Source organism: Mercurialis annua, linkage group LG7 (assembly GCF_937616625.2).
Source record: "Mercurialis annua linkage group LG7, ddMerAnnu1.2, whole genome shotgun sequence".
Taxonomy (NCBI): Eukaryota; Viridiplantae; Streptophyta; class Magnoliopsida; order Malpighiales; family Euphorbiaceae; genus Mercurialis; species Mercurialis annua.
In genome coordinates, this window is record NC_065576.1 from 45,364,535 (window position 1) to 45,431,238 (window position 66,704).

A 66,704-nucleotide genomic window follows, 5' to 3' on the forward strand; every position below is an offset into this window, starting at 1 on the left:
TTGGTTATCTCGGATCTTGCGTTTCAGGATCGATTTTTACTTTGTTCCTTGACTACGTCGGCCGTACTTTTGTCTGATTTAGTGATGATCGTTATTGGTGAGGTTGTTTCGCCTCTAACTGTTACCAGTACGTTATCAATATCTTTAATTTTTTTTAATTTTTTTAAAATTTAGTTTGAATTAGATTATAAATTTAAAAATTTATAATAAAATAAACTGCGTTATCACTTTCGATTAATCCGCTTTTTTTTTGAAGTTCATGAGATCTTTTAAATGAATTGACACAAATGATATTAATTGATTTTTTTGACTGATTGAGCATAATATTTTCTTTTATGTGTGAAAATTAAAAATATTTGAGTAAAAATAAAGTTAGAAAAGAGTTCGCATTGTTCGAGAGAGCACGAGGGTCTGTCAGCTTAGACCAACCTTTTGTTCGTTTGTTTTCATCTTCCATCCCTTTGACTCTCAACTCTCACCTCATCATTTCTTCCAAATTACTCTTTCATACAGTTCTACCTTTTCCAAGCCCGGCATGCATTTCTTTTTTACTTTTTATTTTTCCATTTATGTTATCAGATACACTAATTTTTTTAATTATATCCTATGAACTCTTGATATTGTACATTAATAATATAGTAACAATTAATTAAATTTTATTTTAATTAAATTTGAGATAAACTTCTAGAGCATATCAAATTCAATGAGAAAGACAAGAAAATTAATTTATTTCGTATAATCAAGCATAATAATATTTTTCAAATCAGGTAGCGTTTATGAAAGATTTCAAAAACAAAAAACAAAAAAAAATGAGTTTAATTAAAAGTAAATAATTGGGGTGTTTTTTTTTTTGAATTCATCGGATCTCATTAAATTAAATATGAAACAGTTACATTTGTAAGAAACTCGGGATAATTTGAAAACTAAATCCGATGACCTGACATGTAACAGACAACATGCTGCCTGATTCGCAGACCTTACTTACGAAAATAAAAATAAATTACTAACTGTTTCGCGAATTAAGTACAGTCTTCAATCACTCTTCGTTCAAACTTCTCCAAACACCCGCAAACTCACAGCATCCGATTCAATCAACACTTGATATAACTTCTTCTAAAAAAAAGACAACAACTCCTTCTAAAAAGGAGGCAACAAACCTTTCACAGAGAAAGGACAACAAACCTTTCATAAAAGAAAGGATAAAGTAAAACATTCATGAAAAAGACAAACAATAAAAAATAAATAAAACTAGTATAGCTCATAAACGAATCCATTTTGTTACTGAAAGATCTTCAATCTATCGTCGATTCTTGATAATTGAATTGCGTTTCGTGATAAATTTAATCCATCAGAAAAATGAAAAAGAATTGGCTATTTATTATGTTCTATGAAATTAAAATAACATAAATAAAAGGGGTGGCTACCGTCAATAGAAAAATTAAGTCATTGACGGCTGCCGAAAAAAAAAACTTTAGTCGGCTAGGGTTTGTTAGAGAGAAAAGAGAAGAGAAGGCGGCTATTAAAATATGCTTAATTTAAATAATTGAGGTGTTGAAAAAGTTTAGTTGGAACGGGCGGGCGGACTATTCGCGTACACATGTGTAATTTTATTTGCAAAACACTGCTGTTTACATTCAAATTTAAAAGATGTGTAATTTTAAAAAGAATTAATGACATAAAAATTAACAACTTTATACGTATTTTTATTTTAATCACACTGTTTAGATATCGTCACTTTCATACACGAATTATCATTTTTTTTCTCAAATGCATACACCGCTCAAAAAATCGGTGAAAATTGCTGAGTTGTCAACCGAATAGTGACGTGCAATAACGAACCGGATAATGGCACGTCAGCAATTTTTGCCGGATTTTTGAACGGTGTATGGATTTGAAAAAAAATGGTAGTTAACATATGAAAATGATGATTTTTAAACGGCATGATTAAAATGAGAAAACGTGTAAAGTTAATGAATTTTTATAACATTCTATTTTTAAAAAAGGGTGTCCCTATCTTAACAATGAGAGACAAATAATTAAACAAAAAAATTAGTCTAAAGTCCTCGTATAAATTATAATTTACAGCTTCATAACCTTGTTTGAAAATTTTATTTGATAACTTTTCATTTTTAATTATGTAAATCATTAGAGGTTTCTTTTAATTTTTTATACCATATCGTTGACAGAATTGAAAGTGATTCAAATTGAAAGTGAGATATCAATAATTCGAAAGTGAGTATTAAATTATTAATCAAATTAACAGAAACTTAAAACTGTTGACAGATTTAAATATAAGAGAATACTAAGTAGGATTTCTAAATAAAAAATACTAAACTGTGAATTTCGAGTAATTTATTTAAAAAATCTGCAAGTCAGTTTTTTTTTTACAAATGCAGCTTATTATAGTTAATTTATATGAATTATACAAACTTTTATTAAACAATAAATTATTTCAGTATAAAATAAAGTTTTTTTATATATTTAAGAAGAAACAAACAAGATGCTAGTCAAATAGAATGAATCTTTAAAAAATTAAGTCAAACACAATTTAAAATATAGTTATGACTGATACAGTAGTTATTTTGTTTGCTTCAATTTAAACAAAGACATAGGTACAAATCTTCCACAATTATTTTGCCCTTTATCTGTTATTTACGGACAGACATGAATTCTAGAAAAAACGTTTTTATAGATAAAAATAGAGAAAATACGTATCTTTTCTTTCTTTATTTGAAACTCAATCGTGCACATAGACAGATGAATCATTAAGTGCTACTTGATTTATCTTGGCTTAATATATGTGCGTGTCCCTGCACTTTTCATTTTTTGCACATAAGGTCCCTACACTCCAGCATATCTATTATAAAGCCCTACACTTCTGAAATCAGTCGCCCGTGGTCCCTCAGTTAACAGAAGATGGCGAGTGTCTTTCACGGACTGTTATCTGCGAATCTTAAGCAAACCCATTCGTCCACCTCATCATACAGTTGCCACATCACTTAGGCACATCAGCTATCTCATTTAACCCAAAGTGAAAAACGCTTCAAGTGAAAAACAAAATTAATTGTTTAGATTTTGCCCTAATTCATCTTAGATTGAAACTGATTTCCCCTAAATCTAACCCTCACCCTGAAGAAAAACAAAATTGAAGATTCATTTGCTGGTGAAGGTTGCAAGGAAATTGATAAACAGTTAGCAATAGAAGAACCCTAATCGACGTGAAGATGAAAAAAAAGAGTGCAAGGAAAAAAGTTACTGCGATTTCTGGAAAAGAAAAGGACAAAGGAAACGTTATTGAGGTCGCACCAGGTTAGTTTTCGCAATTGAAAGCGTTTGGGTTGTTGGGTTTTTGTATTTTGATTATTTGCTGGTTGTTAGGTTAAATGTGAATGGGTTAAATTTTTCTGATTCTTAGGTTAATTTGTAACCTGCGAAATGCTTGTTATGCAAATGGTCCCCGTTGCTGTGTGTTAGGTTAATTGTTTAGATTTTCTTTGATTCTTATTGGTGGTCCCCATTGTTGTCTGCTAGGTTAATTTTTTAGATTTTTATTGCTATTATTGCTGGTCCCAATTGACATCACCTAGGTTAATATTTTTATATTTTCTTTGCTCTTATTGCTGGTCCCCATTTCTGTTGCTAAAGTATGCATTAGTGGTTGTATGAGACCAATTTTTATCTGCCTTTTTTGTCTGCTTTTTGTAAGTTAAAGTATGCAATGTTTGTGTTTGTTTTCATTTTTGTCTGCCATTTTAGTCTGTTATGGTTACATTTTTGCTCCTGTGTTTGAGCTTGTATTTATATTATTTGTTTGTCTATCTAGGTAATGACAGGTTGGAGGCAAAGATTGTCCAAATGATTTTATTTTATGGGGGTAGAATACAGATGAATGAGGGTACTTTAGCTTATGTGGGAGGGATTCAGGAGATAGGTGATCCCATGTTTAGCTTAGACAAACTTTCATATTTTAACATACTGTCATATCTGCATTACTTTGAGATAGAAAAGGGGGATTTATATTTGAAATCTGATAGGATAGAGTTTACAAAATTTGAGAATGACAGATGTGTCCTTCCCTTTTGGAAACTGCTTCTAGACAACAAAGAGAACAAATTTTTTGTCTATGTTGATTATTCAAAAATATTAGATTCTCAGGGCATACAATCTAGCAGAGAGGGGGGTTGTGAAGCTAGTGGCAGTGTGCAAGCTGCACAGGTAATAGATCTTGGGGAAGACTTGACTTTTGATGATATTTGCATAGATATAGAAGATCATAGTGATGATGATGAGGTAGAATTACAGGAGGCTAGGAAAAATGTCTTAGAATCTAGGCAGGATTTAGCAGGTTTGACAAATGCTAGGGCAGGGGATGACATTGATGTACTAGGTGCTGGAGATAACATTGATGAGGTGGCTGGGGATAACATTGATGAGGTGGCTGGGGATCAGATTGATGAGGATTCTGGGGTTATGGATGAGGGTGAGGGTGAAAGGGAGGTACCTGAACCTAGGACAGAGGTGGCTGGGGATGAAGAGGGAGATAGTGACTCGGCAGACTTAACTTATGAGAATGAGAGTGTGTATTACAGTAGTTCTGATGTAGGTAGCCAGTTTAGTGAGAATGAAGATGAGTATGGTGATGACTCACAGAGGGAGGTGAGTATACGGGTGCAGTTTGATACCACTACTGAAATTCCTCAGTTTGCAGTAGGCATGTTTTTCAGTAACTTAGCTGAGGTTAGAGATGCAATAGCCAGGTATGCAGTGATGAAAGGGATGTGCATTAGTTATGTGAAGAATGATCAACAAAGAGTGCGGGCTAAATGCATTGTTGGCTGTCCATGGTTGATACAAGTAAGCCCTCATAATGCAGACCACAACTGGACCATTAAGACCTACAAACCTGACCATAGATGTACTAGAAGCAATAGAGTGTCATTTTGTGACAGTAATTTCTTAGCTAAGAGGTACAAGACCATGGTGACCAACCAACACTATATCAAACTTAGTGACTTTAGGTCCATTGTCAGGAGTGAACTAAAGCAGAGTGTTAGTTTGAATGTGTGTAGGCATGCAAAGACCAAAATTATAGCTGAATTGATGGGTTTTTATAGGGAGGAATATGCCATGCTAAATGACTATGCTGAGATTATCTGCCATACCAACCCAGGCACACATTGTTTTGTCAAATCCACTTCTGAAAACCCTGAGGGAAAACAAGAATTCCATAGGTTTTATGTGTGCTTTGCTGCCTGCAAAAAGGGGTGGCTTCAGGGTTGTAGGAAAGTAATAGGCATAGATGGGTGTTTTTTAAAGGGGATTTGTATAGGGCAGTTACTGATAGCTGTGGGTAGAGATGGAAACAACCAAATGTTTCCAATAGCTTGGGGAGTGGTGTTGGTTGAGAACAAAGACAACTGGAGTTGGTTTATGAGGATGATTCAATATGATCTAGAACTTGAAGATGGAGAAGGATTTGCAGTCATATCAGATATGCAAAAGGTATGATATTGTTTTGCTACCTTCTGTTTTGTATGTGCTTTGTGATTGTGGCAAGTGTTTGGACTGAAATGTTGTATTCTTCTGTTTCTGTATGTGCAGGGTCTTGAAAGTGCTTTGAAAGACATACTACCCAAGGCAGAACACAGAAGATGTGCCAGGCATGTATATGCTAACTGGGCCAAAAAATGGAGGGGTGATGAGAGAAAGAAGGCATTTTGGAGTTGTGCAAAAGCAACTATAGGATCAGATTTGAAAGTCAGACTTAAACACCTAGGGACTTTAGGGAAGGATATAACAAAGGATGCTTTAAGTTATGACATTGAGACATGGTGCAAGGTGTACTTTGACACATCAATTAAATGTGATGTGGTTGATAACAACCTAGCAGAGACATTTAATGGTTGGATTTTGGAGCCTAGGTGTAAGTCTATTATTAGTATGCTGGAGGATATAAGGATCAAGGTGATGAACAGGTTGTGGAACAAGAGAGATTCCATAAGGGGCTGGATTTCAGATATTTCACCAAGATCCCTACAAGTTATTGAAAAGAATAAGCTACTGTCCTTTGAGTGGGAGGTGGAATGTAATGGGGATGATGGATTTGAGGTGGCATGGCTTCAAGATAGAAGGAACAAGCATACAGTGGACCTTGTCAAGAGGACCTGCACTTGCAGGGAATGGGACTTGACTGGGATCCCTTGCAAGCATAGTGTCACTGCTATATATGCCAAGCGTGGCAATCCAGAGGCCTATGTACATGCTTATTACAGCAGAGACACATATATGAAAGCTTATGCTTATACCATCCAGCCAGTTCCTGGAAAGCAGCACTGGCTTCAGAGTGAGAAGGGAACAATAGAGCCACCACCCTTCAAAAAACAACCTGGAAGACCCAAAAAGAATAGGCAAAAAGAACCATTTGAAGTAAAGAAGAAAGCCAAGCTTTCACTTCATGGGAGAGTTATGACATGTGGAATATGCAAGGGAACTGGACATAATTACAGGAGCTGCCCTCAAAAAGGAACAAACACTCAGGTAATTCTCAAACACTCAGCTTATATAAGATTGATTGTTAAACTATTTGATAACTTTTTGTTTATGGTTTCAGTATAAGCCAAGGCAGAATAAGAAGAAGCAACCACAGGCAAGCCAACCAGAGGCAACACCTTCACAGCAAAACACAAGCAGAAAAAGAAAAAGGAATCAACCTTCTGTAAGTTTAATATTTTCATTACACTTGATGGTTTGGTTGAGGTGTAAGTTTCTGTTTGTATTTGGTTGAGATAGGCATAATTGGGTTAGATGAAATATTTAATATGTCATTTATTTGTTTGGTTGCAGGTAGATGCCTCCACCACTGTTGCTGCACGTGCAAAGCTAAGGTCGAGGATAAGGCAAACTCAATGAATGGGAAGCATCTTTTGTTTCTAGTAGGGAAATTTTTGGTACTGGGCAGTGTTTATTTTTTTGGACAGTTTTTGTATAGGGCAGTGTTTTTGGTATAGGGCAGTGTTTTTGGTATAGGGCAGTGTTTTAAATGCCCTTGTTGATAACTTTTGTGAAATGTGTTGATAACATTTCCATATGGCCCTTAGTAAAGCATTGATTTGCTTTTGAAAACACTTTTTGTATAGAAAGGATCTAAACAATGTAATTACTTTACCCTTTCAGTAAAAGCTATATTTTTGTGCAATACATGTGTGTTATTAAAGTTCAATAGAAAGCAACCTTCTGTTGTGCAATGCAGGTGTTTTTCAAGCTAAACAAGTTCATATTTACAGGTCATTTTCAATGCAGAATACTTGCAAAACTATAGGTCATTTTCATGCATTTCTATTGCAAAATCAAAGGGCCCTTTTTCATGCAAAAGTCAAGCAAACATACTAACAATATACCAATTCAAATTAACACTAGAATAAGATTACCATTGCAATGACATCAATATTCTTACAAATGTTAGCAAAAAGAGAACATCAACAGTCTTACAAATCCTAGCAAAATAAGAGCAGTTTCACAAAATACAATACATTAGCTACCAAAATGAAACTAGAACTGCCCCAGCTTAAAGATCAAGGCCTAGCGATATAATGCATAAAGAACTGCCCCAGCAGTAACTACCCCACATCCATACAATCCATAGGTCAGCTTTGTTTTGATTTTCTTAGCTTGTGCATGGTGCAACTGCACTTCCTCAATCCTCTCCTTCAATGTCTCCACCTCCATCATTTCCAGCCCCATTTCTTCCTTCAGAATTTGGTTCTCATGTTTGTACATGTCAACAATCTCCTTTAGGGCATCAACTTCTCCCTTCAGTGAACTATTCTCCAACACCTTAGCTGCCAAATGAGCTCTGACTTCACCAGCTTGTAGAAGAACTGCATTACGTTCGTTTTGCAAATGAGTCACCTCCATCTTCAAGTTAGTGACCACCGTATGTGCGTAGCCATCTAAACCTTTGTCAATCCACTGAAAGAACTTACAATCTGGATTCTGCAATCAAGTATCATAGATGCATATGACACAACCAAATCAGTAATGTACAAAAATCAGCAATGTACAAACCCTAATTTGCAATAAAAACCCTAATTTATGACAACCCTAATTTTACACTGAGCTCAAAACCCTAAACTAATAACAACCAAATCAGTAATGTACAAAAATCAGCAATGTACAAACCCTAATTTGCAATAAAAACCCTAATTTATGACAACCCTAATTTTACACTGAGCTCAAAACCCTAAACTAATAACAACCCTAAAGTAACAACAACCCTAAATAATAACAACCCCAATTTAACACTGAGATCAAAATAAACCAAAAATAAAAGCTTACATTTGGTTTTGGGCAGCAATAGAACCTCCGGCCTGGATTTTTCTCAGTGGTTGAGGTCTGAACTCGCGCCGGAGTTCCACAATCACACAGAACAACCCCATCGCCACTACTACCTTCCATAATTAGCTCGTGTATTGGTGTTGGAAGCTCACTACGGGACCGGACAGGGAATGGACACTCAGAGGGGTCAGGTTTGGAGAGGAGAAGAGGAGACTCAAAAAAATACGCTTCTGCCATGTCATCTGCCACATAAGGGCTGTATTTGACATGTAAATAGGTGGACGGAAGTTTGTAACGGCGTTAGCACTCGCTTGGTGTCAGGGACCACGGGCGACTGATTTCAGAAGTGTAGGGCTTTATAATAGATATGCTGGAGTGTAGGGACCTTATGTGCAAAAAATGAAAAGTGCAGGGACACGCACATGTATTAAGCCATTTATCTTCTTGGATTGTTGCGTGATTCGGTAATATTATGGGGATATTTGTAGAACAAATCATGACGTTTTAAATTTATAGCGATTCAATTAAATAAAAAATTAAATTGCTCATTTAATTTAGTACAAAATATCAAATCAGTTAATCTCGCGGCTTTTGAGACAAATAGACTTAAAATTTATGTTTTTTTTTATTAAAAATACCTCCTTTTTCAATCCTTGTCTAGTCTCATCACATCGGGTGAGTTTCACTTTTCACTAACAATATATATTTTTTTTAAAGTTATATATTTAATTTATTTTACAAATTAATATAATATCATATTAATTTTTCATTATAATTTTTATTATTTTAAAAATTCAAACATCAAATAAATATATAAAAAAAATAAATATTTTTTTATTTTTTTCTTCTTCATCCGCAGAGAGGATGAACATTGAGTTGACGAATAATGGCGCGCTTTTCCCCTAAAAAGGATTAACGTTCTATTCGTCCTCTTTGAGGATGAACCCCAGCGCGTTGTTCCTCCTAAAAAGGATAAACGCTATGTTCATCCTCTTTGAGGATGAACACCAGCGTGTTGTTCCTCCTCAAAAGGATAAACGCTATGTTCATTCTTTTGAGACCCGTTCATCCGCAAAGGTTGAACGAATTGGTCATTCTCTCGAGGATGAAGAGTTGCAGTATTTGTCTGGACGAAATGACCAGTGTATGTGGTGGCGGAACAAAAGTTTAAAATTTTGATCAATCGGGATTTTAATTAGATTAAAATAGAATTAATTACGATTAATTAAATCAATTAAATGATATTAAGGAACTCAATCTTTAAGGGCTATTTAGATACAAAAACGCAATGTTTCAGGGCTGTTTGTACCAAAAGCCACATACTGATTTGATATTTTGTACCAAGGGGAGATTTGATCCCTTGCTCGCGATTTAATCGCATTGTTTAAAACGTTATAAAATAAATCTCAACCTTTCTATTTTTGCGTTTTACAGCGCAAACCATTTTTTGGTAACTTTATGCATACGTGGCAAACATATTAGATACATGTATTGGCATATTAAATGTCAATGTGTTAAAAAAAAAAAAAAATCCTAACATTTTGCGTTTTTGTACTTTGTAGCCCCAAAAAGGGGGAACAAAATTGCAGGAAAACAGATTGGGACTACAATATGTAAAAATAGGAAATATTTGGATTTATTTTACAACTTTTAAAAAATAGAATTAAATCGCTATAAAATTGAAATATTAAGATTTATTTTACAAATACCCCTATTATATACTCTTAAATACTTAAGTAACAATTTGCCCACTAACTTGTAGGTAATGGGTATACATAAATTAACTTTTGTGGGAAACTCAATTTTAAAATTGATGGTTATATACAATTAACCACATTTTTACAAATTAGTTTACAAATTTAGAAATTGCTAATTAAAGAGACAATTAGTTTAAACGTTGAGGGAGAGATTGTAAAAATAAAATTAATTGACTATAACCACCAACTTTAAAATTAATTTATTAATAAAATAGATTTATATATTGATTAACTATTATTTATAATTTGAGAGAACAAATTGCTTCTTAAATCCTCCTATATATCTCATTTAGACACTTGTATCTTTTATCCTATGATCAAATTAAGCATCCATAAATTTAATATTTGAACTTATGATTAAACTATTGGATTGCCCAAGATTATATAGGAATATAGAAATTTAAATTTTATTGGTTATTTGTCACAATCTGATTTTTTGGTTCATGAAAGGTGCTAGAAAATATAAATGATAGTATTAATATTTGTAGCAAAACCTATTAAATATCTATATCCATCACCAATCATGTATATACACTGTACACATGTTTGTTCACCAATCATGTTTATACACATGTTTCTTCACCAATCATGAGAGTTAATAACATTTCTCTACTTTTTTTCTTTTGCAATTTAAACTACTAAACAATAATCAACAACCCAATACAAATAATAAAAATTGACCAAAAATAAAAAAAATCTAGACATAAATCCCACAAAATTAACTCAACGATGAACGTTGGACGGGATATTTAGATATTTTTTTTTCTCGGTTTGACATATGACTACTCGATCCGTTGAAGTCTAGTATTTTTCGATCTTCACTTCATCTTCAATAAGATTCTAAAAGATTAGATCTACAACCTCCAAATTTTTTAGATCTACAAAAATTAAATGTAAAACCCGAACAAACACAAACGATTTTTGAAGGATCTAAAAAATCGGATTAAAAAAGGTATAAAAGACTACAATTTTATTCAATAAGATGAAAATCCAAATCCAAAAAAACCTTCTAAGAAAGACTTTATTGAAATAAATAGTAGATCTACAAGAAAGATAATTATGGGCGGAGAGAAAATAATTTTCCGACTATAGTCAAAAAAATTATTTTCTCCCACTCTTATAAAGATGAAGAAAAAAAGAGTTTTTTTTTAAAGAGAAAGGGAAATAATTTTTTTAGTGAGAGAAAGGTAATTTGACTATAACATTTTCATACTTGGCTACTTTATACTCTTTCATTTATATTTCATATCGTGAATTCGTTTAATTTAACAAGTGTTTCATGTTTTACATATATAAACTGGTAAAATGCATACACGGTGTAATGAATTAAGTAGCAATATGCCCCTTCAATTTATAAATAATGAGCAATTAATATATAAATGAATTTATTAGCAAATCAGTACACGAACTTGGTGATTATGGACAATTAGCTCATTTTGGCAAATTAACTTACAAGTTAATGCGACAAATTGCCAATTTAAAAGACAATTAACTTACAAATTAAGGGGAAAAATTGTCAAAATGGAACAAATTACTGATAATCACCATATTCGTGTACTGATTTGCACACAAAATTAATTTATATATTAATTGTCCACTGCTTATAAGTTGAGGAGGCATATTGCCACTTAAATCATGATGTAACCATATAATTACAATGACACATCATAGAGACTATGAATAATTACTTTTTTTTAATTTTATAACTTAATAAATATATTGAATGATTTTTTTTTATTGATGAATTTTGTATTGAAATATGTAGCAGTTAATTCATTTGAAGATGACGTATAATTTATAACGCCCAATATAGTAAGATGATCTAACAATTTGCGACAAAAGCACTATCAAATATAAATATAATTTTAATAATTGATTTACTAAATGATAATAATTTTAAAGTGAATATATAGTTGTAGACACCTATTTTTCAGACAGATAGAAAAGTGACTTGAGACTGAAGCGTGATGATGATTTTTAAAAACACTCGTTCGGGTGACGAGCTAGCGATCCACCTGTTAGATTTAAATGGACTAGATCGATGTACAACAACAAACTTGAAGGGCTAAAGCGTAATTGTCGCAAATAACCCATAAAAATCTAAAGGGTTGTGATATAATTCTAAACAATTAGATTGATTACAAAGGTTTATAAGTTAATGGGTCAATTTGTAGGTTTGACGGATAAAATTGCCCAAAACCAAACCTTAATGGCCCTGAAGGTCCCTTTTGACACTTTCGGGGACCAAACAAACCTTTTTGGCACTTTTATTTCATGACTTACGCTAATAGTTCCGAAATTAATAGTTAATTAACCTACAAATAGAGTTGTGAACTAACCTAAACTCTAACGCTAGCTAACCTCTACAAACAGTACAATTAGAACACCCTAAAAGGAGGGTGGCATACAATCAGACACAAAAATCCTAATTCACTGACAAGACCCTAGATCTAGACAACAGACTTGCTACTTTCCAGCAAAATAAACACAACTTCCAGCCAGCTTTTGTCAATTGAATCAAGCTCTTACGCTTCAGGTTTTCAAAGATCTACTGCCACACAATAATCTACACTGGTTTCTACATCCGGATCTTCAGAATACGACCCCATGACTCATAACGGTAATTCTTAACACCCTAATCAGTCTTTATACACGCAATTACCGTCGTATATGTATTTAATTTCAATTTTGATTCATTAGATTGCATGTTTAGCGTTTTTTGTGTTATTGATAAATTTCATGATTTGCCATGATAATAATGATTTTCGCCTCTAGATCCATATTTAGGGTGTTTTTAATAAGTTTAATTATACACTTTTGCTGTTTTGGCACGATTTTCGACAAAATCAGTCCCGAGAGAGACCCGAAGTTATGGTGTCGTCGCCATTGTGGACTGGCGTCGCTGCCAGCCCATATGGCGTTGCCGCTAGTCCATATGGCGCCATGATCCCCTGCCCCTCGACTTTCCCAGATCTTCGATCTAGAACCTGTAGTTTGTTTTTGTGTTTCCGTATTCATTCAGCCTCGAAATTACTTCATGTTTGAACTGTTAGCCATGTAATTAGTTGTATGACTATTTTCTATAATTTTCCAGACCATCCTTGTTAGCATTCTGCCGCCACATCAGCAATGGCATCATAGGCCATAAAGTCAATTCTTTAGTCCAGCAACTTGCATCAACATACCTGCTTCGTTCGAACTCGGAACCCCGGTTTAAATCAGTTGACTCCTTTTGTGTTTTGACCAAATCCTGAGTTTGACTATATTAATAAAAAAACGACAGATAGCCGTCAGACGCTCCAGAATGAGGTTTCAAAGTATCACTAACCTTGTATGTATTTCAATCGCTGTTTTAGATATATAAACAATGTTTATTACTTTGAATATATGTCCATATTCATTATTAGTAGGCTTAATCAGATAATCATGTTAATTTAGTTCCAAACTAATTAATCACAGAAATCCTAGCACTATCATGAAAACTATAATTAGTGGTTTTATATGCACTAGTTTTTTTGGCCACGTGCTACGCACGTTAACGATATCTATATGACCCGTTATTTAATATTATAATTATATATTTTTTTAATAATATATTATTATTTAATTTTTATTACACTTGTATATTTTTATTTGTTTTGTTGAATTATTTTATAAAATTTTAATTTCTTCTATTGAAAATGTTAAAAATTAGAATTAAGTAATATATTTAATTTTTGATATTGTTGTTATTAAAAAATGATAATATGATTGAAACAAATTTATATTATTTTTCATAGTAAATAACTAATAAATATCAAAAATATCAAAACTTTAACACAAATATTATAATATCATTATTTAATATTAATGAAACTCGTCATATTCTTTTATATATAGTGATATATCTCTGCAATTTCTATTAGGATTAGTAATTTAACAAATAATGATAGTTGTTGCACAATTTCTTTTAAGATTAGAAATTTAATACATAATGGTAGCTACTGCGATAATTATTTTTAATATGTTTCCTTTATGGATTAGGAATGTCACTGCAATTTCTATTAGGATTAGTAATTTAACAAATAATGATAGTTGTTGCACAATTCCTTTTAAGATTAGAAATTTAATACATAATGGTAGCTACTGCGATAATTATTTTTAATATGTTTCCTTTATGGATTAGGAATGTCACGACCCAATTTCATGGATCGCGACCGGCGCTAGGGTATGGGTATGTTCGTACCAAAACCCGTAGCAAGCCTCGCGGATAACCTTATATACAAATAAACCTGCAAGAAAACCACTGCTCGGGGGCAACCGAGACTCCAACCTAAGTCTAACAGTTTATACAACAGTTCTAATATCATAACTTGATAATAATCCGAAACTGTGAATCATGCCTCAAATATAATAATCCAATGTAACATGCCAAAGTATAATAATATAAAAGTCGTACCACCACGACAAACCAAAGTATAATAATCAAACACTATACTAGTTCTACTGCGGTCTAAGAGTTTAAAACAACAGACTAGTTTTATTGACATAAAAACCTCCAAGAATCAAGAATCGGAGTGGACCAGCTTTCAAATCATAAACCTGGAAAATTTGGGAAAACAACGGGGTCAGATATACTGAGATGAGTTCGCAATACTATTTACATTTATTAAGTTTAAAACCCTTAAATCAAAACATTTTATACTAATATAATATGATTATGGAAAACAGTATTGAAATGATCCCAGCGTAAGTATGACATAGCATACTGATAAACCCAGAGTGGACGGGAACATATCCTCGTCATATACCAGCGTAAGCAAGACTTTAGTCTGCCGATCCCAGAGTACTTACCGGTGCACACAGTCTCGATACAAGCCTATCGAGCAGCTCGTTTCAATCCAGATCCATAATCCGTAAAAACAGTTCAAAAACATTTATAATATTAAAATATGATGCGGTACTTAATAAAGTGGTAAATAGCACTACAAACTCACTGCTTGCTTATCCACGTGAAATCTTGGCAAACAGCTAACCCTGCGTAGACTCCGAAGTACGAGCATTCGACGGGTCTAAAACAATGTATAAGTTAAAATCCATACAACCCCTAACTCTAAGAATACTAGACACCACATAGGACCAGCATCTTGAACACAACCAAAGTACAACACAAGTAAGGTAAACATCTATGTATCAAACAAACCAAAGAATTCATATCATTCACTTTAAACAATTTAGGCAAGTTAGCTTAGATGAGTTCGTATCCATAAAAACAAAACCGAAGTCCTTTTCATAACTTAAATAGTTCTTTTAAACCAAAGAGTTTCCCAGGGTAGTGTGTTAGCCTTAACTGCAGTATAGCTCAACACAACATGTCGGGCGACACAAGTCTAACCCGACCCAACCATAAGCCAAAGTGAAAACCAGAGTATAAAACCAATCCTTAAATAAAACCAAAGTCATTTGAAAATAAGAACTCAATCCATAGCTTTACAATGCCAACCTTAAAAGTAATAAATCATATAGCTTGCCAACACTTGACAAGTTTCACCCAAGGTATACATCACTTAAAAAATGCCATCTTAAATTCAATTAATAGGATTTAAACACCTTTTAAAGATTTAAACTCAAATCTAAAATATTAACTTAGATAGCCATAGCACCTTTGTAAAATTCACCATAACTTATTTACCATAACAACCACTGATTTTTAAAATGACCCAAGGTAAACTATCATTTTATAAATGTCCAAAATAGTTTATAAAATGTATTTCCAGCCATTAACAATTTGATCAAAATCAAAATTAAGCCAAAGCACTCAAATAATCAAATTTGGCAATTCTGCCGAAAATTGCCTAAACTAGCCAAACGATTCAAAACCAACAATCGATGAACCAAAATTTGTTACTACTGATTTAAAAACATCAAAACATCATATATAAAATATTAGATCAGTAGATATAGCATTTGAAAACCATTTTGCAATCGTTGCGTTTAACTTTCGTATAATTGTCAATTTCGCAAATCGCAGAGATTTTACAATACAAACCAATTTTAATTCTCATTTACAAATAAAAACTTTTTATATCAGTAGCTATTGATATAAGAACACTTAATAATCAATAAATTTGGATTCAACCATTTAAATAATTCATTAAACGAATCCAATTCGCACAAGTCTAGAAATCGCCTATTCATTGTTTAATTACACCAATTCGTCATTGAATCATGCCAAACACTTTCCAAAACTTATAACATCAGATTATATATGTATAACCAATCATTTAATCATATAACATCAGTAGCTTAAATATAGCATATCAATAACGACGATTCAATCCATCAAAATCCTATATTATGCATTTCTAGGCAAAATCACACAACAACGAATCCATAAATCAATTAGGAGTAAAAACATTACCTAAGAATGATGGACAAGATTATAATTGATGTATTAACCCAAGGTTCAAAGGGCTGGACCGAAATCAATTGGATCCACAAGCCACCAGCGAAGAACACAACGTAGAAATCGCGTAGATCTTGCGAGTATGATGAAAAATCAAGTTCTTAGCGTAATGAATCGCATCCGGGCTTGTTAGAACAAAGGAAATGTGTATTTTATATGAAGATATTCGTTTTAGGGTTTGTGGAAAAGAAAAGGGGGCTGCTCACATGAAAATATGGGTCTACTTATAGACTTATGCGGGCTTTACATGGGCTTTGATAAAAACCACGATTTAATTATCATTTTGAGAGTTAGAAGCATCCAAAAAACGTGAAAATTTAACACATGCTAGAATATACTCTTATGAACAACATATTAAAAAATGGGCCTGATCCGATATTTCAATTGGGAGATATCAACGTTTTACTAAAACAGGACAGTTCTGGAAAACATGCGAATGCTGTTTTGATATATACCCGAAAATAAATTGAATCAACATCAAACACATACGAGATCATGAGATACATATAAGACACTCAAAAAGACACAACCAAGGTATCGCAAGTGTTACTTCTAACATATAACCATTCAGAATCAAGTTCAGAATCAAGTTCGAAACATAACAAGAAAAATGTTGAAATGCAAAATAACAACGAATGCAAGAAAACAACCAATTTGTAACGGATAACCAAACTGACAAATCAAGTTTGAAAACACGGGGTATTACATTCTCCCCAACTTAAAAAAAATTCGTCCTCGAATTAAACACAAAACACAATATACGCGCACAAAGCAACCAAAGTAAAACATATAACACAAATTCAAAGTACTAAAATAGCATCGAACATTCGAAGCAACGCTAAACCTGACGTACCTCAAGCAATGAAAGATAACAATTCCACATAATGGACTCTGTCCCCTAAGTATACTCCCCAACTATATAACCGAATAAAACTGAAACCATAGGCATACCTCCACTCATCAACCTACGCACTTGCACAACCACAACTCGACACGTTATACCTCGAATGATAATTCAAATCACCACTTACATAAAACAACAACTCAAATTTTTACACCAAGTATGCGCAAAATTATAAATTCGACAGTTCAATACTCCAACTATTACCTAAGAATTATAAATTCGACAGTTCAATACACCAAGTATAAATTCGACAATGCAAAATTGTAGATTCGACAATTCAATACACCAAGTATGCGCAAAATTATAAATTCGACAGTTCAATACTCCAACTATAAACCTCCAAAATTATTCAACTATAAACATTAAACATGCTCACAAGGAAGGTTACTAAACTCGTTCGAGTTCTAATAGCTATTAAGACAACCTTGAGAAGGTTCAAGGACAAGCCCGAAACTCAAATCACAGATCTTACAATACCAAAATCTAACAATTTAAATGAAAACCTCGAAATCCCCATTAATAACATCATGCAATCCTTGTCACCTACTTAACATCTCTACACCTAGTATCTCATATCAAATATATAAATAAACTTGTTATATCAAACGAACGGTCTAGTCAAAATTAACTAGATAAGGTTCTCGCCAATATAAATCAGCCAACTTTAAAACATTATGAAAATCGAGTTGTACACACGACAAGGACTAAGCTCGACAAGACCATCAACCTTAACGAATCAATAAACACATACTCACCTACCGACATTCCAAAGAATATATCACTTTAACCTATGATAACGAAATCTCCAAGTTATATACAAACCGACACATTGAGAAAGATTCTTCCACTCATACCATAAGAAAGCATACATCCCGAAGTTACCTAAGGTAATTAAATACCAATATACATACCAATTTTATTTCACAAACTAAATCTATGCCGCACATAAAAGGTTAAACAACCCAACAAAATGATATCAAATTTTCAACAACAATAATTCACAATCAATAGTATCGATCAACCAACCTTTATTGTCGAAACCTACTCATCACGATTCTCGAATCAGCTAACTCATAAATCCGAAACAACTGAAATTCTCAAAATTGTTTCACCAAATATAACTGTAAACTTGCTAACAAGAGATCACCTAAATCACATTCACCAGTAATCGGGTTATTGGTTATGCTCAAAACCAAACTTATAGGGAATTAATTCAAATTATAAAACATTACAACTTCTCTTTTCTCTTTAAAGACATTAATATCTTATAACTCCTTTTATATTTAAAACCAAAATACTTTTACTGTTGGGAAAACTCCAGTTTTGAGAACACATTAAAATTTTCAAAACAGTCGTATTTGAATTTACAGTTACACCTTACTTTCAAATAAGTTTTCAAATCTATAAAACCGTTCAACTAACAAAATTTTTATTCTCTTTAATTCAAACTTGATAAAATTTTATCCTTTGTCAAAATGGAAAAATAAATTTATATTGAAAATATCCTCGCTCGCACAATATTCTATTTGAGTATAACAAAATATTTAAACAAAATCGAACGTGTAAAAACCAAACTTCTTTTAAAATCACAATATATGCACACACGTGGAGCATAACCAAATCCCCTAATCCAACAACTCTCAAATCACAACTGAGAAGTTAGCACATAAGCCTTCCAATCTGACCTCAAAACCCTATCATACTTATTACAACAATAAGTTGAGTGTGACCTTATATCCAATACTACTTCCTACGAAACACAAAATTATGATACTACAGACCAATCAATCATAACGTAAGCATCCTCAATTCAGCACCATCATCACTGAGTATTTGTCTAGCTACCTTTCGGTAAAATTTCAAACCATTTGAAATTCATCAACTTTATAATTACATTTATCCCAAGGTGACTCGCGAGTTCATTTTAAAACATTTTTCTCAAAAACACTTTATTGCCAAAATCTACTTTACATAATTGTGCGCCAGGGTGATGACACCTCTCATCCCCAAAGAGTTGCATCCAACTCTAATCTTTTCAATGCATATGATGCATGTACTATTATGCATGGACCAATTATTTATTTTCTTTTTATTTATTGAACATACTCTGTGCTCAATGCAATTCCCTATTCGTGACATACAAAAATGCATGTTCATGGTATGTCTGGGCACAATTACGTAATAAAAACATTTCAAATACTCTAACAAATATTCATATGAAATCAATTACTCGATAAAACATTTGCTAGACATTACCCTCTGTGAGATGTGCACTCGATAGTCTCAAAATATTTCTCAAACCCCATTCTCGCAATTCACTAATTATACAATACTATCATCACAATTCAAACCGATAACTACTATAAAATCTCTTATAAGACAATAAACTCCCAATAAGCTTAAACTTAACTCGAGGAAAAACAATACATCACATACGTTTTTACAAAACAAACCATCAATTCCCGCATCGCATCATCCAATCTTGACGAAAAACATCAGTGTATTAATACACCAATCTATCTCTTCGAATAAGAATTTCCAACCTCCTTGTTCAGAATAATCAAAAACCACCAAGGAAACGTTTTCTTCATCTTACTCATATCAAAACCCTAAGACTTCTATCCACAAAACAACACACTAAATCCAGGGTAATCCGAAACTGAAACTAAAGCAATAAAGGTTCTAAACGAAGGTCCTACTCACAATTAAAAACCAACATCGAGGTTAAGCCAAACAAACACCTGATAGCAACGAACTCATGTGCTATCCGCACAATGAGACAAACAAGATAAAACAACTAACATAGAAAACTTAACCAATATACGAAGCATACTAACACGAAACAACACAAAAAAGATGTGATTTCCACCTAATCATAAATCACCCAAGCATGCCTTAACCCGTATTTAACCCAAACATCTTGCCATATAACAAATCATAAACATTGTAGGCAACTAACATGCTATCAAAAGAAACGAGCATGCAACATCCAATTGATCATTATATATCTACCGACATGGTATACAAAATCCATATAACCATAATGAGATCTAAAATCTTAAAATAAAACATGCCACAACATACTCAGAATCGTTAAAAAAATATCAATATATAATAAATCATCGATCAAGAGTACGTATTAAAATTCATTCTGAAATATAAAATCACCAACAAAAGGTTTCAAGTGTAACTGAGCCCCAAGGTTTAAAACAAATTGATTTCCGGAAAACTTCCTTCTATAAACCAATTAATTAAAATGAATTAGTGTATCTTAATCCACAAAACCATCATGGTAGCCGAGTCATTACAAATATCAAACTCAACTTTCAAATTTGGGTGACCCAAGTCAAACCCGAAATAACCTTTTATAAAACGTATCCAAAACATTTGAACATTTTAATAAAAACACAATCTTTTCAAAATAAGAGCTCAACCAACCCAAGTATCAAAAATCATCTCAAAATTTTAAGTGAGAAAATCGTTGATCTCAAACAATCATTATGTAAGCACCTAAGCAAGCCAAACATAATTACCAAACATATGACCAAACGACGCTTCAAACGTCGACATACCACAACATGGTAAAATAACAGCCAAAAATATTAAATTTTCAATACGGTGGGAAAATCTCATAAATAATAATATTTTGTAAACAACCGTTTGTCAACACCAAGTCAAACGTAAGATTCTGAGATACGGAAAAAAAATTTTACTTGAAAAGTAATTAAAAATCACACACATATATTTTTAAAACAAGACTTCTCTTCCGATTCTCGTGTCAAAACACAATCAAATCAAAATTTTTTTCTCAATAAAATCATAAAACCAACGCGTGACCAAACAACGTGTAGCCACAACACATGCTTAAAGATTTATCACAAAATCCTTTAAAAACCACAAAAGGCCAACGCTTAACGTATCATAGTACGTGCCAACCTATTTAGCACCCAACAAATACAGCCAGAACAAATATACTCACCAACGAGGTGAAAGCAACCCAAATATAATCAAAACCATCCAAGGCGTAAAAGCCAACAACTAATCACTCAAAGTAAACATCATATATGGCGTAACAGCCAACAAAGCATCACCCGAAGTAAACACCATATAAGGCACAATAGCCAACCAAAAATCACCCAAAGTATATCTCATATATGGCACAACAACCAACAGATCACCCAATGTATAAGCAATAAACATTCTAAAGTAAAGCATCAGTAACAAATAAGACCGACACTCGACATTCCTATAGATGAAGGTAAAAAGTTTTGAAAACAAAAGATGACGTTTCAAAAGACAAGACTTCAATCCTAATTCCGCAGTAGATCCTATGACACAATAATAACATTTAACATGCCTTAAAGCGATAAACACATAACATGCAAAAATTTGGCCTTAGTTCGAAACTAAAGCTCTGATACCAACTTTGTCACGACCCAATTTCATGGATCGCGACCGGCGCTAGGGTATGGGTATGTTCGTACCAAAACCCGTAGCAAGCCTCGCGGATAACCTTATATACAAATAAACCTGCAAGAAAACCACTGCTCGGGGGCAACCGAGACTCCAACCTAAGTCTAACAGTTTATACAACAGTTCTAATATCATAACTTGATAATAATCCGAAACTGTGAATCATGCCTCAAATATAATAATCCAATGTAACATGCCAAAGTATAATAATATAAAAGTCGTATCACCACGAAAAACCAAAGTATAATAATCAAACACTATACTAGTTCTACTGCGGTCTAAGAGTTTAAAACAACAGACTAGTTTTATTGACATAAAAACCTCCAAGAATCAAGAATCGGAGTGGACCAGCTTTCAAATCATAAACCTGGAAAATTTGGGAAAACAACGGGGTCAGATATACTGAGATGAGTTCGCAATACTATTTACATTTATTAAGTTTAAAACCCTTAAATCAAAACATTTTATACTAATATAATATGATTATGGAAAACAGTATTGAAATGATCCCAGCGTAAGTATGACATAGCATACTGATAAACCCAGAGTGGACGGGAACATATCCTCGTCATATACCAGCGTAAGCAAGACTTTAGTCTGCCGATCCCAGAGTACTTACCGGTGCACACAGTCTCGATACAAGCCTATCGAGCAGCTCGTTTCAATCCAGATCCATAATCCGTAAAAACAGTTCAAAAACATTTATAATATTAAAATATGATGCGGTACTTAATAAAGTGGTAAATAGCACTACAAACTCACTGCTTGCTTATCCACGTGAAATCTTGGCAAACAGCTAACCCTGCGTAGACTCCGAAGTACGAGCATTCGACGGGTCTAAAACAATGTATAAGTTAAAATCCATACAACCCCTAACTCTAAGAATACTAGACACCACATAGGACCAGCATCTTGAACACAACCAAAGTACAACACAAGTAAGGTAAACATCTATGTATCAAACAAACCAAAGAATTCATATCATTCACTTTAAACAATTTAGGCAAGTTAGCTTAGATGAGTTCGTATCCATAAAAACAAAACCGAAGTCCTTTTCATAACTTAAATAGTTCTTTTAAACCAAAGAGTTTCCCAGGGTAGTGTGTTAGCCTTAACTGCAGTATAGCTCAACACAACATGTCGGGCGACACAAGTCTAACCCGACCCAACCATAAGCCAAAGTGAAAACCAGAGTATAAAACCAATCCTTAAATAAAACCAAAGTCATTTGAAAATAAGAACTCAATCCATAGCTTAACAATGCCAACCTTAAAAGTAATAAATCATATAGCTTGCCAACACTTGACAAGTTTCACCCAAGGTATACATCACTTAAAAAATGCCATCTTAAATTCAATTAATAGGATTTAAACACCTTTTAAAGATTTAAACTCAAATCTAAAATATTAACTTAGATAGCCATAGCACCTTTGTAAAATTCACCATAACTTATTTACCATAACAACCACTGATTTTTAAAATGACCCAAGGTAAACTATCATTTTATAAATGTCCAAAATAGTTTATAAAATGTATTTCCAGCCATTAACAATTTGATCAAAATCAAAATTAAGCCAAAGCACTCAAATAATCAAATTTGGCAATTCTGCCGAAAATTGCCTAAACTAGCCAAACGATTCAAAACCAACAATCGATGAACCAAAATTTGTTACTACTGATTTAAAAACATCAAAACATCATATATAAAATATTAGATCAGTAGATATAGCATTTGAAAACCATTTTGCAATCGTTGCGTTTAACTTTCGTATAATTGTCAATTTCGCAAATCGCAAAGATTTTACAATACAAACCAATTTTAATTCTCATTTACAAATAAAAACTTTTTATATCAGTAGCTATTGATATAAGAACACTTAATAATCAATAAATTTGGATTCAACCATTTAAATAATTCATTAAACGAATCCAATTCGCACAAGTCTAGAAATCGCCTATTCATTGTTTAATTACACCAATTCGTCATTGAATCATGCCAAACACTTTCCAAAACTTATAACATCAGATTATATATGTATAACCAATCATTTAATCATATAACATCAGTAGCTTAAATATAGCATATCAATAACGACGATTCAATCCATCAAAATCCTATATTATGCATTTCTAGGCAAAATCACACAACAACGAATCCATAAATCAATTAGGAGTAAAAACATTACCTAAGAATGATGGACAAGATTATAATTGATGTATTAACCCAAGGTTCAAAGGGCTGGACCGAAATCAATTGGATCCACAAGCCACCAGCGAAGAACACAACGTAGAAATCGCGTAGATCTTGCGAGTATGATGAAAAATCAAGTTCTTAGCGTAATGAATCGCATCCGGGCTTGTTAGAACAAAGGAAATGTGTATTTTATATGAAGATATTCGTTTTAGGGTTTGTGGAAAAGAAAAGGGGGCTGCTCACATGAAAATATGGGTCTACTTATAGACTTATGCGGGCTTTACATGGGCTTTGATAAAAACCACGATTTAATTATCATTTTGAGAGTTAGAAGCATCCAAAAAACGTGAAAATTTAACACATGCTAGAATATACTCTTATGAACAACATATTAAAAAATGGGCCTGATCCGATATTTCAATTGGGAGATATCAACGTTTTACTAAAACAGGACAGTTCTGGAAAACATGCGAATGCTGTTTTGATATATACCCGAAAATAAATTGAATCAACATCAAACACATACGAGATCATGAGATACATATAAGACACTCAAAAAGACACAACCAAGGTATCGCAAGTGTTACTTCTAACATATAACCATTCAGAATCAAGTTCAGAATCAAGTTCGAAACATAACAAGAAAAATGTTGAAATGCAAAATAACAACGAATGCAAGAAAACAACCAATTTGTAACGGATAACCAAACTGACAAATCAAGTTTGAAAACACGGGGTATTACAAGGAATGTCATCTTTCTATTTGTTAAGCACAAATATTCATGTCACAATTAGGAATATCAACTTGGATAAAATATGTAGAGGATATTTTTGTGTATTAGGAATGTCATCTTTCTATTTGTTAAGCACAAATATTCATGTCACAATTAGGAATATCAACTTGGATAAAATATGTAGAGGGTATTTTTGTCCGTAAATGGAAGTGTTCCCCCCGCGAATACACTTTTATATTTATTATAGATTTAAGATGGTAATAATAAAATCAATCTCACCTTTACATCTGCTTTAAGTGATATGCATACAATTGCTATAAAATTCATTTATGTCTGTTATGTGTTAAAACCCCCTGGTGTTATATGCTTGTTTAGGGGTATTTTCTTCCTATTCACCGTGTCATTCCAAATCGAGTCATATGCCAATCGTGTATATTTATATTTATTCCAGTTATTTACTTTCTAGCCATTTATTTTTTAGCCCAAGTTGGAGGATGATTCAACAGGTCGTCGCTTATATTTCGAGTGCCTTGAAAGATTCAGATATTGTTAACATGTTTTAGCTTCGGAATTTGATCGTCTTGGTCAGTTATAGGGATTTTAAGAAGTCTGGTTTTGTACTTATATATGATAAAACTGACGATTTTACAAGATGAGTGTGCTATTAAAAAAAATTGAAAGGTCAATAATTTTTTTAAGACTATTAGTTTATTTTTAAAAGAATTTAAAATTATAAAATAGACAATTGTCTATAATACACTCTTTCTAAGTTTGTCCCGATGAGAGTAATATATGTGTAGTATTCAATAATTTCCCATATATGGAGGATAGGTGCAATTGGGATGGTTAAGTCATGCGATCATTTAAATCATAATCATGAAAATGGACCACACTTGGCACGCTCACTATATAGTCACCAACGTTCAACAATTGGCCAATACTATGTTTATACTAGTTCTAGTATTTGCTAATTCGATATACATAAAGTATTCATCCAGTTCAAGTCGAATCTAACTTAAATTTTTTCTTTTCATTTTTGTCAAACTTTTTCTGAATCGATTTAAAAGATATAAATAATTTTAAACCGAATTATACCGACTAGATTCGGTTAGTTTGTTTATAATTACATTAATTGAACTAGGACCAAACTAGACAATAAACATAAATTAAAATTACAAAACAAATATAATTCGGTTTAATAAATAAATTTTATTTTTAATTTTTCGTACCTTTGACTATGAATACTGCACGCCTCAAAATATTTTGTACGAATAATAAAAGATTGAAAAAAAATTCATTAGTAGAATATACATTTTCTTTTTTCCTGCACGATATTTAAATTTATATTTGGAATATATTTTAGTTACAATTTCCTAATAGTAAGGGGTTGATATCAATGGATGGTCATGACAAACGAATATGATTCGTCTAATGCGAAAAGATTAACGAGTTAAGATTAAAGTTGAATGTATTTTGTATCATAAATGAGCTAATATATTTGTAACACAGCGTCCAAATGTGTCGTATTAGAGGGACATGGGAATCCATTTAATTAATTTATGGCGGGATCTAAATTTGTTATGTAATATCGTGTCGCGTCTATATCAACATTATCAATAAACTTTAAATAAAAATCTAGTTAAATAAATGACTTACACGTGTTGTGTTGATAGCACTCATATTCAATCCAATTATTGTAAATAAATTAAGTTAGCCGTGTTATTATAATTCATAACCAACTTAGATTAATGAATTATACAACTTGGCATTTATAATCCGTTTAATTTATTTGTCGTATTCACATTGACACGATTATTAAATAGATTGTGTTCATGCTGACCTTAATTGTTATCAGTGCGGATCGATACGGTACGAACACGATATGCTACTTGCCGATCTATTTTTGGTACTCCGATTAATTTGTACACTTGAGTTTTTTTTTTAATCCTTGCTAAAAAAATAATTAAGAAAAAAAAAAGAGAAGTGGCGAGAAATGTAGAAGTGGGGCAAAGGAAATGGAAAAGCAAATGGGCAGAAAGAAACCAAAATCTAAGTGGTGATTGCACGTGCATCCCATGTGGTCCCTCAAACCGCTGAATCATTTCTCAGTAGGGACTACTCATAAAGGACACCGACCCGTGCGTGTGTGCTTTAATTACTCCTATTAAATCCTTTTTATTTACCATTCCATTTTTCTATAGTATTACAAAAGTTCAATTTTAAATTTGAAATTTCGGATAAAAAGTATTTATCTAAGTTGAGTAAAAAATAAATATTCTCCGTGTTCCGTTTAAAAAGAAACACATAACTTTTACATATAAATTATAAAAGTATTAATTATTATATTTTTTGATAATAATAATTTTATATTTTATGTATAGAATAATAGTCACTATTTTTTAAAAAAATAGAGAGTAAATTTTTTTTATATAAAAATTGGCAAAAATCACAAAATAAATTTTGTAGATTGGACATATAAAAAAATTTCTTAAATGGGACAGAAATATATCTATTTTATAAAAGTATTTATGGCTAGCAAAAAAATAGTACTCCCTCCGTCCCGTTTAAGAAGGGACAAATGAGTTTTGTACAAATATTAATAAAATAAGACAATATTTTATTTTATCATGTCTACCCCTATCAATTAGTATGGTTTTTTCTAATAATAGAATATATGTATTGTAAATTAAGTTGTATTTAATGCATATTGAAATAACTAAAGGGATAAAAGTGGAAGTTCAATATAAATTGGCACAGAAAACACGATATGGCCTTCTTAGACGGGACAAATAAAAATGAAATATGTCCCTTCTTAAACGGGACGGAGGGAGTAGAAAGTAATTAGTAATTATATACTCCCTCCATTGCAATAATTTCTTTAAAAAATAGTAAAAAGTAATTAGTAATTAATTTCTTCATGGATAATAAATTTTTAGCTATGCATGTGGGTGGATCCACGCTTTAAACTATACCTGTTTTTTCATCAAATTTTTAAATTATTTTTTATTTTTCTGGTCTTTTAACTCAGTAAAATATTATTTTTGAGTCTTTAACTGACAAAAACAACGTCGTTTAGAGTAACAAATTGCATTTTTGAAAATAATAAAACAATATCGTTTTTATCATTTAGGAATTTAGAATGAGTTTTCGTTAAGTTGAAGGATCAAATTAAAATAAAAAATAGTTGAAAGACCGGATAAATAAAACAGATATAGTTTAGGACCTGAAAATGGTTTTTTTTTTCATGGGCTTCTAATAATGGCTGAGTTTGATATCCCCAGCGTGATGATACCCTAACAGCGATTAAAAGGGAATAGCAGGTTATGAATTATATCATCTATAATTTAGGCCAAATGTCGTAAAAAAGGTAAACTTTTTATAAAAGTTTTACAAAAATCCTGACCTTTCAATTTTGTCGATTTTGGCCAAAAACAGATTCTTTGGTTTCAATTGTGGCCAACTCGCAATTTAATTTCAATTTTGCCTATGTGGCGCCTACATGACATGCACATATATAGAAAGGTCAGGACTTTTGTGAAACCAAATAATCTATTTTTGGCCAAAATCGACAAAATTGAAAGGTCGGGACTTTTGTGAAACCAAATAATCAGTTTTTGGCCAAAATCGATAAAATTAAAAGGTCGGAACTTTTGTAAAACTTTTGTAAAAGATTTGCCTTTTTTACGATATTTGGCCTATAATTTATATAGACGCCAACATTGTTATGCAAAATGGAAAGTGAAAAGGACAATTCGAAGCTCACTATTTCATTCTGATTATTTTACTTCAAGATGAATGATAATGCATGACTGGTTCTATTATTAATTTTTGGCAAATTTATTACGGAAGCTCTTTTACTTTATCATTTTTACTCGAGAGATTCCTATCTCAAAATTGTTCACATTTGAGATCTCTATACTTGAAAAAATCCATTTCTCATGCCTTTTTTTTCCTAGTCCTTTTATTTTTTTCTTTTGGTATATATAAAGGGACTTAAAAAATCAAAATTCTGATTAAGTGGGTGTTTGATAACTCAACTTATTACTTAAATTAATGTATTAAGCACTTAATTATTTTAAGTTAGTTTGATAACCCAAAAAAATTCAACTTAACTTATTGAGTTAAGTCAAAAACTACTTAAAATAATAAGTCAAAAATTTTGACTTATTTTTTTTACTGAAAACATTAAGTTATTAAATATTAGTTTTCTCATTAAATAAATTTTATATCCTTATTATTTGCATTTATTACTCACGAATGAAAATATTTTATCTCACATTTTGTTTTAATATTATAAAAATCAACACTTAAAATTGCAAATTACTATATTTTCACTATAAATATTTTATTTTTTATCTTTACTTTTCTTTTTATAGTTTATACGTCATTTATTTAATATTTCCTCTCTTAAACATTATTTGAACTTTCCTTTATAACACACAACTAAATATCAGATCTAAACGGTTTTTAAAGAGTTGTAAAAACTAAAATTTTATTTTAAGGATTATTTTCAAATTAAAGGGAGGCATCATTATAATCTTTAAGGATTTATTATCAACATATGCGACTAAAATGTATAATTTTTATTTATGACATATGTAATATTTACAATGTATTTTTAAATATTATTTATTTATATTTTAAAAAATCTAAATAACATATAATTTATATTTAATAATTTTATTTTTAAAATAGTTAATCTTTAAAGGCTCAAATGTAATAATAATTTCAATAATATTCAGTAATTCCAGACTTTCAGTTATCAAACAGACTTATTTAGTTCAGCACTTAAAAAGTTCAGCAATTATTATTTTCAGCACTTAAAATTCAGCACTTAATTTTCAGCACTTAATTTTCAGTTTTATCAAACGCCACCTAATAGAAGGACTGAAAGAACAAATAAGATTAGTAGAGGAACTCGACGAACAAGACATAATACAGGGACTTTCTGAACAAAAATGATATAGTACACAATCCTCTTATCGGTTTTTCCTTAACTTTTTTTCTTAATGTATCGAAAGATGTTTGACATTAGTATTTCGATTAATTTGAATCAAGTCAAATAGCATCTAGGACTTCCTGAACAAAAATGATATAGTATACGATCCTCTTATCGGTTTTTCCTTACTTTTTTTCTTAATGTATCGCAAGATGTTTGACATTAGTATTTCGATTAATTTGAATCAAGTCAGATAGCATCTGTTAAAATAATAAAAAAATTCATAATTTTTTTATATTCATAGCTCATATATTTTAGTCCATAATATTTGTCATTTTAGAATACCAAGCCCCTTTACTTTGCACAAAATATCAAAATAATCATTTTCGAACAAAATCAGATCAGTTCAACCTACAACTTAGTAAAACCGGATCAATTCGACCCACAACTTGACAAAAACTTATCAATTTCACCCTTTTGACAAAACAAAGAGTGAGATTACCTAATTAAAAATTTAATCTTAATAAACTCTAAAAGATCTTAACTAACAGTAATCAAAATCTAACTTAAACACAAATTAACATTATTTTTTAAACAAAAATTAGGAATCCTTTTTTCCTTTCTTCTTCTCCCACCGTCGCCACCACTATCTGCCACCACCCACCGCCCAAAAATCAAAAACCGGCAGCCACCACCGTCATCGATCGAGAAGGATATGCCCCTCTAGCGAGGAGCAGCAGAGGTCCTCGTTTGCAAGGAGCTGATGCTCCTCGCCTGAGACGAGGAGCTACTGCTCTTCATTTTGAAGGACTGCCGGCGGAAAAATCGGAGCGGAGGGCTAACCGGAGAAGAAGGGAAATAAAAAAAAATCCCTCAATTTTTATTTAAAAATAATTTGATTTTTGAAGTTTTAAATTATAAGAAGAAAATTAAAATTAAAAAAATTATTAAGCGTTAATTCAGAAAATGAAAAAAATACTAAGCTTTATTTTAAACTTTTTATCATTCAAAACTAGAGCGTGTGTTTCACTCTCTGGGGGAGATGCAATTTGATACGAAAACGAGAAGTTGTGAGATTCGTTTAACCCAAAAGTATCAAAAATCATTTTTTAAAAAAAATATTTCATGCCTAGTATAGGGGGTGAATTAATCCTTTATTCATAAATTAACTTTTAGATATATTTTAAATAACATTTTAGATTTATAAATGAAATAATTAGTTTACTGAATAAAAAATATACTTTATATAATTTTAAAATATTTACACAAAATAACAATTTCTTAAGAAAAAGTAATTATTTTATATCCATCATTAAAGATTTATCACTCATGTCTTGTCTGTTTTATTTGTTAATTTTAATTATAAATTTACTATCTTTTCTATCATTATAAAAATAGAAAAAATAGAACAAAACATGATTTTTATTGTTTTTTTTTTGGTCAAATCACCAAAAGGCACCTTTATTAATAAAGGAGGAACAAACCAGCCAAAACAGGCCTAGCAGAGCTATTACACAGCAGAAACACTCTGGCAAAACAAAAAGCCAAGAAACTGGCAACTACTACAGCTACTACCCATCCCAAAGAAAACAACAGAGAACCCAACTAGCACACAGCAAGCCTGATGTTCTTATAGACTTGGTGATCAGGGATCAAATTCTGATTGAAAATCAAATCATTTCTAGCTCTCCAAATGTGATAAATGGAAGCACAGAAGATAGACTTTCTAAATGTAGCAATCTTGGATTTTTCTTTAGTTCTCCTTACAAAAAACTGACTTCTCTTCTCCAATGCATCACATCTCTATTAAAGCTCATGTCAACAAGTAATCTTTTCCAAATTGCTCTGGAATAGCCACACTCAAAAAACAAGTGACTAATGGATTCAGTTTCAGAATTGCAGAAACAACAAACATCATTTTGCACCACTTTCCATCTTAGCAGCTTATCCTTAGTGTTAAGCTTATCTTGCAAGGCTAACCAAGTAATGAAAGAATACCTGGGAATGTTGTCTTTATACCAGATAATAGAAGTCCAGGGGATACTTCTGCTAACAGGATTCAAGTGTTTCCAGCAACTGTTAATAGAAAATTTCCCATTTGCAGACTTGCAAGTCACTTTATCTGTCTCATCTTGCTTGATCTTAAAATTACTCTTGACATACTCCCAGATAGCTAGAGTATAATCATCCAGAGGATCTGGAAAATACCAGTTGTCATTTTTCCAAAGACTCTTCACAGTAGCATTTCTATCTACCTCAGACTCTTTAATATCCACTTCAGGAAATCTATCTACTATAGACAAATCATTTGCCCAAGGGTCATGCCAAAAGGAGAAGTTGGCTCCATCACCTAGCTTATACACAAAATAATCTGCAATTCTGGGTCTAATCTTCATAATCTGTCTCCAGCTCCATGAAGCTTCACGAGGCTTAGCTATACCCCCAGAACCCCATCTTCTTCAACTTGTTTGCATTAACCCAGCTAGCCCATATAGATGGCTTAAGGGAAATGATACCCCACACATGCTTAGCTATAGCAGCAATATTCCAGTTTTTAACAGACTTAATGCCTAGACCACCCCAGCACTTTGGTCTGCAAATATTGTGCCAGTTAACTAGCCCACTACTTTTATTAGAGTTAACACCATGCCACAAAAACTTCCTGCATAAGTTTTCAACACCTTTAACCACAGCTGCTGGAAGCAAAAACATAGAGCACCAATATATGTGCATACTCAGAAGAACTGAGTTAACCAGCTGCAATCTGCCTGCATAACTAAGACACTTTGCTGTCCAGTGAGAAATCCTGGAAGTTATCCTGCTAATTAGGCCACTGCAGTGCTCCTTTGAGAGTCTAGAAGTAATCAGAGGTAAGCCAAGATATTTAATAGGTAGAGACCCTTCCTGGAAACCAAGAATGTTCAGGAGGTTCTCTTTCTCTAAGTCAGAAGACCCATTGAAGAAAATATGACTTTTTTGATGGTTTGGCTTCAACCCTGAACATTTAGAGAACTCTTCAATAACATTTTTGATTATGTTGATTGAATTTGTATCTCCATTACTGAAGAAGAACAGATCATCTGCAAAACACAGATGACTGAGCTTGAGCTTGCTGCAACCTTTATGGTACTGAAAACCAGACCCTCTCTTAGTATTCTTGTACATCAATCTAGACATATACTCCATACAAAGCACAAAAATCATAGGAGATATTGGATCACCTTGCCTTAAGCCTCTGCCTCCATTAAAGTACCCCTCATGATCTCCATTGATAACAATAGAAAATTTAGCAGATCTAATGCAACTCATAGTTAGCTTTATGAAGTTAACTGGAAACCTAAAACCAATCAGGACTTCCTCAATAAAATCCCAACTGACTGAGTCATAGGCCTTCTGGAGATCAACCTTGATAGCACATGACTTGTCTTTCTGTCTTTTATAATTCCTTACAATCTCATGAGCCAAGAGAATGTTGTCTGCAATATTCCTATTTGGAACAAAAGCAGACTGCACAGGACTAACAATCTTGTCTATTACTTTCCTCAGTCTGTTAGTGAGCACTTTGGATATCCCTTTGTAAATCACATTACAGCAGGAGATAGGTCTGTAATCTCCAATTGTCTCAGGAGATTTTATCTTAGGAATCAGAGCTATTGCAGTAGCATTAGCTTGACCAAGCATTTTCCCAGTCAACAAGAACTCAGAAATAGCTGTAGTTATATCATGACCAACAATACCCCAACTTTTCTTGAAAAAGCTACTACTGAATCCATCAGGGCCAGGGGCCTTGTCACTATTAATGGAAAAAATGGCCTCTTTGATTTCTGCTGCATCATAAGGGCTATTCAAATACTCAACATCATCTTGGTTCAACAAGTAACCTTCCTCAAAGGTTCTGAAGTCCACAAAGGTTCTATTAGCTTGAGCAGTACCAATGAACTCTTTATAGTGATTCAAAATAGCAGAATTAATCTCAGTAGGATTGTCACACCAGCTACCAGTACTCAGCTTTAAGGAAATAATTCTTTTCCTATCTTGCCTCTGCTTAACACAATTATGAAAGAACTTTGTGTTCTTATCACCTGCTTTTATCCACATTACTCTAGATTTCTGTCTAAAGATCTCCTCCTCCCAGGTTAAGAGCTTCACTAACTGGATATTACAAGCCTTCTCCTCTTGCTGAAGATCCAAGTTAAAAGGATCCAACACCAGATTAGATTGCAGAGTATTCAGCTGCTCTTTAGCTCTATAAACTCTGGCTGAAATATTCTCATAATCCTTCTTATTAAGATCTTTAAGCTTCTTCCTCAAGATTTTCAACTTTTCATAAATCTGAAACATTAGAACACCACTGATCTTCACCTTCCAGACTTCATCAACTATCCTTAAAAAATCTGGGTGGTCACACCAGATTTTAAAGAATTTAAAGGGAGTTTTCCTAACAATCCTCTTATCATCAATGCTTACTACTACAGGGGAGTGATCTGAGATCCCTGAGTTAAGCATGTTACTGAAAGAATTTTCAAAATTACCATACCACATATCATTCACAAAGCACCAATCAATCCTTCTCCAAATCCTGTTTTCTCCCATTTGATTATTACACCAAGTGTAGGATTCACCAATGTGATTAAGCTCTGAAACTTTAGAGCTAATAACCCAATTTTGAAACTCTTCAGCAGCTAAGCTGTCTATCTCATTACCACCAATTCTATCTCCATTACTCATTACTGCATTAAAATCACCAAGGACCAGCCAACTATCATTAATAGACTGACTAATAAGCCCCATTTTTAACCATAACTCTCTCCTGATGGCTGCATTATAAGAACCATACACAACAGAACATAAGACCAACTTATTATCCCACTCAAGCTTACAGTGGATAAATTGACTATGCACCTCAAGAACAGTAACATTCATGATAGCTTTATTGAAAATGACCCATATCCTGCCCATATCACTAGAGCAGTAATTATGAATCAACTCCCAGCCAGGAATCTTTCTCTTAAACTTCATCCAAATCTTATCAACATTGCTTTTAGAAACTCTAGTTTCCAGGATCCCAACAAAACTAAGCCTTCTAGATTTTATCAAAGATATAATCTCAGACTGCTTAACTATATTATTGAGACCTCTAATGTTCCATGTGGCAATCATTTAATAACATTCATAGGCTTAGTAGGATTCCAACCTCTCCTACCTTCACCAATAACACCAACACCATTCTGATGCCTATGATTATCTTCATTAACCAGATCCTTATCCTGCAAGTTAGCTAGGACAGAGAAAATATTAGGTCTAGTTCTTGTTACCTCAGCAGCTATAATCCTTTGAGAATTAGGGGTAGTTGGCTTAATGACTTGCTTCCCTTTTGAAATAGTCTTATCCTTGGATTTCTCCTCTCTTATCACATTAGTATCAGTAATCTTAGTTATCACAACATCTTCTTCTGAGATCACTTTTTCCTTACTAACTTGATCTTTAGAGATTACAACTTTGCAATTGTTTTTGGAATGACCTAATTTGTTACATTTCTCACAAATAATAGGTCTCCGTTCATAGTCAATTCTCTGACTGAAACTATTTCCTTTTTCATCCTGCAGAATCACTCTATCTGGATATGGCCCTGCTGCATTCATTTCCACTAAAATTCTAGCAAAACCAAGCTTAGCCCTGCTTACTGTACATTGATCACTGTATAATGGAGTTCCACAAAAACTGCTAATCCTACTGAGCATATCATTTGGCCAAAACTCCCATGGTAATCCAGGGAGTTGAATCCATATAGGAACAGTTTGGATTTCAGAGGGATCCATAATCATCCTAGGTTGCCATTTTTTTAAAAGAAAAGGTCTCTGATCAAACGTATATGGACCATCTCTCAAAATCTTATCACAATCTGCCTCAGATTCAAACTCAAACAAAAACATAGATGAGTTAATCCTACTTACTTTGATTAAGCCAGAATTTCCCCATATGTTCTTCACAAACGCAGCAACTCTTGCAAAAATAGGTTTTAGGCCATAAACACAGCCCACAATAGCCTTATTCCATCGACATTCTTCTTTTCCAACCTCATTCGAATCAAACCTAACAATCCGTTCCCCATTGTTAACCACAGGAGGAACAAACTTCAATACACTATTATCACTTCTAGTGCGATTATCAGTAAATAATGCGCTCCAATTTCTAGGTTTTCCTTCGATTTCCTTATCTTCATTAACAACATTCTCCATTGTAGCCTCATCAGTCTCAACCGCTGATATCAATTCAGCTTCACCACATACTTCGTCATCTAAAACAATCTCACCTTCTTCAGCAATTACTTGTTCATCATTACCAGATTCAATCGCCTGAGTAACATTTTCATATATTGATAATTTTTGTATTATTTTATTAAAAAATAAGCACATGTTTAAGATAGAACTGTATTTTTGAAATTGAGAGAGTTGTGTTGCAATTGACATGACAACATCAATTGCATTAGATAATTTTTTTATTTTTGAAGATGGAAAATTTGTAACACTTTTATCATCTTATTCTATTATTATTCATTTTTTGTGTTGGGTTATAGATAGGACTTCTTATAAAAATATCTATTTTGGAAAACTCTTTTTATAAAAATGTGCTTTTTTTTGTTTTTTTTTACAAAAGTTTGCTTTTGGTAAATATTTGCTTGATTTTTTGTAAATTAAATTTTTTTTTTGGAAAAATAGAAATTAAAAAAACATATCTTTTTCAAAAAAAAATTAAAAAAGCATAATTTTGCAATATTTTTTTTAAAAAAAAAAGAAGAAGAGAGAGCATATATCGTATAATTTTTTCTTATAAATAAGACTGAATGACGTGGATTTAAATGGTATAAGCACTGGGTAGCAAATTGTTAGGTTGTGGATTCGTTTTCTTCCACAAGTGCTCTTCTTTCCCTAATTATATAAAAAAATTAATTAGACAAAAACTCTACAATATGTGAACTTAATTCTATTATTACGCTGTTATCTTCCATTTTGTATAATTACAATTTGTACCTTTTTTGTTTCATATTTAAGCTTTCTATTTTAGATAAATACGTTTTCATCTCCCTCATTTGTTCTTCAAACCATACAAATAAAAAATTGAAACTAAAATCAGCCGCCGATCTCAGATTTGCTGGTGTGGAGAGGAGAAGTGGCTTTGCTGGATGCTGTAACCTCGCTGAATCTGGTCGCTGGAAAGAGAGAAACGTCGCTGGCGTTGTTCGTGAATAGATGGCCGCCGTGTCGTCGATGCCTTGCCGGAGGAGGTAGATCTTGACACTTTCGTAAGAGTAGTAGCTGAGGAAGGCGATAATTCATTTCTTATGACTGCCGAAGGTGAAAGTCTATGGAGATGATGATGGTAAATCGTATAATGTCATTGACGAACCGCTCCTCCTACGACAGTTACTGATTTGATTGGAATCGGAATCAGAGAACGCCACAACTGCTGCTGGTGGAGATCTCCACGTCGCTGCTATCAGAAATGAACGCCACTGTCGCTGCTATTGGATGAGAAAATTAGGAATTTAAACATTTGTTTTAAAGGACAGGCCAAGTATTTTAATTTGTAATATTTATAATCAAGTTTGCTGGTGGTTAACCAATGATTAAGTAATGGATAACCAATAATTTTAAATTTTAAAAAAGACGATTTAGATTTTGTTTGATGGTTGCCGTTGTGGTGGTGAAGATGGAGGGGTTTATAATAGAATTTTCAACTAGTTTAATAGAAATGGAAGTTTAGATTTTTTAATGATTCTGTTTGTTGGTTAACCAATGATTTACTAATAGTACACCAATAATTTTGTTTGTAATGCACTGTTAGTAAATGTTGGGTCAACCATTGGTAAATTAATAATCACTTTTATTAATGATTATATAGTTAATAAATCGTTGGTAAACTTGAATTGTGTATTTTATACATACTGTACTTTTAAAATAAATTAATAAATTTATTTTTAGTACACTTTTAGTTAATCATGAGTAAACCATTGATAAATTAATAGTTAATTTATTTTTTATATATCGCTAAATTGTGCATTTAAAATATAAATTCTTTTAGTATCCTGTTAGTAACCTGTTAGTATACCGTTGGTTAGCTAAAATCGTATTTTTGAGATTAAAAAATATATTTTTAAAAATAACAAAAGTTTTTTTTACAAGAGAAAAGGTACAAATTGTATTTATCAAAAATAAACTTTAAAATCGTATTTTTTAGAATATTTTAATATTTTATAGGTACTTATCTAAAGAGGCAAAAAAAAATCTCTAAAAAGCCTATTCATTCGTGAGGCCAAAGTTAGGTAAGTAAGGCCACAATCTCCGCCCAAGCTGGTGGATATCAAAGTATGAAATAAGGTTTAGAAGTAGGCTTGGTTGGGGCTGGCCTATCTATAAGAATTGTAAGATCAAGGTACCGTTTGAGATGACATAACTATTCCACCCGTTATATTATTTAATTCTATTAATTAATCAATAAAACATATAGAATTAAAAAAAAATTATACGTAGTATTAATTTTAAAATTAATGTCATAAAAATTCACAAATTTTACATCTTTTCGCATTTTAATCATGCCTTTTAAAAATCGTCATTTTCATACACGAACAAACAATTTTCTCTAATTCATATACAGTTTAAAATCCGGTGAAAATTATTGAATTGACAACAAATAGTGACATGTTATAATTAACCAAATAGTGACACGTCAATAATTTTTGCCGGATTTTGAACGATATATGAATTCGGGAAAAATTGGTAATTGGTGTTTTTTTTGTCAAGTAGTTGGTGTATGAAAATGACGATTTTTAAACGGCGTGATTTAAATGAGAAAACGTGTAAACTTGTTGACTTTTTTTATAAAATTATCCCTTAATTTTACTGATTAATCTATTTATTCAAAAATACACTAAAGGTTCAAGTAAGTATTCAAATCAACCAGAAATTTTTCACTATATGCTAATAGTATCCATATATTAATATCATTTAACAATTTAGATCATTGAAATATTTAGATAAAGAATTAACTATTTAAAGGTTCAAGTAACTATTGAAATTAAGCAGTAATTATTTACTATATGCTGCTTATATCCATTAATTTAAATTAAGGTAATATTGATATATTAGATATAGAATTAAGAATTTATAAATTAAATATTTATACTTGTAAAAATTTAGTTTCATTGTAGCTTTTGAAAAATAAATAGATAACTTCCATATATATAATGATTAATTTCATTTAATGTATATTATGTATACAAAGTAATTTAACATTTTAATTTTAATGTAGAACAATAAATACCGAGTTGTTGACATTTGTTTTCAATAATTGAGAAGAGGGAGTTTCGATCTCATGAATTAACAGGTTGTTGTTTAACGCTTATATCGTTTGAATTATAACTCATTGGTATCGCATTGGAGAATTTTTTTAGGTAGACTCAGTCTATCACGTCATTCATAGGTTAAACGTATCATATTATAACACATCATTAAGATAGTAGTATTATCGTAATATCACCATTAAAAGGTGTAAAAAAATAATAACCGAAATTACGATAATGTCACTATTTTAAAAATATATTATAATTTAATACGTTAGTTTATGGATGACATAGTAGACTGAATCTATTTAAGAATTTTTTGTTGCATTATTAGCTTTAGGATGTGCGAAAAGGAAAGAAATCTCCATTACAATAAAATAGTCTAGAAAGAGCATAGGGACTATGTTATTATTTTAATTTTAAAAAAAATTGTCATTTCTGAATTGAATAGTATAACTTCTTTTATCTTAAAATTTATAATATATCCATTTTAAAATAATTTTTTTATGTATAAATTTTAAGTACAATTTTACCCATTTTATAAAGGGTTAATTGTAAATTAATACACGAACTTTACCCTAATTTATAATTACAACACAAACTTTAAAATTTGGCAATTTGGTACACCAATTTTCATTTTTTTTGTAAATTGGTACACCGAATTAAAAAAACACTAACGTAAACATTGTAATATACAACTACATGTTGTTATATGATTGGTCGGTGTATTAATTTGTCAAAAAATAAAAATTGATGTATTAATTTTTCATATATTAAAATTTGTATTATAATTGTAAATTAGGATAAATTTTGTGTATTAATTTACAATTAATTCTTTTATAAAAGCTTTATAGATTCGACTTCACCATAATGGATGCTTCACCAAATTAAAGTTTAAGAAAAGAAAGTATATCCCGCGGTATGATAAAAAAAGGAAAGTAAATCTCAAAATGTGAGTAGGGATGGCAATGGGGCGGGGTGGGGACGGGGAAGCCATCCCCATCCCCATCCCCGCGTCTATGGGGAATCCCCAGCCCCGTCCCCATTTAATTAATGGAGATAAAATCATCCCCGTTCCCATCCCCATGGATTCTCCATTCCCATGGGGATACCCGTTCCCCGTACAATTAAATATAATTTATAAATAATTTTATTATTTTCATAAGATATTTGAAAAAAAATCATTATAGAAAATACTATTACCTTTTATATATATATAACTAAATAGAAACTAATAAAAAATTATGTTAAATTATTTAAAATTATAAATAACATACTAAAATTTATAATATAATATAAATATACATAAATATAAATCGGATCCCCATGGGGACGGGGATGGGGATCCCCATGGGGTGGGGACTATACTCCCCGTCTCTTCCCCATCTCTGTGGTTGGAGAATGATTTTCCCCCATCCCCGTACCCATGGAGGGTAATTGGTGGGGATTCCCCACCTCATTAGGGGAGGGTCCCCACGGAGAACGGGAAATCCCCTCCCCATTGCCATCCCTAAATGTGAGAAGTTATATGGTAAGAATATAATTAGCTAATATGAGATATTTTAATTTTAAACCTTTTTCTTGCCTTTCATACCAATATATAGTAATATTAAATTTTTGTTAACTCAAATTATTTTATATATAATTTTTTTTCTATATATTTTTGGCCTTTTAAATTATTCTACTTCAAAACTTAGTACTAGTTATTTTTAATTATAATTTAACTTAACATATATTAAAAAAAACAATACATATATATATATATATATATATATATATATATATATATATATATATATATATATATACCAACAATTACAACTCGTTTGCTAAATATATCATGGTTTTAAAACTGTCACTTTAATCTATCATTTTTTAAAATTATCACTTATAGATGACGTTACGCGATGTTGTATATGTCAAGTAAAATAAGTTTTATATATGTATATATATACTATTGTATGTGATTTGACAAAAGGTGAAAAATGGACCAAATTGAAGAACTCTTTTTTTACAATAATGGTACATTTAGCCAGTGTTTTAGAAACCGAACCGGTGAGGCCACCGGTTTCCGGTTCAACCGGTTTAACCGGTTTAATAAATTTTAAAAAAATTGAAAAAAATTCTGGTTCACCGGTTTTTTACCGGTTCAACACCCGGTTTTTTACTGGTTTATACCGGTCCAATCCGGTTCAACCCAATCTAATTCGGTCCAACCAAAAGATCCGATTTGTTATATTTTCATACCGGACCACTGGCCGATTTGCGGTTCAACCGGTCAGACCGGCTGGTCCGGTTTTTAAAACACTGCATTTAGCAAACATAAATATATTTTATCTATCAAATATTATAACTTGATGATATATTTTATGTTCATTTTATAAATCGACAACAATCGCTAATAAAATTTTACTGAACAATTTGATTCATCAATTTTAAATTTTATACCAATTTCTTTTTTAAATTTTTACTCGGATATAATTGACACTAATCACAAAATTATTAGACCCAACTAGGACAATTTATTATTAAAATATATGTATCAATTTCATCATAATTTTAGATACATTAATTTATTTTGTCTTTAAATTTACATATAAGGTATATATAGATTTGTTTGCCCCTTATAAGAACATCTAAATATAGTACACAAAAAAAATTAACTTTATAAAGTTCAAACCAATCAATAAACATGACAAAATTACCCTATAAATATAGCAAAGAATCATACCCAATAATGCATTAAATTAACAAGTTAATTGAAAAATTTATCTAAATGAAATGGAGAAGAAGGTGATGATGATTATGGGTGTGATTACAGTATTGCTTGTGAGCCACGTAATGAAGAGTGTGCATGCAGTTTCATGCCCAGAAACCCTAACAACAATCGGCTCGTGCTTTCCTTTCCTGCAAGGGATGGGGTCTGCACCGCCCTCCTCGTGCTGTTCCGGCCTACATAAAGTAATCAGCGGTGCTACCACCGGAGATTTTCGACGGGAATTATGTGATTGTTTGAAAACTGCTGCTTCTTCCTATGGTGTTTTGCCTGATAAAGTAAAGCTAAGCAAATTCCTGACTTGTGTCATGTTGCAGTTCCTGTGCCTATTGACCCAAGTGAGGACTGCTCCAAGTATATACACTAAACCCTATTTCTTTTGTTTGTTCATCTGTTTTTTTACATCAATTACATATATATATACCTCACTATTACACTATGTTTTTTCAAAAGCAATATATTTTTTCTATTATTTCTGATACATTGTTGCATATACATATTCCGTTTGAAGCGTTAACATATACAAACCCATTTTAACGTATGCTTAAATATTGATTTATTGGACCATAAAATTTAATTTTGTTTCGGCTCTCAATGATAACTAAAGTTTTAAATAAAATTAAAACCAGTGAATTATAACTCAAATGGTATGAATGTCAGACATCAATCTGCTAGGTAATCTCCTCCCCAATTATATAAAAAAATCTTAAAATTCGAAGACTTTGTCATTTTAGCCCAATTTTAAACTTTCAAAGCGATTTTAACCAATTCGCTCCAATCAATTTAATAGTTTGTGTTCAATCTCATGCGTTCTCGATGCTGTCAAAAATATATTAATGTGGCATGGCCTAATGGACCAACAAATTTAAATTTTTTGATCTTTTGCAACTCTAAACAAAGCTTTAAACGCTGACATAGTTTTTGACAGCAATACATGCCATATGAAATTTGGTATACACTATTAAATTGTTTGGGGCGAATTGGCTAAAATCATTGCAAACATTTAAAATTAGGTTAAAATTGCAAAGTTTTAAAGTTTCAGTTAAATTTTTTAATCAAAAAATGTTTAAATTTTCTAGTTCATTAAGCCTTAAATATTTAATTGATTAAATTGAGGTTGCTAAGGTTTAAACTGTTTACCTTTTGATTCTAAAAACCCTTATATCATATTACAATTTTAGAATCAATTCAACCAAAAAATTAAACTATATATTATATGATATTCTAACTATCAATATTGTGTCGTCTCATCTCTAACCTTTAACTGACTTTTATTTCCCTATTTTGTGCAGGGTTGAGTAAAAAAATTGGCTAGTGCAATTGGCGTTGCAAATAAACCGAAGGAAAGGATGGCAAACATTCAATACAGATTCCTTAATTTCATATGTACTTTTATGCATGTGTATATTGAGATTATTTTTTAAAGTAATGAGATGATATGTGCTTTTTTATTTCAAATTCTCTACATATTTCATCCTGCTAAACATTCAAATCTCGCCCCTATAGTTTAAGTGTGTCCTAATTATTAAAATTGACTTAGAAATATGCAATGAAGATTGATTTTACCCCCGAATTTGGCAAAAAAAAATATCAATTAAATTCAAAATTGCAGCTTTAAAAAAACACTTTAAATTTAGTAGTTTGGCTCGTTTTACCCTCTCAAGGTGAAGTGACAATAAATGATTAAAGTATTATATATAAATTGGAGCTGATCAAGTGGTAAAATATTGATGAAGAATTTAAAATTAAAAAGATAAAACGAGATAAAATATCACTTTTTTTTGAATTACGAGCTTCATCTTTATTGATTTTTTATGCCAAATTTTAAGGATAAAGTGAATTTTTATTATAGAAATATATGTTTAACTTCTAATTTGATCACCACTAAATTGGATGATATTTTGAGTTTCATATTGTGATATCTATCATAAATTCGAATGACACAAATATCTATTATGAAATTTTACTAAGACCATTCTCCGATATTAATCCATCACAAACTTGTAAACCATCCGCTCTTCCTCCCTGATGGATGGAGTCTGTTTTCCGATCCGATAATTAAACCTGCAAAATAGGGTAAAAGCTAACTGACGGTGGTTGTCCAATTAATCCAATGTGTATATTGTAACTGTGTGTTTAGACAATATCTCAAACTCTTTATATAATAGTTGAATGCATACCTCGTAAATTTTGAAAAGGAGTGGGATTCCTATTCGGTAGGGTTTGATCTTAAATAGGAAAGAGGTTTCTTATTCAAGTAAAAATCTTATTCAGGAATATCAACCTTAACAAATTTATCTTTTTAAGGTGGAGTATGTGTCCAAATAGAAAAGATATTTCGTAATTGTAATATCCCGTAATTTTTTTTATATTTTTAGGATGGGTTTTCAAAAATAATTTGGAGCGTTTTTGGTTTTTGGTTTTTAGTTCGATTTATGGTTCGGTTAGTGGTCCGGTTCATTTTTGTTCGAGTTTTAGGTTCTTTAAACCCTGGTTCAACCAGATGGTTGAACCAAGGGAAATAACCCAGGTCTCATAAGAGACCTGAGTATTTTTTTCTCGCACAGTCTCGTACGAGACTGTGCCTGTCTCGTACAAGACAGAGCCAGATTTGGCTTGGTCTCGAACGAGACTGCAGTGTCTCGTTCGAGACCACCTCAGCTCTTTGTGGGGGCAGTTTTGTCCACATTTTTCTAACCTAATTAGCCCGTATAAAAACCTAACTCCTACACAAATCTGTTCTCCTCACGGCAAGTTAACCCTAGCTGCCATTCCCTTGAGATTTCGCTGAGAAATAACGTCGATTTCATCCTCCAAAGTTGCTGCTCCGGTAAGCTTCTTTGTTCTTCAAATTTCCAGATTTTGCTTATAATCTACACCTCTGAGTTTTTGATCGTTCTCTCTCGTTTCTAGATAGAAACTGATTCCGTTTGATCTCAGACGTTCTAGACTCGTATATCTACGATTCCCAACTTTTAGTTTGCTTAACGGTACGTTATCTTTTTTGTTATAGCCGTTGCTGTATCACCGTTTTCGAATTATTTTCAGTTTAGTTCTTAAAATCGATCTCTCCGTATTTTGATTCGTTCGTAGCCGTTTCTCAACCAAATTCAGAACCATTTCGTGCTAAACGGAGTAGACTCGATTCCCTACAAATCCCATCTTTAGTTTTCGCCAAAAGGTACGTAAATTATCTCGTTTCAGTCGCCGTTCGGTTATCGTTTTTGTTTGTCAAAGTTGTTCTTGGTTGAGCATGATTGCTGCTGATTCCTTCATGAGCTTCGGCTATGATTTTTTTTGTATTAGAAGTTATGAATCACTTTGTATGATTTAGGTCGTTATGGATTAAGCTCGGTTTTATGTTTGTTCCCTCGGTCCGGACGTTGTTCATCGTCCTCGGTTTCTCGATGAAATCATCACTGCCATTTTTTTTTATTTATCAAAGGAATGAGATTTTGATGCCTTAAGCTTGATAACCTTGATTATTGTCCTTGATATTGTTCTTGAATGGGATTCTTAATTGTTATGAATTGTTGATTTGGATTCTTGGATTTAGTTTTGGTTGTGGTGTTGTTACTGTGTACGTAAATTGGTTTGGAAATTGTATTATGTTCATGTTAAGATTTGTTAAGAAGATGATTAGGTGTCTTGTTGTGATTGGTTGATTTGAAATATTTTATGGCTAAAGGTTCAATTAAATCACTGAATTGTTTTGCATTAAACCTAGTGGGCTAATAATCACCCATGGCACCTCAATTTTAGGGGTACGGGCGCTAAACCCCCTGAAGTTTAAAAACGGGCGCTAAACCCCCTGAACTTTGAGGCGGCGCTCACAAAACCCCTTTTGGATGAAATATGACCAAAATACCCCTGGCGCCGTTTTTTCAGTCAACTGACATTTTAAAAAAAAAATTCTGACACTGTCATATCATCTGACACGTCAGAAATATATCTTAAAAATTTGAAAAATCCAAAATACCCCTAATTTAATTTTAAAAAAAAAATCAAACCAACCCAATTTAATATAAACCAATCTATCAACCCAAAAACCGACCCAACCACCACCCCACCAACCGACCCGTCACCCGACCACCGCCGGAAAATTTTCCGGTCATCTTCTCCATTTTGAAGATGACCGGAAATTTTCCGGTCATCTTTATCTGTTCCTCAGAGGAACAGATCGTCGGATCTGTTCCTCTGAGGAACAGATTCAGATCTGTTCCTCAGGGAACAGATCGCCGCCGATCTGTTCCCTGAGGAACAGATCGGTCTGTTCCTCATGTTGAGGAACAGATCTGTTCCTCATGTTGAGGAACAGATAATCTGTTCCTCAGAGGAACAGATCGGACCTTTAAATCGGAGAAGATGACCGGAAAATTTTCCGGCGGTGGTCGGGTCGGTCGGGTTTGGGTATTGGTCGGGTCAGTTGCTGGGTTAATTCATTAGATTGAGTTTTTTTTTTGTCTTTTTCTAAATTAAAGTAAGGGTATTTTGGGTGTTTGAAATTTTTAAGGTATAATTCTGACGTGTCAGATGATATGGCAGTGTCAGTTTTTTTTTTAAGACTGACAATTGACTGAAAAACGGCGCCAGGGGTATTTTGGTCATATTTGGAGCAAAAGGGGTTTTGTGAGCGCCGCCTCAAAGTTCAGGGGGTTTAGCGCCCGTTTTTAAACTTCAGGGGGTTTAGCGCCCGTACCCCTAAAGTTGAGGTGCCATGGGTGATTATTAGCCAACCTAGTGATTCCTTAAGTTAAATGTTAACTATTAATTAACGGATTCTGATTTGAATTATAATTAAATATTATGAACGATGGAAATTTGATAATTTAACCTAATATAATTACTCGGATAATTATATTTATTTCCAAATACCGAAATTGGCTAAATTACAATTTAGCCCTTGAATATTTTTATAATTAAATTAAGTGGTTTTTTTTGGTTGATAACTTTATATTTTGTTTTAATTATAAACAAAAGTGATTAATTTGATTTTAAAAATCAAATTGGCTAAAGTACAGTTTAGTCCCTAATTGGCTAAAGTACAGTTTAATCCCTAATTGGCTAAAGTATAGTTTAGTCCCTAAACTTTTTATAAACTTAATATGGTTAGATTTGTGGGTTGTAACTTGGGTTACTTGAAATTAAAGTTATTGAGTTCTGCTTTTAAAATAGTTTATTATTTTACCGAATTATTTTATAAATATAAACTCGGGTTTATATTTGGTAAATGTGTTGAGTCGGGTTAGACTTGGGTCACCCGACAAGTGAGGTTAGCTTGGTAGTTAATGATAACTCGGCTAACCCACTAATTGGATATTAATTATTATTTAAAGATTTTTAAATTATATTTGTAAATTGGATTTTAAAGCGAGAACTCAATATACTTGTATTAATTGGGCGTTTCTACCTATTGGGTATTTTTGTGTTGTTCTGGATTGTTTTATTCCGACGTGTTATTTGTGCTAGTCCTATGTGGCGTCTAGTACTCTCTAGAGTTAGGGTCTATTTTTAATAATTATTTTATATTGTCTAGACCCGACTACTCTTCGTGCTTCAGAGGTGAACCAGGATTAGTTGCTTGCCAGGTTTTCACGTGGATTAGCAAGCGGTGAGTTTATATCGCTATTTACCGCTTTATTAAGTAAATTGTATTTTGTATATATGTATATATTGTATAAACAGATTTCGAACTGTTTTCGGCATTATGGATCTGAATTGGAACGGGCTACTCGATGGGCATCATCGAGACTGTGTGCGCACCCGTATGATCATATATGGTATTTGAGGTAGGTTAGAGATACGTCTCACCTAGTGAGGGCGCCGGTGGAAGATACGTCTCCTGGGACTCACATGTTTTATTCGAGTGACAGTTGGGGATCGGTTATTGAGATACGTCTCACCGACACGACAATGGATTCAGTATATTGTGGTTTAGGGTTTCAATGCTTATCCATAATGATAAATTGCTTTACAAATGTTTTAAAAGTGTTTTAAAGGTTTTCACTTAATAAATGTAAATAGTTATATGAACTCATCTCAGTATATCTGACCCCGTTGTTTTCCCAATTTTTCCAGGGTTATGATTTTGAGCGAGTCAGCTGGTCTCCGATTCTTTATTTTCTCGGAGGTCTTATTTTTATTAAAGTTATTAAATTGATTTTATTCTTAGACCGCAGTAGTAATTAGAAGTCTTATTTGTCTAATACTTGTTATACAATTATTCAATTGATTTATATATTATTTAGCATTCTTATATTAACTTGGGTTAATATGTATTTATGCCATGTTGGAGACTCGCAGTTGTTCGAGCACTTAATATATAAATGTGATTATTATAAACTGCTAGAATTAGGCTGAAGTCTCGGTTGCCCCCGAGCATTGGTTTCTTGCAGGTTTATGTACTTATATGGTTATCCGCAAGACTTGCTACGGGTTTTGGTACAACCATACCCATACCCTATCGCCGGTCTCGATCCATGAAATTGGGTCGTGACAGTAATTCTGATTTTGGGCGAATCCCTCGGGCAACAAGCTTTATCTGAGTCTTCAAGGGATTCTGTCTTATCTTCGTGATTCGGTCTACTCCTTTAGGTAAGGCGAATCTCTTAGTCTTAGATTCGGTTCTCGATATTATTTGGCTTTCAGCTATTTGGGTGAAAGCGTAATATCATCATGGAGGATGAATCTTGTGTGATTCGCCCTTATTGTATGATAGAATTCAATAGCTATCTCTAATTATAAATAAACAATCATAAAAAAAATTAAATATTATAATATCATAAACATTCATTAATTTCTTATAAAAATGACGCGCAAACTCTGTTGCTTGAAATAATCACTTTGTTTATTCCTTACTTGATATTTATAATTTTTAAGTTTTCCGCAAAAAAAAAAAATGAATCAAAATCGAATTGAATTGGGAATATAAGTGGAACTAAAAAAATTAATCAAACCGACTGATTCAGTTATAAATATCTAAAATTGTTAAATAAATCGGTTGGATTTTAAAAATCCAAATTTGTAATTTTGCTTTAAACGGAATTCACAACCCTAGTTTTTTTTAGAGAAATACAAAACAAATATTATTACATTTACAACATTTGATATATACGAGTATTTATAAATATTTACAAATTAATGAATTATACGTCATTTACGTTACCCACGTCGTTTATGTTGAATACATCGCCTACAAAATTCGCCATTATAGTGTAACAATACCACAACCAACGTTTTTAAAGCTTGTAGCCTTTTCTTGCAAACTCAAAGTGCAAACATTGCCCTTTCAGAAATTTCCAAATAATATCTACCATTTTATATTTATGGGGAGTTAAACCCAAGAGCTCTCACAATCCTAGTTCAATGAATGTCTAGCTTGTTTACAAACATATTTTCATTTAAAAACATTTAAAACACGTAATTGATAGACAAGTTTTAGACGTCATTATTTGATAATTTTTATATAAAATCTCGTACACGATGAATCACAAATTTGGAGCTAATTATGGTGAATTGTATAAAAGAGTTTACAAATTCAAAGCATGATTATTTCAGTTTGAAATTGTCATTTGCCAAAAATGCATTAATTTTGAGATCACCAAATTATGATTCTCAGAATTTAAAGTTTAGATTAAAACCGAAGTCATGAGCTGAAATAAACAAATTCATCATATGATGCATAGTCAAATTAAACTACTATAAAATTAATTTAAAAAAAGTTAATAATATAAACACATTACAATATTATCATATAAATATATTTTTTGTAAATTTTAAACATGATTAGTGATTTTTTTTAATTTATATATTGTAATTGATAAATAAAATAAATAGATGAGTGAGTTAGGGTTAAATATAATTAGATGGGTAAGGTTTTCATATAAAATTTAAAGGGCTTTTCTTTATAGATTTATTATTTTTATCTTTTCTTACCACCTTTCAAAACAAAAATTACATTTTATAGTAGCTTTTTTTTAGCTTAATTTTTTTAAAATATTTTTTATACTAACTGTTATTTTACATCATTTTCTTTAATTTTTTTTGCTTATTATATTCATGCACTTATTATTTATAAATATTTAATTTTTTTTTTTTCAAGTACGATGTCATATTTCTCGTCAGTTAAGATCAACTAAAGATGAAATAAACTGGATCATAGTGCTAGCCAGTCGTGCAAGGCTGGCATAAAAGTTCATTATTTAACAAAACAAATAATATTAAATAACGAGCATGACGAAAATTTCTCATTAAAATATACAAAAATAATGTGAAAATATATAAGTGGCGAGGATTGTCTAATTCATTACCTTAGATTTTACCAATTGTTGGATCAGAAGAAATTAATACGGTGTATAAGAAATACATTCATGACATGAGTTTAAGATTAGAACCACAATCAGACCAAACATTACATTGAACCCAAAATTCTAAGGGTTTTTGATATTTGGGTGCCTCAAAGGCACCCAAAAATCCAGTTCTGTGCCTCTTCTGGAATTAATTCCAGAAGAGTGCCAGGACCCACATGTTCCGCATTCCTAGAATGCGGAACATGTGGAGTTCCGCATTCTAGGAATGCGGAACATGCTAATCAGATTAATTAATCTGATTAGCAGTGTTCCGCATTCCTAGAATGCGGAACACTGACGCATTACCGTTGGGAGACCAGCTCCCAACGGTAAATTAAATGCGTTCCGCATTCTAGAAATGCGGAACGCATTTAAGTAACCGTTGGGAGCTGCCCCAACGGTTGCCTATAAAAAGGGTTGAAAACCCCATTTTTACTTACTAAAAAAAACCGAATCACATTTTAAGAGAGTGAAAAATGAGAGTATAGGCAGAAAAAAAATTAGTTTCAAGGTGTTATATTTTGAAGTTGAACGGAAAAAAGTTGGAAGAAATTATATTTCGGAGCTAAACGGATCTCTTCGTGAAGTGTTATATTTTTTATTCGATACTAATTATTTTAAAGGACTACAAGAGGTTAGTACATGTAATTTTTTTAATTATTGCTTTAAATAATTTTAGTGTTAATAAATATTAGAAATTTAATAATATGTAAAATTGTTATAAAATTAATTTTAATATAGCAAAATATTAGACTTTAATTGTAATTTAGAAATGCATGTATAATATAAAAAAAAAATAGAATATGTTTAATATAATTATATTAGGATATAATTAGAACGTATATAATTAAAAATGACATGTAATAAGGAAGTGTATAATTAGAAATTTCATACAATTATATTAGGATATGTTTAATTTATTTTTATTTGAAAAAAATATTAGAAATAAAGTAATGGTAATTACGATTGATATGTTAACGCTATAAGTTTAAGATTTGCATTTTAAATATAACGGTGTCAAAATTTGCTGTTTATTAATTAGAAATGACGAGTCCAAATATATCTTTGTTGATATGGTGTGATGGCCGTATTGTGAGTTCTCCGTGTGGAATAGAATACCACGGGGGTCGTCCGGTTAATATGGCGCTTAGCGAGAGAATGAGTTTCGAAGAATTACAAAATATTTGTAGAAGAGCAGTTTCTACCGACGGGGAAGTAGAAATTTCAAAAATCTACTTCCGGCTTCCAAGAATAGTTGAGGGTGCGATACGGTCGTACTCGTTGTTTTCTGTGGAGAATAACGAGCATGTGTTTGGAATTCTGAACGAGGTCGTGCGGTATCCGCAACTGGAGATTTTGGAATTGTACGTGGAATACGAGGCCGTGGTTCGCAACAAGACTTTACTCGATCAGTTGGTCTTAGGTGATTCAAGCGGGTCTGAGAGGGGTAGTGGTGAAGAGGAAGAAGAGGAAGAAGAGGATTTCTACGACAGCAACGAAGAGGATGTCGAGGAAGACTTAGGAGCAGATTCACAATATGAGTCGCAACTTCCTGAGCATGTAAGAACGGCGGATCTTTGCGACTTTGACGTCGCCCCGGAGGCTGATGAAAAGATTATGTGGGATCCTGGGATGGAATTCCGAGTAGGGATGGTATTCCCAAATCGCGATGCCGTCCGAGCTTGTGCGACTACTTATTCGGTCGGGGTGGGAAGAGAGTTCAAGGGTCGCCGGACTACCAACTCGACAATAGTGTTGGCTTGCAGGCAGAACCCTGTATGTAAATGGTGGCTGCGCGCTACACTTCTGCAAGCAACTCAGACGTGGACGTTGACAAAATATATTGGCCCGCACACGTGCAATCAGCTGTTACCTGATCCAAACCATCGGAATTTTGGGTCTGTTGCAATCGCAGACTATATCAAGGGTCAAGTAAAGATGCAACGTGATATACGGATCGATACCCTCAGAGCTGGAATTTGGCAACAACTTGGAGTTAGGCCTCCGTATAAACGAACCTGGAATGCAAAGGAAAAGGCAATAGCTGATGTTTACGAGCGACTTAGGCCATTGCGACCCCGTTTGGCCGACTTTACCGTCACGGGGGGATTGCCTTTGGGTGACAGTTACATTTTTCGTATGAAGTTATCTTAATTTTACGTTTTTCAGTACACTTAAAATATAATTTAATAATATGTGCAGATGGGGGGGTCCCAGACAGCGGGAGCGGGGGACACCACGAGTTCCCAGACACTCAGTTTCTCACTTCAGACTGTTATTGGACGGGCTGCGTTACGACGATGTAAGTTTTAATTTTTTTTTTGAATTTAACTAACGTCCTGACAAATGTTAACTAAATTTCTAATTTACGTGCGCAGATCGTTTGGCAGCCATACTCCGACGACGTTCTCCAGTCCATCCCACAGATGTACCTAACAGGGCGACATATCTGGCGTGCCCGAGTGCCAATGATCTACTATCACATCGTGGAGTGGCACCAGCCGGATAGGGTTCTGCAGCAGTTCGGCTTACAGCAGCCCATTCCCCTGCCTGCTATGCAAGATCGGCGCCTTCATAACATCCAGTATCAGGGGAACTACAACTTTGATGAACTGCTCTCAGATTACATTCAGATTTGGAACAACAGAGCGGCTTACGTTGTTCAGGGTTACCAGCTCCAGCGACCACCTCACTACCATTCAGCGTATATGGAGTGGTTTCGGAGCCGCAGCCGGCGTTGGATTACCCATGAGGGCGCAGCGGCCGGACAGAGTCTACGTATTTATTTTATTATTAAATTTCTCTTATTATTGTATACACTGACAATTTGTTTCTTTGATGTAAACGGCGCGACACTTTCGAGATGATCGCCCTTCAGAGAGAGGCGCGTGCGTCTAGGATTGGGACTGCTGCACGCAGTTCTCAATTAGCTTACGGAGAGGAGCGCCGTGACGTCACACTGCCCCCACCAGAGCCAGCAGTTCCGGCTTACGTACTACCTCCTCTTCCTCCCCTGACCATCGATCTGGCTCACATCAGGGGAGCGCGTAGACGGCAGCCTAGAGCCGCCCCGCCTCGCGAGCGCCCGGCAGACCCTATCCCCCCACCGGTCTACTTCCACTTCGATCCTACAGCCACTACAGACAGACGGGGGGAGTATTATGGCCCGACTCAGTACTACGGTTCCACTTCCACTCCAGCATCACAGCCTCCGTGGCATCAGACCTATTTCCCACAGGTTTCATGTCATTTCTAATTTAATTTATTGCTTTTTTAACTCGTAGTTAAATATATATTTTAAATGTTGCGTTTTTAACTTTGTATTTCAGGGACCCCAGGTATCATCGTATCAGGTCCCGCCTTCGTCGATGCCGTTTTTTGAGCCGTCGTACGGACAGACAGCATATACCACTTCTCTGGGCACACCACCGGCGTCTCAGTTCCAGCAGGCCACACCACCGGCGTCTCAGTTCCGGCAGACCACACCACCGGCGTCTCCGTTTCAGCAGACCACACCACCGCCGTTTGCTGCATCAGATCAGTATTACCGTCCAGCGCCATATACAGATGCTCAACCGTTCACGTCTTTCGATCAGTGTTACCGTCCCACGATGCCTTCGGATGAGCAGCCGTCGACGTCACATTCGCGGCCATCTTCTTCTCACCAGGCCCAGGATCCATCACAACTACATTTTACACTGTCAGAGTCATGGTTATTCGGTCCGGAGATCGGTTCAGAGGCGTACGAGGAGCTTTTATCACGACCGGATCTCACACCTCCATCTTTTAGACTTCTACCGCCCACACAGGAGGAGACCGGTACTGCACCACCAGCAGCAGACGTTCAGCATTCAGCTCAGGACGAAGACGCCTCCGATAGCGGCGAGAGTCCTCCGGTACCCAGACAGTTTCACTCGATCACAGACAGCTCGCGGCACCGACGAGAGACTCACGGTTTGAGGGTACAGAGACCGAGGACTCGTAGATATGAGGATTAGATTTCATATTTTTCTTTATTTATCGATTTTTGTATTTTAGTATATGTTGTATGTTTACTATATAATGTATATTATATTCGTGTGTTATAATTGTTATAATTTTTCCGTCGTCTCTTAGAGGACAAGAATCCATTCGGAAACTCAAAATCAGTTTGTTGTTCTGTAATGAGAGTGAATGAGGTGTGTTTATTTTAGAGACTAAGTTATATATGCAAAACCAAGGCTCAGAGATACAAATTAAGTGACCTACATGCGGTAGTTGGCTCCGGTACCCAGATATTTTCAATTTGTTAAAATTAGTACTTAAATCAAACAAGCATTTAAATCGATTTTTAATATATCGTTTGATAACATTGTATTTAATTTATAGTGTTTATAAAAAAAATTAAACTCCATTGTTTTTTTTTAAAAAGTTCAGCAATGATTGGGCACTAAATGCCCAATCATTGCAGTCCCAATGATTGGGGAGACAAAACTGTCTCCCCAATCATTGGGGAAGCACGTTCCGCATTCCTAGAATGCGGAACGTGCTTAAGCAGCTGATTAACTTTGTTAATCAGCTGCTGCCCTTGTTCCGCATTCTAGGAATGCGGAACCCCACTCGTTCCGCATTCCTAGAATGCGGAACGAGTGGGACCAGGCACTCTTTCGGAATTAATTCCGAAAGAGGCACTGAATTGGAAAGGCACCCAAATATCAAAAACCCAAATTTTAAAATATTAGATTAGTCAATCTTCTTTATTTATATAATTCATCTAATTTTCATATCTTTTGGACGTGGGATCAAACACTTGAGTTATTCAACAATAATTAACCAAAATGAGTTAAATTATTTTGGTGAAAGATACCCTTATCAACTCTTAAGACCCATATTTTATTACAACATTTTCCATAAATCAATAGCCTAATAAATTGTACATTCAATTGCTAGAATTGACATTTTAAGCAAATGTAACAGATTTTGGTTATCAAAATCGGAAATAAAAATCCCAATCCCTAAATACGTATATAAATTTACTTATTCATAAAGTTGATGAATGATATGTATGCTTCAACTAATGACTGAGTAGACTAATTAATGAGATTTAGGGTTTAAGGATAAGACAACTCAAGCTACTAAATAAGTCACATATAATTAGAAAAAGTGGTGAATAAAACTAATTAATTTGGTTTATAAAAGGGTTGTACCAGTAAATTATTACATAAGACAAAGGAAGAGCACATGTTTTTTCACTCATATGTGGGGTTCACAATTCACATTAGCTCAATAACAAAATTCATATTTATATTATATTTGTATATTATATTATATATACTAACAATATTTGTTCAAACAGTTAGATCATCTGATATGTATTTTTAATTTTTTAATGTAAATTATAAAATAATCAAACTTTTATGTAATTACTTCATAGATATTTTATTTAAATTTTTTATAATAAATAAATGTGACATATTTTAAATGTTTTAAAAAATATTTATGTACAAAAAGTGTTTAGTTTAACCCTCCAATTTGAAATTGGAAAGAATTAAATTCACGTCTATAAAAAAATCTATCACCTTATTAATTTTGGATCAGTTATTTTTTTTACCATAAATATTAACGTCAGATTAAGATGTGACTAATTGGAAATTGACAAATTAAAAAATTTTATTCCAAAACCACAAACTGGAACTTTTTTTATCTTTTGATCCAAGTGTGTAGGGTCAAAATAAATCTATATATATATATATATATATATATATATATATATATATATATATTGAGATTTAAAATATTTTCGTAAATTATATTTTTATCTAACTTTATATTTCAAAAATATAATAAAATTACTCTTAAATAATGACAGATATATTTCATTACTAAAAATTTATGTATTATATTACTCCAATTAATTAACCTTACCATTTGCTGCATATAAAAAGCAATATACACTTGGAGTAGAGGAGCATTTATAATTTTAAAACTATAAAAACACCTAAAATAGTAAAATCAAATTTTAATTAATTTAATTAATTAATTGATTGATTGATTATATGTTATTATTAGGGAGGTTCATTTTGTTCAAATAAAACCGAATAGAAACAAAATTTTAAGGATTTGAATTTTTTAAAAACTGAGTTGGTCGGTTGAGTTATTTTGATTCGGTTTATATCAAAACTTAACAAATAAAATCATGTTCAAAATCAAAATGAACAAAAAACCAATCTTTTATAGGCCTAATCACTCAAAAAACCCTCACCTTTAAACTTTTTTTCAATTCCACCCCGACGTTGAAAATTTGTCAATTTTACCCACTTTTGAATTTTCCGTTTTCAATTGTACCCCAATTTTTTAATTTTTGTTAATTTTTTAACTTAAATGATGAAATCATTCAATTAATTAAGTCTAAACATGAAATTAAATTCTTTTTTATTCAAAAAAGTACAAATAAGTCCTTTATTTTTAAAAACTAACTAAAAACCATAATCAAATTAACACTAATTTAAATTCTTAATTAATTTAACTAAATTTAAAATAAATTTTAAAATTATACAATTAATATATGCGAGACATGGAGAATGTTTTAAACAAATTTTCAAACGCAAAAGACGTTAATTTAATTTTTCAGGGTACAATTGAAACACAAAAATGCAAAATAGGGTAAAATTGACAAATTTTCAACGTCAGGGTATGATTGAAAAGGGGCTAAAAGGTCGGGGTTTTTTAAGACATTAGGCCTCTTTTATAATATCAAATCAAATCGAGCCGAATTTATCAGTTCGGTTCGGGTTTTTAGTTCGGTTTGGTTTTTTCACACTCCTAGTAATAATACCACAATGAGCCTATAAATAGAGCACCATAGCCATAAGTTCAACACACAAAACAAAACTTACAAAAACAGAGAATTAAATTAGTGAATTCAGAAGAGATGGAGAAGAAGTTGATGATAATAATAATGGTTTTTGCACTGGTCATGAGCAAGAAAATAGAGAATGTTGAAGGAATTACATGTCCAGAAGCAGTAGCCACACTGAACCCATGTCTCCCATTTTTGACCGGGGCTAGCCCATCTCCCACTGGGCCCTGCTGTTTGGCTGTGGACAGAGTGAACCAGGGTGCAACCACCAGGGAAATTCGAAGGCAGCTGTGCGACTGTTTCAAACAGGCTAGCCGTTCCTTTGGTGTTAAGGCTGATAAAGCTAAGCAAATTCCTGACCTGTGCCATGTTCAAGTTCCTGTGCCTATTGACCCTAGTATTGACTGCACCAAGTATATTTCAACACTAACCTTTCTCTATTTTGATTTCGATATGGTCGGTTTTTAGTTTGGTCGGTTCCGGTTAAACTGCAATTATTTTGATTTTGATATGGTCGGTTTTTAATTTTGTCGGTTCCGGTTAAACTGCAACTATTTTGATTTTGATATTGTTGGTTTTTAGTTTGGTCGGTTTGAAGAAATTCAATTCGGATTTAATTGATAGACCTAATGCTCACTCTTGATTTCGTTAAAAAAACTTTATGTTAGACTTGCATGAAAATAATTATTTTAAAAATTATGAAAAAATAGGAGTTCACATCTAAATTCATGAAATAATATCAACTAATTTTTTCAATGTAATACATTTATTTTATTATTTTAATTACTTTGCTCATTAATTTCTCTGTTTTTTGTTTTGCAGGATTCAGTGAAAGTTATTAATTTATAAGTAAATTGGCAGTTGCATAAACTGAAGGCGTACATGGAGAATGGCTGATTTCTTTTTGTAACCTTCTTTTATATATTATATATTAATATTTATTATATATTTATGGATGTTTTTATGTGTGAAATGGTTAAAATTAATGAAATCATATGTGCTTTATATTCAAATTAAGTTAAATTCTACCAATCAAATGCTCTTGATTTCCAACTTTTCTTTCTATTATTTCCTTACACATCTTTTTTTTATTTAATTCTTGCAAGAAGTTTCTAATTGATAAATAAATAGAAAATACACCGACATAAATCGGATTTATTATATGAGCCTCTTTTATTTATGTGAATTGTACAATTTAAAAAGGAAAAAGGATCATTTATATCCTTAAAATTTATCTATAAGATCAAGTGATCCCCTAATATTTAAGAAGGTTTAAATATTATCCTAACGTTTTAAAATGTGAACAACCATGTCCTGATTTTGACTCATAAATGAGCTGTTGTGTTTGGTTGTCAAAATTAGAGGGGCTAGCGGTTCATTTTTTGAGACGTTGAAAGCATATTTGAACATTTTTGAATATTGAAGGATTTCTGATCCTTGTATCAAAATTTAGAAGTATAAACTATCGTTTTCTTTTTAAAATATAGTGGAAGTTATGTAGCTCGGAAGAGCTTATGAAAACAGATTCGGTTTATCTCACACATATTCTATTGTGAGTGTTTTAATCCATAAAAAGTACTGGACCTGTGTAAGTATTAGAAAGATTATTAATTAGTTCTTTTAATAATTTGCATAAATGTAATTTATGGATTAAGTAATAATTAAAGTTCGCAGATTTTTTTTTTTAAATTGAAGAAAACATCAATGTACTAAACATGCTTAGCATAAATTTCACTTAATAAATTACCAACATAATTACAAATATTAAATTGCGTGAGAACTAAGATTATATATGCAGCAGTATATATATAAAACCTATGAATAATATTACGTAAACAATCAAATAGGTTATTAAACTTGTGATTCGGGATTGAATAATTTATTTTTAGTCATTTTAATTATGTAAGAACAATACTCTTCATTTTTAGGTTCATCAAAAATAAAATCATATAATATGACAAAGTATAGAAACTGAAATGATCTAATTTTATCTTTAATTGATCTAACAATAAAAAATATTGGTTTTAATTGATCCTAAAATAAAAAATATTGTTCTTAATTTGATCAAAAGAATTGAAAGTGAATTTTTTGATCCTGAATTATATATAAATTTTGAAAACGGATTAATCCTTTACTCGATTAATGTTATAAAAAATAATTAAAATCTCAATCCGCACAAGTTTAGAGGCATATCTTCCGTCGGAAAATGAATATCTCCAAAAAAAAATTAAGTTCAGTTTTGTTTTTCATTTGAAGTATTAATGAATGAAAGATATAAAGCAATCAATTCTCCAAGTAATTAGTTAGAAATGCATTTGGTTAACTAAGGAGTAAATTATTCGCACATCTCTCGTATACAATATAATTTACACTTACGTTCTTCTTATTTTGAAATCAAACGATGTCATTTTTAAATTTCATATTAATTGATATTTTTAGTTATTTCATTAATTTTTGGTATTAACCATTAAACCAAAGGACTTAATTAAAATTTTATTTCTTTGACAAAAAAAAAATTAAAATTTTATTTAGTCTTGAAGCCTAACTAGTCCTTATTTTTTTAATTGTTTTTACCTATCTTACTTTCTAAAACAAAAAAAAAATTAAAGAATATTAAAAAATCAAATTATTAAATCATTTATCTGATATAAGTATAATTTTTGTTTATAATTATATTAAAAATAAATTAAAAGACTAAACTGAAATTGTATTTTATTAATCAAACTCTTTAATTAGTTGATAAACATAAAAAAAATAAACTAAAATATTAATAAAAATAAAAATAATATAATCGACTAAAAATAATTCTCTTAATTAAATAGTGAACTGGGTTTTACTTGAAATTTATGAAATGAAATAGAGGAGGAGCACATGATATGTATCACCCAATTCATAAATGTTAGGTCCACAATGGACATTAATTTTACTGACAGACCATATGCTTCTACTTTTACACAATCTAAAATTAAACAGAGAACTAAATCTGGTAATTAATAATTAATATTGCTTTTATATGAACTTCACCAATCATGTAGTTATTGATTAAATTTAAACTTTATATAAACAAAAGAAATTTCTTACACGAACTAGTTATAAATTGATAAATTGCTAAACCCATCTCAAAGCCTTCGTACTTTACGAGCTTTTATTTATACTTGGTACTTATTAAATTTTTCTGTTTTAAAGAGTCTCCCTGATTACTATTAATTTTATATATTTATAGTCTTTCTATATACGGAATTACAGAAGACAGCGCTATTTCATGAGAATCAAAACAAGTACTTTTATATTTTTAATATAACGGTATACATATGTTGTTATAATTTTTCCATTTCGCTCCATCTCTATTAAGATTAAGATTAGTTTATTGAAAAATATAAAAGTACAAGAATTTAGTGGATTTTAATTGATTTTCAAGAATCATATAAACAAAAATGCGTACAATATATGAATTTTAAAATGGGTTTTGTCAAAAGAATTATATTTTCACATTTCATATTAAAATAATAAATCACTGGAAAATAATTAATAATTTAAAGATTCTGTTGTTTGCGATTCATTCTATTTCATCAAACGTGAGTAGGAAGAATTTGGATAATGAGCAATCTATTTTAGATGATGCATATAAAATTTGTAAAGAATTACTTACAAAATAAATAATGAATTTTATAGTATTTTATAACTTTTATATGAATTTACAATTTTGCCAATTTTACATATCATTTTTTATGATTTCAAAAATCATATGTTAAAAGAAATACTGATGCGGAAGTTGAAATAATATATACTAGTCGTAAACCCGCGCAATTGCGCGAAATCTAATTAATATCTAATTGAAATAATAAATTTTTAAATAAAATTCATATAAATAACAATAAAAATCTGATAATGTGTACTTTATGAATTAATAAGTTAAAATAAAAATCTATTATAATAATTCTAGTAATTAATTATTTAAAGCCATTGGATGTGTATGACATATTTTTTGTATTTTATATTTTTATAAATTCCTTGTATTGACTTTTTTTATTTCTCCAATGATTTTCTTCGATTTTTTTTGCAAGTTTTCATACCGTAAACTCTTGTAAATAATGAGGTTTAGTCACTAATTTTTGATACGATATGTATTCATCAAATTTACTTGTGTGATATGAATTTTTTTTATAATTATTAGTATAATAATGTCGCTTTTCTATTATTAAATATGTGCTCGATAATATATAGACATTCATTTTTTATTCTTTTTTTTATTAAACTCTTTAGATCATAGAGTTGTTATACTAATATTTTTGCAAGATAATGTTGATATATTTCGATAATAAATTTAGCATTTTTCAATTTTTTTTGTATTTTAATATATATATATATACATAATATTAAATAAAAAAATTAAAAAAAACTCAAGGTTGAAATTCTTTGTATAATTTGATTTTTATGTTGCACATAAAAATTGAATGATCCGTACAGGAAAATAATTGATTAGATTAAATATTTTTATAACGGTAAATAATTTATTAATTTTACTTATGTAAATTTTAAAATTTATAAATAAGTCATGTTTGATTTTGCCACTTTTTGTAGTAATTTTTAAAAGATAATATTAGAGTTTTTTCGAGTTAAATATAACTCTAGTAACATTCATAAAAAGATAGAAAATTTAAGAAAATGGTCCAATTATTATAAAAACATATTCAATATTAAAAGAGTTTTTAAAAGGAAAACAATTAGTAAAGAAATGGATAAACATGTGTATAAACGAACATAGTGATATTTTTCGCTCAACATGATAACATGTGTTTAGAAAAGGCTAAATATAAAACATAAATATGTGGTAAAATGATTGTGAGAAGCCATAATTTTAAGAAAAGCATATGAGCATGCAGATTCTGTAAACATACACTAATTATAAATTGATCAAATTGTTACTATAGCAATACATATTAACTCACCAAACGACCACTATTTGACTCAACATTTTGAAAGATTTCAATCTCTTATAAACTTTAAATCAGAATCGATCCTAAAAATTAGCACTCCTGGTTATTTTTTGTACCATGATATTTGGCGTATCAACCTTCTTGAATCTTGAATGCTCAATTCCGATTTGTTCGAAAATCAACTTACAAGCTCATAACCTAGCGAAAGCAGTTAAAGATGCAATAGGGCTTAATGTTACATAATTCTGAGTTTTGCTAGAATTTGTTTTGTTTATTTTGATTCATTGAGTCTTTTGACATTCTACTTGTATCTATTTGCCTTTGATATTTGTTCAAATTCTGCACAAACATCCAAAAAATTGAAGTCTTTTGCTATTTTTTGGTGACATCAGAGTTATATAAAATGGAGTAGTGATTGTATAACATGTTAAATAAACAGTAATGCAAATAAAGAAGTATAAAGTAATTTCACCAGTTGATCTTTAAAATTAGAAGTAATCTTATTCTATAAAGAATACAAAATGAAACTCTTAGAAAAAACGATTATCAAAAGTAAAAATTATGGATTCATAAAAAAAAAGTAAAACATGTTCACCTCCGAAAACCTCAAACACATCCATCTGTGTCTCTTTTTCTAATAAATATATTGCCGAAAACCTCAAACACATCCATCTATATGTACATGTGTCTCTTCAATACAACAATTCATTGTTTATAGTTTATACAACATATTTTCGAAAACCTCAAGTACAATCTATATATAAGTAGAAATAAGAGTTTACATAATAATAGGTTTAAGTGTTTGAGATAAGTATAATCTTTAATTTTTTTTAAATGTGTTTAAGTGTTTGAGATAAATATAATCTCTAATATCAAACATAGAGACTATCTATTAATTATAAATAAAATAAAATAAATAAATAAATAATTTAATTAAATGGGGAACTCATAACAGTATTAGCAAGAATTTTGAAAATAATGAAACACCATGGACCTCACATCGCATCCTGATCCAGCTCCTTCGCAGGCGATCTTCTTCAACCAAAACAATTATAAAAATTAGCAACCATTAATAAAAAGAGTTCATGAGTAGAATGTTTAAATAATATATATTAAATTTCAACTATCTGATTAATTTTTTGAAGAACTTCATAGATAATTGTAATTAACAGATTTCAAATTCAATATAACTAATCATATGAATTGTTTAGTTTTAAATATACCAAAGTGATAAGCTTGAAGTTGGAATCTCTTAAATATACCAAAATTCAATTCCAATATTAATCCATTTGGCTCCACTAAGTATTTTTGCTGATGTTGTATATAGGACAATTAAGAGATTATAAAGTTAGTAAATCTCTTAAATAAATTATAAAGTGAAGAATTTGTTATGCTAAAATGTAAGAGAAAATGATTAGTTTGCCAAATTATTCAATTTAATGCACCAATGTAGTTTAAAAGTCAATGATCTATTTTACTGGCAATTCAATCGGAATGATGCTACGTGAAAATTCGTAGATTTTTTTTAAATTTGTCTATTACTTATAAATTTAAATAAATCTAAGAAAAAGGATTAAAAAAAGAAGAAGAATTTCAGGCGCTGAATCTAAAATTTAAATTAAATTATTAATACACACTATAAACCCTTTTATAAACAAATACATAAGTGAATGAATTCATAATTGGTTTGATATAATATAATGATTAATTAATAAAACATCTAATTACAATCTACAAACTACATCATACTAATAAATTTTACAATGGTTAATAATTAAATATGATTGTTAGTTTATTATCAATAAATTCGTAATTGGTTTATTAGAGTATATTTATATAATGTTTTTTAATTTTAGAATTCATAAATAACCATATTTTATGGATTAGTTCTTATTTTCCAATTTGGATTAGACTTATGATATCAAGTATAAAGACAACTAACTGAATGCGATGTGATTCTTGAACGCTCTACAAACCCTTTAGTTCACTATATTCATCAATTATGATATTACCCTTATTACACATTTATTATAATATTATTTTTATTTTAATGTTGTGTCATGATATAGAAAAATTTTTATATAGACCCAGTCTACCATGTCATCCGCAGACTAAGTCAATCATAATACACCTCATTAAAATGATGGCAATATCGTAATATCACCATTAAAATTTAAATGCATGGATGACGTGGTAAACTTGATCTACCTAAGAATTTTTCCTGATATGATAGGTTTAGTCTACGGAAGACGTGATAAACCGGGTTTATTTTAAAATTTACCTCATTATAAATCTAATGGAAGAAAAAGATCAATTCACAATAAAAAAACATAAAAAGAGATATTTTGTAAAAATGTCTATATAAATATATCATTATGTTGTTTGGTAGGTTCTCCATTATCTCCACAATGACATAGTTATATCCATCATTATTATCCAAATGAAGCATCCCTATATCCATCATTATATATATATTTGCATATTTCTATAATCAACGCATCTTTCTCATCGGTTTACATGGCGGTAACGTTGCTCTTTTTAATCATATAATTAAGAATTAAAATATAATATATTTAATTAAATATTAATTAATCATATCATGTACGCAAAATTAATCAATAAAGTTGGTTTATAATAATTAAACATAAAAAAGGAAACAAACCATCTTTTGCGGATCCTCTCAAAGCAAGACCAAATAAGGAGCTAATTAACAGAAACATAAAAAACAAATGCAAAAACCTAGAACAAAGCAAAAACAAAAATTGAAACTTTTAAATGTTAACTAAACAGATTAAAACGCCTATTACCTTTTTGAAGTTGTTTCAAACGATGAGAAAAAATCCACTGGAATGCATTATTTATTTCACACTAATTATTATGAGAAGGAATCCATTGGACACGTGAATACCTAAACCTCAAACACCTTTATATAGAAGCAGAAGCCTGAGAGAGTTTTTACACCAATAGAATTATATGTTCTCTAATCTATTAGATATATTATCTTTTAAATCAAAAATTAACAATAATTATCTAATAATAAAAATTAAAGTAGTTTGAAAAAATTGGAGACTATGAGAATGCTCTATTTGGTGAGAATCAATGAGAAAACTCCGTTGGTCCTCTCAATATAATATCATTATATTAAAATAAGTATATCAAAATTTATTTTATATTTATTTTATTTAGGTAAAAATATTTTATATTAAATATTATTTGGAATTTAACTACCATGAATGGTATTAATTATTTTCTATACGTTAAAAATACAAATAATTGTAGATAAAATTGGATATAAAAATAAAATAAATTTTTACATTATCTTTAAAACTAATAAAATTGTATAATAAAAATTCTTAAATTTTTTGTATTTTGTTTATTCTGTTTTAGATTAACTATAATAATTGACATGTTTATAAAATAAAATGTCTATATTTTTTTAAAAAATCACTTCTAAATTTCTTTTGTTAGATTTTTGGATTGATCTCTCTAAAATACTTTTTTTACCTTTGGTATTTTTGATCCTGAATTAGTTTAATATGATATTTCAATGAAATAACATATTTATATTTTGTTTATTTTTAAATTTTTCATTTCTATAAAATATATTAATTGGATAATTGGACCGATCTCTCCAAAAACCATTATGCATTTCTCAGTTTTTTTTTTCAATTTCTTCTTGTGATGAAGCATTCTCTTTTATATAATTAATAATAAAATCCATTTTTATATTATAAAATGCAAGTTTTTGTTTTGACTTTTAACGTAGAATTCGAATAACATGTTAAAAGTAAATAAATGATATTTTTAATACTTTTAAATAAGTTTATCTTTTCTGCAATTGATAACAAAAAAAATTTTACATCGTAAAGGGTAAGCTTTTGAATTATTAATTGTAAGATATGATTCAAATGACATGAAAACTATAAAGCAAATTGGTCTTTAGGATAATATAAAAATCCACAAACTTTACACGGTTTGTTATTTTAATCAAGCCTTTAAAAGATTGTCATTTTCATACACTAATTACCGGGTTTTCTCAAATTGATATACCGTTTTAAAATCCGGTGAAAATTGATTACGTGTCACTCTCCGATTCGTTCTGACATGTCACTATGTGGTTTCAACTCAACTATTTTCACCGGATTTTCACTCGATGTATCGATTTGAAAAAAATGATAGTTGGTGTATGAAAATGACGATTTTTAAACGGAATGATTAAAATGACAAAACGTCTAAAGTGATAAATTTTTATGATGTTTTTTTAACTACATGTACATCATTAAATTTGTATGGCCAAACCCATCCTGAGGTCCTTCTACTTTTCACTTTTTTTTCAAGAAGTCCCTCTACTTCAATTTACCGTTTATGTGTCCCTCTACTTTTATTTCTCTAGTCATACCGTCCCTCGATGGATGGAATGTAGAGAGTGTGCCACACTTTCCGTCGTTGAGAGTGTGCAAAAAAAAAAGTGACATTTAAACATTAAAACTTTATAAAAAATATATTAAAACCCTTATACTTGGTCTATAATACATTTAACCCTAATTTAATTTCAATTTAAACTGACCCTAATTAAAACCTAATTAATTCTAATTACATAAAATTACAATTGTCCCCAAGTATAACTATTTCAGACCTAATTAACCTAAACTGATCCTAATCAACCTAAACCACCATCTGTTTTT

General features: G+C 31.5%; 5 protein-coding genes and 2 long non-coding RNA genes across 7 annotated transcripts; 4 read left to right on the forward strand and 3 right to left on the reverse strand.

Annotated features, from left to right (window-relative positions):
* Positions 1–14,450: 14,450 nt before the first annotated feature.
* LOC126655037 (uncharacterized) lies at positions 14,451–17,254 on the reverse strand. The gene is made up of 3 exons (XR_007632854.1): positions 16,492–17,254; positions 15,068–15,142; positions 14,451–14,672 (listed from the first exon to the last, which is right to left on the reverse strand). It is a non-coding gene; the product is annotated as an uncharacterized LOC126655037 (long non-coding RNA).
* Positions 17,255–22,167: 4,913 nt separating this feature from the next.
* Positions 22,168–24,838, reverse strand: LOC130014601 (uncharacterized). The gene is made up of 3 exons (XR_007632857.2): positions 24,100–24,838; positions 22,676–22,750; positions 22,168–22,280 (listed from the first exon to the last, which is right to left on the reverse strand). It is a non-coding gene; the product is annotated as an uncharacterized LOC130014601 (long non-coding RNA).
* Positions 24,839–31,290: 6,452 nt separating this feature from the next.
* Positions 31,291–32,176, reverse strand: LOC126657252 (uncharacterized). Its single transcript, XM_050351918.1, has 2 exons — positions 31,559–32,176; positions 31,291–31,401 (listed from the first exon to the last, which is right to left on the reverse strand). Exons 1-2 carry the CDS (start codon positions 32,174–32,176, stop codon positions 31,291–31,293), a joined length of 729 nt encoding a protein of 242 aa, XP_050207875.1.
* Positions 32,177–41,901: 9,725 nt separating this feature from the next.
* Positions 41,902–43,211, forward strand: LOC126657253 (non-specific lipid-transfer protein-like). The gene is made up of 2 exons (XM_050351920.1): positions 41,902–42,250; positions 43,189–43,211. Exons 1-2 carry the CDS (start codon positions 41,902–41,904, stop codon positions 43,209–43,211), a joined length of 372 nt encoding a protein of 123 aa, XP_050207877.1.
* Positions 43,212–51,288: 8,077 nt separating this feature from the next.
* LOC126657254 (uncharacterized) lies at positions 51,289–52,398 on the forward strand. The gene has a single exon (XM_050351921.1). It carries the CDS (start codon positions 51,289–51,291, stop codon positions 52,396–52,398), a length of 1,110 nt encoding a protein of 369 aa, XP_050207878.1.
* Positions 52,399–53,097: 699 nt separating this feature from the next.
* On the forward strand, positions 53,098–54,491 carry LOC126655021 (leucine-rich repeat extensin-like protein 3). Its single transcript, XM_050349023.2, has 2 exons — positions 53,098–53,482; positions 53,574–54,491. Exons 1-2 carry the CDS (start codon positions 53,108–53,110, stop codon positions 54,240–54,242), a joined length of 1,044 nt encoding a protein of 347 aa, XP_050204980.1. The 5' UTR covers positions 53,098–53,107; the 3' UTR covers positions 54,243–54,491.
* Positions 54,492–57,093: 2,602 nt separating this feature from the next.
* LOC126656186 (non-specific lipid-transfer protein A-like) lies at positions 57,094–58,095 on the forward strand. Its single transcript, XM_050350692.2, has 2 exons — positions 57,094–57,495; positions 57,905–58,095. Exons 1-2 carry the CDS (start codon positions 57,155–57,157, stop codon positions 57,912–57,914), a joined length of 351 nt encoding a protein of 116 aa, XP_050206649.1. The 5' UTR covers positions 57,094–57,154; the 3' UTR covers positions 57,915–58,095.
* The last annotated feature ends 8,609 nt before the right edge of the window (positions 58,096–66,704 follow it).

Coding starts and splice junctions, on each gene's coding strand:
- LOC126657252 (XM_050351918.1), bottom strand. CDS start 32,176: ATGAAGATTAGACCCAGAATTGCAGATTATTTTGTGTATAAGCTAGGT. Junction 31,402..31,558: donor TGATGCATTGGAGAAGAGAA/GTCAGTTTTTTG, acceptor TAAGAACATCAG/GCTTGCTGTGTGCTAGTTGG.
- LOC126657253 (XM_050351920.1), top strand. CDS start 41,902: ATGGAGAAGAAGGTGATGATGATTATGGGTGTGATTACAGTATTGCTT. Junction 42,251..43,188: donor CCAAGTGAGGACTGCTCCAA/GTATATACACTA, acceptor TATTTTGTGCAG/GGTTGAGTAAAAAAATTGGC.
- LOC126657254 (XM_050351921.1), top strand. CDS start 51,289: ATGACGAGTCCAAATATATCTTTGTTGATATGGTGTGATGGCCGTATT.
- LOC126655021 (XM_050349023.2), top strand. CDS start 53,108: ATGATCGCCCTTCAGAGAGAGGCGCGTGCGTCTAGGATTGGGACTGCT. Junction 53,483..53,573: donor ATCAGACCTATTTCCCACAG/GTTTCATGTCAT, acceptor TTTGTATTTCAG/GGACCCCAGGTATCATCGTA.
- LOC126656186 (XM_050350692.2), top strand. CDS start 57,155: ATGGAGAAGAAGTTGATGATAATAATAATGGTTTTTGCACTGGTCATG.